General features: G+C 46.6%; 4 protein-coding genes across 6 annotated transcripts in view; 2 read left to right on the forward strand and 2 right to left on the reverse strand.

Moving 5' to 3' along the window:
• Positions 1 to 11,052: 11,052 nt before the first annotated feature.
• On the forward strand, positions 11,053 to 29,501 carry LOC101756810 (uridylate kinase-like). Its single transcript, XM_012845112.2, is given in 10 exon segments — positions 11,053 to 11,331; positions 24,887 to 25,155; positions 25,217 to 25,313; positions 25,391 to 25,471; positions 25,532 to 25,602; positions 28,568 to 28,803; positions 28,957 to 28,976; positions 28,978 to 29,001; positions 29,003 to 29,141; positions 29,239 to 29,501. Coding segments are annotated over 10 exon segments (1,314 nt in total). The 3' UTR covers positions 29,337 to 29,501.
• A 1,493-nt stretch (positions 29,502 to 30,994) lies between these two features.
• On the forward strand, positions 30,995 to 38,565 carry LOC101771260 (DNA repair protein RAD5A). Of its 3 annotated transcripts, XM_004952563.3 has the most exons (20): positions 30,999 to 31,683; positions 31,766 to 31,899; positions 32,005 to 32,140; positions 32,528 to 32,581; positions 32,655 to 32,801; positions 32,890 to 33,041; positions 33,130 to 33,214; positions 33,326 to 33,583; positions 33,762 to 33,908; positions 34,383 to 34,538; positions 34,700 to 34,767; positions 35,377 to 35,499; positions 35,728 to 35,827; positions 35,894 to 36,006; positions 36,168 to 36,440; positions 36,540 to 36,740; positions 36,887 to 36,980; positions 37,087 to 37,158; positions 38,039 to 38,137; positions 38,241 to 38,565. In XM_004952563.3, exons 1-20 carry the CDS (start codon positions 31,138 to 31,140, stop codon positions 38,361 to 38,363), a joined length of 3,081 nt encoding a protein of 1,026 aa, XP_004952620.1. In that variant the 5' UTR covers positions 30,999 to 31,137; the 3' UTR covers positions 38,364 to 38,565. The 3 variants fall into 3 exon arrangements, with proteins under 3 accessions (XP_022685549.1, XP_022685544.1, XP_004952620.1); XM_022829814.1 differs by lacking the exons at positions 36,887 to 36,980; positions 37,087 to 37,158; positions 38,039 to 38,137; positions 38,241 to 38,565 and having other exon boundaries at positions 30,995 to 31,683; positions 36,168 to 36,436; positions 36,540 to 36,681; XM_022829809.1 differs by lacking the exons at positions 36,887 to 36,980; positions 37,087 to 37,158; positions 38,039 to 38,137; positions 38,241 to 38,565 and having other exon boundaries at positions 30,997 to 31,683; positions 36,540 to 36,744.
• A 330-nt stretch (positions 38,566 to 38,895) lies between these two features.
• On the reverse strand, positions 38,896 to 40,101 carry LOC101770874 (uncharacterized protein At4g22758). The gene is made up of 2 exons (XM_012843291.2): positions 39,282 to 40,101; positions 38,896 to 39,182 (listed from the first exon to the last, which is right to left on the reverse strand). Exons 1-2 carry the CDS (start codon positions 39,763 to 39,765, stop codon positions 38,986 to 38,988), a joined length of 681 nt encoding a protein of 226 aa, XP_012698745.1. The 5' UTR covers positions 39,766 to 40,101; the 3' UTR covers positions 38,896 to 38,985.
• Positions 40,102 to 69,479: 29,378 nt separating this feature from the next.
• The window catches only part of LOC101771916 (heat stress transcription factor A-3), a 3,607-nt gene continuing 2,047 nt past the window's right edge, over positions 69,480 to 71,039 (reverse strand). The window contains exon 2 of the mRNA XM_004952565.3: positions 69,480 to 71,027. Coding sequence (XP_004952622.1) covers positions 69,903 to 71,027 — 1,125 coding nt within the window. The 3' untranslated portion in view covers positions 69,480 to 69,902. The remainder of the gene's footprint in view (positions 71,028 to 71,039) is intronic.

Consider the following 71,039-nt stretch of genomic DNA (forward strand, 5'->3'; position numbering starts at 1 on the left):
CACTAAGATCTGGGCAACGGCGATGCCCGGCGGTGCTCCGACGGTGGTGGTGCTTCTTGTGGACACAAGCAAGCTTCAGCACAGCGCAGAGGAGCAAGCGGCTAGGTGGATTGGAAAGGGCGGGCGTTGAGCAGAGAGGAGAGTTCCTCACGAACTTGGGTGATAGCTCTTGAGCACGAAACAGGGGAACAAGGCGGGAGGGCAGCGATGGCGAAGGGGACTCCGGCGGGGACTCTGACGTTCCCTTTTATAGCTGCGCGGGAAGAAAGAGAGAGAGAGAGAGGGGGCTGGAGCAGCACGAAGACCGGAAAGAGGCGATGGAGTGCGCTGCCGGGGCGGCGATTGAGCAGCTGGGCGGCGGAGCAGGACTTCAGAGATGATGCCTTCGGCCATTGGGCACTGGAGACAGGGCGGCGCAGGCGCGGTTTTGCCGGTGGTTGAGATTTGGCGGAGGCAGGCGTTGTCGTGCGGCGGATCTGATGGAGGTGACCGGGGGAACGGCGCTAGAAACTAGGGCGCACAGGATAGAAGACAGGCGGGTTGCGGTTGCGCGGGCGAGCGCGAAGCAACATTCTATCGGGGCGCAGATCTGGCAGGGCGGGAAAGGAGCTTTCGCGGCCGTGGCCGGGGTTGGCGGAGGAGGAATCGTCGCGTAGCGCGTCTGGGGTGGCGCGACAGTGGAGAGGCGGCGGAGAAGACGGGTGGCATCGGGCCTCGCGGCCAGGGGTCTGGCGAGGTGATGATGGGCACGAGCTGTGAGACGCTGCAGAAAGGGTTGCAGGGGGCTTCCGCTGCGATTGGGGAAGGGGGCGCGGATACCCATCCGGTCGCGGCCGGTGACGGGGCGAAGCGGCGGGTGTCGGAGGAAACGAGCCACGCGGCGGAGAAGCTCTAAAGCGGGCATGCCACTCGAGTGTGTCTGCACCAAGAGATCGGGGGAAAAGATTTGGTGGGTCCACCGGTCAGTTTCGGTTGGTCCACTGTTCAGATTGAAGGGAGACTGCTGTTGGGAGGCTTAGGAGATCCGGTGGCATGGGTTTGGGGTCGGCAGGGGTCGGAGCTGGGAACCAGCAGAGAGGGGTCGGATCTCAGGGGTCAGGACCGGGACTGGGGTTGAGCACTTAAACTCGGGAAAGCTGAGGCAGGGGATTAGGGACTCAGATTAAGATTTAACTCGAGAGATTTGGGGTCGGTCGTCATAGCCTACCCCCCTTAAAAGGAATCTCGTCCCGAGATTCAGGTGTAAGAGTAACCAGTGGGGGTGCACAGTCCTTACCTCCTTGACGAGAAAGAAAGCCTTGGAAGTGCTTGTTCAAATACTCTTTTGTTTCCCATGTTGCTTCATCCTCTGTGTGGTTATTCCATAGGATCTTGTACATTTTTACCACTTGGCGTCGGGTGCGCCTCTCCTTTCGGTCAAGAACTTTGGCCGGGTACTCAGTATAGGTCAGGTCGGGCTCGATCTGAAGTTGTCCTTGCTCTACTACCTCGGTTGGGACTTGGACACATTTCTTCAGTTGAGACACATGGAAAACATCATGTATGGCCGAGAGCTGTTCTGGGAGTCGGATTCGATAAGCAACGGGTCCACAATTTTCCACAATCTCATAAGGGCCAATGTAACGGGGAACCAATTTTCCCTTTACTCCAAACCGTTGCACTCCTTTGGTCGGGGAGACTCGAAGATACACATGATCACCGACATCGAATTGCAGGGGTCTTCTTCTCCTGTCGGAGTAACTCTTTTGTCGAGATTGGGCGGCCTTGAGATTTGCTTGAATTACCCTCACTTGTTCTTCTGCTTCTACTACCAAGTCAGGGCCATAGGTTTGTCTTTCTCCAGTTTGTGACCAATTCAAAGGTGTCCGACATCTCCGGCCATATAAGGCTTCAAACGGTGCCATCTTCAAGCTAGTTTGGTAGCTATTGTTGTAGGAGAACTCTGCCAAGGGCAAGCACTTGTCCCAATTTTTGTCATAATGGATGACACAAGCTCTTAACATGTCCTCAAGGATCTGATTAACTCTTTCGGTTTGACCATTGGTTTGGGGATGATAGGTTGAGCTACGGATGAGCTTGGTGCCCATGGATGCTTGTAGCTTTTTCCATAAGCGTGCCACAAATTGAACTCCTCGATCAGAGATGATCGTCCTAGGCACACCGTGTAGGGAAACAATACGGTGAAGATATAGCTCCGCATACTTCTTGGCCGTGTAGGTGGTGTGGACAGGAAGGAAGTGGGCAGACTTGGTCAGGCGGTCCACAATTACCCAGATGGAATCATATCGCTGCAATATAAGGGGTAGTCCAACAATGAAGTCCATGCTGATGTCTTCCCATTTCCAAGAGGGAATAGGTAGGGGCTGCAGAGTGCCTGCTACCATTAGATGGCTGGCCTTGACGCGTTGGCAGGTGTCACATTCTGAAACATACCGGGCAATTTCTGGTTTCATTCCACTCCACCAGAAGGTTTGACGGAGATCAAGGTACATCTTATTGCTGCCAGGATGGATTGAGAATTTGGAGAGGTGGGCTTCATCTAGAATTTGCTTCCTCAGATTGGGTTCGGATGGTACAACAAGTTGGTCTCCATAATATACTTTCCCATTCTCACGCTGCAGAAAGGGTTGCAGGGGGCTTCCGCTGCGATTGGGGAAGGGGGCGCGGATACCCATCCGGTCGCGGCCGGCAACGGGGTGGAGCGGCGGGCGTCGGAGGAAACGAGCCACGCGGCGGAGAAGCTCTGAAGCGGGCATGCCACTCGAGTGCGTCTGCACCAGGAGATCGGGGGAAAAGATTTGGTGGGTCCACCGGTCAGTTTCGGTTGGTCCACTGTTCAGATTGAACGGAGACTTCTATTGGGAGGCTTAGGAGATCCAGCGGCATGGGTTTGGGGTCGGCAGGGGTCAGAGCTGGGAACCAGCGGAGAGGGGTCGGATCTCAGGGGTCGGGACCGGGACTGGGGTTGAGCACTTAAACTCGGGAAAGCTGAGACAGGGGATTAGGGACTCAGATTAAGATTTAACTTGAGAGATTTGGGGTCGGTCATCACATGCACGTGGTGGCAAGTGTGGTCACAGAATGACAGAGGCCTGGTCTGTGAAACCTTGCACCAAAGGAAGTGGGCCCGACACAGGTTAGGGAATTGATGGGGAAGGCCAACACAGGAAGCGACCCTCGGTGGTGCACGGATGTCGTGAGGTTAGGTTCACCATGCATGGTTAAAGAACTCGAATCGATTCGTCTGCCTCTCACAGTTTGAGACTGCTTGATCATAATGTCACACAGAGTAATGAAAGAGTCTGATGATGATATGGTCTTGATGTTGAGCTTATATACATAAAGTGGGATCTATGTTTGCTTAGAGTAAGATGCAAATGTAGACTGGTTAATGAACTTAGAATTTAAGCTAAAACTTGAAAGCAAGGACCTAATGTAGTCGCTTTTGGCAAACAAACCCCCCTCAGCCAGAGAGCCTTGCATGTCTAGAAGTGGTGGAGTAGTTTTTCCCACCCGTCGGTTAAGTCTTGTTGAGCTTAGAAGCTCAGCCTTGTTGTGGCTTCTCTTTTCAGGTGAAGGTGCAGCTTCCAAGCTTGCTGCTGGCACTTGGCCGCCCTAGCTCCCTCCGGGTTGGACGGTCGAGTGGGATCCTTCCTCGGACGGCGGGGAATGGGATCATTGATGTCCTGGTTGGCCTCACCAGGGACGTCCGACACCGACGAGTAGCTTCCGCTTGTTGTTATGTTCTGTTTGTGTTCTTCAGAACTTGTTAAACTCTGATTTACAACCAAGTGTGTAACAACTTGTTAATCTAATGGTGGACCTATTGTATTCTCTGGAACCACTTACATTACAGACAGGTGAACCATCAAGATTTAAAAAAAATAATCCATTCACAATGGGTGCAAAAGCCATAAACATATTATTCTTAGAGATCACACAACCATTGTTTTCACTCGCAAATGAATAACCATCCTTCATCAAGCATGAAGGAGACAAAATGTTTCGACTTAAACTAGGAACGAAATAACAATTATTCAACTCCATAATAAATCCTGACGGGAGGTGGAGTTGCATCGTCCTGATGGTCAACGCAGCAACTCTTGCATTATTGCCCACGCGGAAATCAACTTCTCCTGTTTCCACGCTTCTACTTCTTATCATTCCCTGCATCGAATTGCAAATATGAGCAACCGATCCGGTATCAAATACCCAAGAATTAATAATTGTATCAGCGAGAAAAATGTTGTCTATAACATTAACAACAAGCGTACCTGAGGTAGAAGTACTCTTACTTCCGCCATTCTTCAAGGAAGCTAGGTACTGCTTGCAGTTTCTCTTCCAGTGACCAAGTTCATGACAGTAAAAGCACTCTTTGTCTGGAGCAGGTCCAGGGCCATCTTTAACCTTGGGCGTTGGGTTTGGCTTGGACGTTCCAGCCTTGCCGTTCTTCTTCCAAGAATTTCCCTTCTTCTTAAAGCTAGGCTTGTTCTGTATAGCCATCACATGGCTGGTACTAGCGCTTTTCTTGATGTCAGCCTCTGCTGTTTTAAGCATGCCACACAGCTCATTCAAACCCTTCTCCGTCCCATGCATATGGTAGTTCGAGATGAAGTTCCCATAGCTAGGCGGAAGAGACGAAAGAATGAAATCAGTGGCCAACTCTTGGCCCAGTGGGAAGCCTAGCTTCTCCAACCGTTGAGTGTAACCAACCATCTTGATTACGTGTGGTCCTACTGCTGCGCCTTCTGCTAGCTTGCTCTCAACAAAGGCCTTAGACACATTGAACCTTTCAGTCCTGGCCTGTGTTTGGAACATGTCTCTAAGCGCCACGATCATATCGTGCGCCTCATGGTTTGTTTCGAACTGCATCTGTAGCTCGGGTTCCATGCAAGCAAGCATAAGGCAGCTTACTTCGAGGTTAGCATCACATGCTTTCTTGTAAGCATTCTTAGCAGCAGCGGGTGCATCATCAGCAGGTTCTTCTGGTAGTGGGTTGTCTAGAACATCTTCCTTTTTCTCAGCCCTGAGAACAATTCTCAGGTTACGGATCCAATCCGAGTAATTTGTTCCATTCAACTTGTCCTTCTCAAGGACCGAACGCAAAGCAAACGGTGTAGTGCTGCTAGGTGCCATTTAATCTACAACAAAGTAATGCAAAATACACTAAGACAAACGTATCCATGATAGAGCAAATCACATTAAACTATTTTAACAGAATCTACTCCCACTAAAATCAATATCCCTCTATTGAAACTTAGTGATTCAGGATCCACAACTAACAAGTCCACTAGTGAGCTTTAGCATCACCGCTAGCAAACAAGGTAGATCGGTAAGCAACTTTTGCTAATCATATCACATATGACTCCTGTTGTTGGGTGACATCTCTATGTCTCGGCGCCCAACCTTTATGCCCCAAGGTCCTTAACCGTTAAGATAACCTTGTTAAGCAAACCAACCCTTATGCGTGTAAGTGTCCGACACAAACCCGTCTAGTCAAGGAAAACTAGTGGCACCCTAATTTCATAGACCCACCACTAATTGTACAAGATATGGGACGGTGCAAGTTTTAGTTGGGAGGGCATACTAACTTAAACTTTGTGAGGGATCGTTCTACTTCTAACATCATAGCATGCAGAAAGTAAAACATAAACAGAATAGCATTCACACAGTTGTGACACAGTATGGCCCGTTTTCATATGGTGATCTCCATCTCCATAGAACCTGTTCACCATGGTGATCTCCATCTCCATGTTCCATGTGCGCCATCCTCCTGGTGATGAGTCCTCCAAGAACTAGAACATGCTATTACGCCTAATAGCTAGTAAAGAATCTAGTAATGAAGATTACATAGTTGCTTGGATCATCACAAATTGGTACGCAGACCATTAAATACAATAAAGTGACAACACATATGGCTCCTGCCGTGTTGCCGTACGCGCGACACGCAGGTCACGAATGAGTTACACACATGCATCACATACACAAGGAGGGCCATACTGATCACAAGATACATACATCCTGCAAAACAGAGTTAGGCGTTCTAACGTTCCAAACTTCAGAGGCCCGAAACTCCATCTTAGAGGCCAAATTTGGGAAATCTAATTTCGCCAAAACTGACAACGTCAGTCGTAATCAGGTGTAACTTTTTCTGTAGATCAATTTTCATATACAATTCGCCTCGATCCGAGATCGTACCGAAAAGTTACGGCTGTTTTACTGAAGCATACGCATACGGCAAAAATCCCGACCCCGGCAGTAGATCTCATCTACTATTGCACATCTAATGCGTCTGGCATATGACCCTGGATTTCGATTCGACCAATCATATTGATCTTTGCTCACTGCAACTGGATTTACGTGTATCACGTAACTCCGATGGCGGAAACCGACCGGTAGGAGTATGTCGTTACACTACCATTGCAGCAAGGGCACGAAACCAGGACATAGATCAAATGGAAAACTCGCATAACTCCTTCACGTCCTCGAGCGATGCCTGGTTCCCTTGTTCATCGTACGCCTTGACCCTCGGCGACCCATACTCCAGGTCAGTGGGGAGGATTGCCTCAGACCCGTAGACCATGAAGAACAGGGTGAAGCTGGTTGCCCTACTGGGGGTTGTCCTAAGACTCCATAGGACCGCGGGGAGCTCCGCGACCCATCGGCCGCCCAACTTTTTGAGGCGGTCGAAAATCCTTGGCTTGAGACCTTGGAGTATCATGCCGTTGGCCCGTTCAACCTGCCCGTTTGTGCGGGGATGCGCCACGGCTGACCAGTCCACTCGGATGTGGTGGTCATCGCAGAACTTGAGGAACTTGTTCCCAGTGAACTGCGTGCGGTTGTTCGTGATGATGGATTTGGGTACTCCGAAGCGATGGATGATGTCGGTGAAGAATTGTACCGCCTGCTCAGATTTGATCTGCGCGACGAGTCGCGCCTTGATCCACTTTGAGAACTTGTCGACATTGACACGCAAGTGGGTGAAGCCCCTGGGCACCTTCCTGAAGGGTCCGACGATGTCCAGACCCCAGACCGCGAACGGCCACGTGATGGGGATGGTCTGGAGCACCTGTGCGGGCAGATGGGTTTGGCGCACGAAGAATTGGCACCCTTGCAGGTGCGCACCACGTGGGTGGCGTCGGCTACTGCCGTCGGCCAATAGAAGCCCTGTTGGAAGGCGTTCCCAATGAGGGTTCTTGGCGCGGCGTGGTGGCCGCAGGCCCCGGCGTGGATGTCCTGAATCAACGCCTTTCCTTGCTCGATCGGGATGCAGCGCTGGAGGATGCCGGTGTGGCTCTGATTGTAGAGCTCCTGGTCGATGATGACGAATGATTTGGCGCGACGTGCAATCCTGCGTGCCTCTGTCTTGTTCGTCGGGAGCATCTCGCGGATGAGGTAGTCGAGGTACGGGGCTCTCCAGTCAGGTGGGGGGGGGGGGTCGGGCCCCTCTGCCGGGTTTGCATCGATCTCATTGACATCGGGGTCGGAGGGATCGGCCTTCGGGTCCAGGCCAGATGGAGAGTCGCCGACCTTTTCAGGGTCGGCGTCCGAGTCCGGGGCAGGTGGCGCGTCGCCGACCCTTCCCGACTCCTTGTAACGGATCGAGGGCTTGTATTGGTCGCTGACGAAGACGCCGTCGGGAACGGGCTTTCGACCGGATGCCGCCTTCGCTAGTTCATCAGCTGCCTCGTTAAAACACCTTGCGACGTGGTTGAGCTCTAGTCCATCAATCTTGTCTTTGAGCATGCGGACTTCGTTGTAGTACGCCGCCATCTTGGGGTCGTGGCAGCTCCACTCCTTTATGACTTGTTCGACGACTAGCTGAGAGTCGCCTAGGATGTCCAGCCACCGGATGCCCAGCTCGATGGCGATGCGAATCCCGTTGAGGAGGGCCTCGTACTCAGCGACATTGTTAGATGCAGGAAAATGGAGGCGAATCATGTACCTCATGCGCACACCGAGAGGAGAGACGAAGATCAGACCCGCTCCAGCGCGAGCCTTCATTGACAACCCGTCAAAGTACATTGTTCAGTACTCCTGCTTCTCCGGCACCGATGGCGTCTGGATCTTTATCCACTCTGCAACAAAGTCGGCGAGCACTTGGGACTTGATGGCTGTACGGGGGGCGTAGGTGATGCCCTGGTCCATGAGCTCGAGCGCCCACTTCGTGATCCGTCCTGTGGCGTAGGTGATGCCTTGGTCCATGAGCTCGATCACTTCACTGAGAGGAAATGATGAGACGACCGTCATGGGATGGGAGGTGAAGTAGTGGCGCAGCTTCCTCTTCGTGATGAGGATGGCGTAGATGAGCTTCTGGATCTGCGGGTAGCGCACCTTGGACTCGGATAAGACCTCGCTGACGAAGTACACCAGGTGCTGCACCTTGAGGGTGTGTCCCTCCTCTTCTCGCTCAACCACCAGAGCCGCGCTAACCACCTGGGTGGTCAGCGCGATGTAGAGCAGGAGTGGCTCCCCATCGGTTGGCGGGACCAGGATCGGGGCCTTCGTCAGGAGGTTCTTGAGGCGGTCAATCGCCTCCTGGGCCTCGGCGGTCCACACAAAGCGGTCGGTCTTCTTCAGGAGTCGGTAGAGAGGGAGCCCCCATTCGCCGAGGCGCGAGATGAAGCGGCTCAGGGCCGCCAGGCATCCCATGACGCGCTGGACTCCCTTTATGTTTCGAATCGGTCCCATGTCGCTGATGGCCGCTATTTTCTCTAGGTTGGCTTCGATGCCGCGCACGGAGACAATGAAAGCCAGCAGCATGCCTCTCAGAACCCCGAAAACGCACTTTTCAGGGTTGAGTTTGATGCACTTGTCTCTTAGCCTTTCGAAGGATAGTTCAAGGTCGGGGATGAGCTGGTCGCCCCTCCTGGACTTGACTACGATGTCATCGACGTAAGCCTCAATGGTTCGCCCGATGAGGTCCTCGAAACACTTAAGCATGCATCGCTAGAACATAGCCCCCACGTTTTTTAGGCCGAATGGCCTCTTACATAGCAATAGGGGCTGAAAGGGGTGATGAAAGAGGTCGCGAGCTGGTCAGACTCTTTCATCGTGATTTGATGGTAGCCGGAATACGCGTCAAGGAAGCTAAGGGTTTTGCACCCTGCGGTCGAGTCGACTATCTGATCTATACGTGGCAAAGGAAACGGATCCTTTGGACACATCTTGTTGAGACCGGTATAATCAACACACATCCTCCATTTCCCATTCTTTTTTCGTACAAGAACAGGATTAGCTAGCCACTCAGGGTGGTACACTTCCTTGCTGAATCCGGCCGCCAAAAGCTTCTGAAGCTCCTCGGCGATGGCCATGCGCCTCTCCTTGTCGAAGCGTCGCCAGCCTTGCTCCACCAATTTGGAGCCGGCCTTGATGTTCAAGGAGTGCTCGACGACTTTCCTCGGGATGCCGGGCATGTCCGAGGGTTTCCATGCGAAAACGTCGCTGTTCGCGCGGAGGAAGTCGACAAGCGCGCTTTCCTATTTGGGAGATAGGGAAGCGCCTATCCGTATGGTCTTGCCGTCGGAATTGCTGGGGTCGAGGGGGACCTCCTTGACGCCTTCGGTGGCTTCGAAGGAGGTGTTGGACTGCTTGGAGTCGGGCGGGTCCTCGGCACTCTGCGCGAGCTGGACCGTGGGGTCCTTTGTGCAGGTGATGGCTGCGACATACTCTCAGCACTCTACATCGCACTCGTACGCCTTTTGGAAAGACGTGCCGATGGTGATGACCCCATTGGGCCCCGGCAGCTTGAGCTTGAGGTAGGTGTAGTTGGGGATGGCCATGAACTTGGCGTAGCATGGCCGACCCAAGATGGCGTGGTAGGTTCCACCGAAACCCACCACCTCGAAGGTGAGGATCTCCTTCTTGTAGTTGGAAGGAGTCCCGAAAGTGACGGGCAGATCGATCTGCCCGAGAGGCATCGCCCACTTCCCCGGCATGATGCCGTGGAATGGCTCCTTGCTGGGGCGGAGGCGGGAGCGGTCGATCCCCATGGCGTCAAGAGTCTCGGCGTAGAGGATGTTGAGGCCGCTGCCTCTGTCCATGAGCACCTTGGTGAGGCACGTCGTGCCGACGATGGGGTCGATGACGAGCGGGTAGCGTCCTGGCTGCAGGACGCGCCCCGGGTGGTCGAACCAGTCGAAAGTGATGGCGGGTCCCGACCAGTCGAGGAAGGCCGGTGTGGCGGGCTTGGCCGCGTAGACCTCGCGGCGCTCCAGCTTCCGACGGCGCTTGGAGTCGTAAGCCGCCAGCCCGCCGAAGATCATGAAGCAGCCGTCCACCTTGGGAAAGCCGTCTTCCTTCTCCTCACCGTCCTTCTTTTCCTCCTCGGGCTTTTATCTCAGGTCGCCCTTCACTGGGTTGACTACAAAATACCTCTTCATGAGGTTGCAGCCTTTGTAGGCGTGCTTAGCGGGGAACTCGTGGTTCGGGCACGGTCCCTCGAGCAGCTTGTCGAAGAAGCCGGGGGTGCCCTCAGGGGGCGGCTGTCCCTGTTTGCGCTCAGCAATGGCAACGAGGGGAGCCTCGCGCCGCTGCTTGTTCTTCTTCTTTTGCTGGCGGTTGGAGGTGCCTTCATCGGCATCCTCCTCCCATTTCGCCTTGCCTTTGGAACAATCAAAGATTGCTTCGACGGCCTCTGTGTCCCAGCTCGTGGACAAGGGGCCGGCAGGAAGTTCCTGCCAGGAAAGCTCCTTTGACGTCGGCGTCCGCGACGTTAGAGAGCTCGGTGCGCTTCCTGGAGAAACGCCGGATGTAGTCCCGGAGGGACTCGTGTGACCCCTGATGGCAGCTCCGGAAGTCTCGCTCATCGGCCGAAGCATCATCTACATCAAGTGCTCCGCAGCAGCACTCAGTCTTTGAGTCACCATGAGGCATGGACGTTGACATGGCACACCACACAATGATTGTATGTTGCTTGGTGGGATGAACATATGAAGCTCCCCCATGCGGTTCAATGTATTGTGTTGAATTCCCAAAGCCACGCCGGACACTTCAAGGAGAGCAACTCGCTCTCGTGGGGGCTTCACCAAAAATAAGTCGGCATACGGCTTCATGATAAAAAGCAAGGAGGAAGAGCAACTGAAAAATATTGAAGGGAGAATTGTTGCCAACCATGACTTCAACAATGACTTTCTTCAGGATATTGGATTTCATAATGATATTTACAAGCTCCTGAGAAATATTGCGTCGATGCAATTCTCTCTTAATGGCCCCATCAGTGTATACAAGGATGTGGCCGTGGAGATGTTCATGACCATGAAAAAGATCATGCAATGGAGCGAGGAGACAAATGAAGAAATTCCATGCCTATCCTTTAGAATAAAGGACGAAGTAAAGATTATTACATATGGAGCAATCACAACACTCTTGGGTTTCAATCCAAAGTCCCAATATATGGAGAAGTGAAAGAAGAAGACTTAAAGGAATTCTGGAAGAAAATTACAAAGGAAGAAAATAGGCAACAGAAAAATATTTGCAATCAAATAGTGCAAGATTTCATTTTTGGATGAGCCATCATGTCTCGGGAAGAATCAAGGAGACCAAAATTACTGACTCCGAGATGAACTGGCTTTATTGTGCGGTAGTGGGAAAGAAAGTAACTGACCCCTCCTTGGTGATGATAAACAGATGGCTTGCTGAAGCTACATCAGGGACCGGAACTGTTGGTTCAGGTTGCTACCAGACTATGATCGCATCATTTTTGAATCAAGATATTGAAAGGGACCTTGATTGGTTCATTAAAGGAGAAAGCATTGATGCCAGGACTATGAAAAATGCACACTTAATTGGTGGTGATGGGGAGAAAGGATATACATTTGGGGTCACTAATTCCAAGTTGCCCGAACGAAGACTGGGAATCTATTATGTAGGCAAGACTAATTGGCGGGAAGAAGGAATTTTATTTCCAGCAAAGAAAGATAAGAGAGGACAAAGAATAGAAGAAGGCTCATCATCACAGGCAGCTCCAGAAATACCAATTCCACCACCTAGCTCAAGCTAATGGCAGACGGAGTTTCAGAATGCACCAAGTTACGAGGGAGTCCATGAAGGATGGTAGCAAGAACAGTGACCGGAGGTGCCGGTAGAAGCGTGGGCAGAAGGCCCATATTCACCACATCTCCAGCAACCAGCGTATAAGTACGACCAAAATTTCAGCAGCAGACGCAACCTCCTCCACCAACACCATATGCTTTCCATGGTTACATGCCACCTCTTTTTCAGGGACCCCCACCATATGCACCATTATCTGCTCAGTTCAGCCACCTGCCACAGCCACAGAGAAGTGCGCGCATCATAAGCTCATATGTACAAAGAAATTTACAAGATGCAAGTACTGTGACACAAGCCGCTGATTAGAATTGAGGACAGCAACATGACCATCGAATATCAGTTCGACATGATGGGGATTGTGCCTCTAGATCAGTATCAAGGTGGAGCGCAGGAGCACTACGAGTAGGGGTATCACGAGTACCAACAACAAGGAGACGCGTCGCAGGGAGAGCCACATTATGACCCACCGCAAGGTGACCTGGATTGGAGACTAAAGGCGACAAATAAAAATGCACACATGTGGTTTGAGCTTTCTTTTTTTTCCTTTTTATTTATTTCAATATGTGTGTTGGGTGTGCAAAAGATTTTCTATTTACTTTTTTGCTTTATTATCTCTTTATTTTTAGTTCGTGTGTTTCACCATGCCATGCTTAAATAAAATATGCATCACCTGAACATAATGATATGTGATTAATTGTGATGGTTTAAGTTCTTATCATGTTGGAAGACGATGATCGTTGCCGCTTTGTTTAATTTTTGTACTTGGTTATTGCACCATTGAACTAATGCTCTCTCTAACACGAGCTGAAATTGACATAAATACCGGCTTATCTTTTTGTGGAGGTCATGATAATTTGGACCCATATATTTATTTATTGCTCTCTCTTTTAAATGGATCAAAGGCTCTCTTATTTTTTGTTACAACTTATGCTGACCTTGTCAATGATACTTTTTGAAATTGCTCTACCCATCCAAAGCTAAATATTTATCAGCTATAGATTGCAAAATTTATTTTTGGGTCAATTGATTCAGGATCTACTTATGTGGTATGAGACTTAGAAGTTGGTCACTCCTTTTTGTGTAACCTCTTATTGCTAGCATTTTTGTCCATGCATTGTGAATTTCTGCACTAGAAATCTCACAAACCTCACTAGGCATCCAAATCTAAACCCAAATATATCATTTTTGTGACTACCTCCTTAACCATAATGAAATTTTAGTATGGAAAATATTTTGACGAGTTTCGGAAGATTATTTAGTGCCTTTTCATGAAAATCGAGACTTGGAGGCAACCACCAGTGTGTGGAATAAAAAGCGGAGGAAATAGAGGCAAGAAGGGGCCAGGCCGATCGGCCTGGCCACCCTCAAGCCGATCGGCCTGGGGTGTCCCCCCCCCCTCTGTTGCCCTTGAAATTTTGCGTGGAAGCCCCTCTAATGGAATAAGATAATTTTTTTCATAAGATCGAAGATTTTGGTACTTACATTAGCAGTTTATCTTTCTTCCTTTTCATGCTTGAGGACGAGCATCTTCTAAGCATGGGGGGAGAGTCATCACATTATCTCTAACTACAGCTGAGTAAGTAATATGTTGCAAAGAGTTCTGAGGAGAAAAAGAAAAATAAAGAAAGAAAGGAAAAAGGAAAAAGAAAGAAAAAATGAGGAAAGAAGAAATGACAGAAAATTCTTCTAAATTCTTTGAGCTTCATAGAGATCCCAAGTGCTTTCAAGATTAAGGATTACTCCATACACATTATTCCAACCATGTGCAATCTGATTACGTAGACTTTCACTTGTGCCTCATGATTACTCTTTGCTCTTGCACATGTCCACTATCTAAATGTGTGTGTTCGTTCTCTCCCTCTCAATAAACAATTATTTTCCATGACCTTTTTGACAAGTCTCAATAAGATTCATCAAAAGTCTTTCTTGTTTTGATACTATCCTGATTATAATATTTTTGCTAGGACTAACCTTCCTAAAGATCCAGATAAAGCCTTACACATATTTTTGAGTGATGACAAATTGGAAAAGTTCTAGCATAGGATTGAGAGACTTGATGACCTAAGAGAACATGAGCAATTGCAATGAAGTTTAAATTGTTGATCTCGGTTTAGTTTCTTTTTGAAAAAGTTTTTATTCAAAATCTGCTGAGGTCTATTTAAAATTGAGATCAAAAGAATAAATTTATTATGGGATGTTCTTAAATGATTTCTACCCTCCATATTAGAGAAGGCTGGTTGCAACTTGAATATTAATTGAAAAATCCTATGAGAGCGTTATGTTTTCTTGTGTGTGATCAAGTGCATGATTGAACACCGAAAGGCAACGTTGTTTCTATTGAAGACTTACTCGAGGATGAGCAATGTTTAAGCATGGGGGAATTGTTGACGCTCGCTGTTGACACACTTTACCCATGTTTATCTTTAATAATGACCTAAATTTAATACCTAAACTATTTATTACACCTAATAAACCGGTCATTTTCACATGTGCAACATATTTTGGAGTATGTTCTATTTTTGCAGGGAATTGGACCTAAAAGTGTATTTTCGGATGAAGCACTGAATGAGCATCGAATCAGACGAAAATAGAGGCCAATGGGCTTAGGAAGGGTCTAGGCCGATCGGCCCAGAGGAGCCCAGGCCGATCGGACTAGGGTCTTCTAGTGCCTTCCGACGCCCATTTTTGGCAAGCAATCCTCCGAAATGACTTAAGGGATAAGTTTGTGAAGATATGGTAAGGATCACTTTGGGATCAAAGAGGAAACAAAGAAAATCAAGCGGAGATTTGGAAACACATTGAAGATCAATCTCATCCCGAAGCAGCTGACGTGCCAAGCCCACGTGCAAGTGAAAATAAGACTTCAAAGCACCAACAGAGACTTGGGGATGAAGTAGGATACGAGGGGCCAAAAGGGAGGCCTAGGCCAATCGGCCTGGACCCTCCTAGGTCGATAAGCCTAGGGGTTTCCTTCTATAACGACTTAGGTTTAATCAGCCGAGCTTAATCTTGAGACAAGTTCCCAAATCTGCAGTTTTAATCAGCCTCGACCCCTGAAACCCAACAAACAGTAGCTTTTCTCTAAGTCTCGAAACCAGTGTCTTCCCAACTTTGGGAGAACCAGAGACTGGAAGTTGGACCCAGAGAAAGGATTCCCCGGATCTATCGGGCCAAGCGCGCCAGAGCAATCGTGCGCCCTGCTTCAAAGCCTCTCCGCCGCGTGGCTCAACCTCCCCGATGAGCACCGCCTCGCCCAGTCGCCGGCCGCGACAAGATGGATCAGCACGCCTCCTTCCCAATCGCACGCGGAAGCACCCTGCGGCCCTTTCCACCTTGTCTCGTCTCGCCCGCAACCTCACCGGTCGCGCCAGGCGCCCTGTCGCCGCTGCGACCAAGGATTGGCCGCTGCCACGCCAGTCCGCCTGGCCTCCCGCGCACATCTCCTCACCCGGATACCCGACCGCGCGTCCCAATGCCTTCCAGCTTTTCTGTCGCCCCTCAGTCGCGCTGCCCACGCGCGCGCCCCGCGACGATACCGCCCTCGCCAACCACGGATCTGGTAGAGACAGCTCCTTTTTTTTCACCTCACCAGTAGCGTGCCCCGGCAAAGCCGCTGGTCTGCACCTGCTAGCGTCGCCGCTCGCTCGGTCACCTCGCCTACAACGCCCTCGCCTGCAGTGCCCCCTTTCTTCCTTCCTGCCACACGCTAGCCGAGCCGCCGCCCCTAATCCACCGCTTGACACGACCAGACCCGCGCTCGCCCTCGCCAATCCTTCCTTCCGGCAAAACCGCGCCTGCACAAGCTCTGTCTCCAATGCCCAATGACCAAAGACCCTATCCCCGAAGCTCCACTTCGTCGGCCAATGGAGGCGTCGACCAATCGCCGCCACGGCAGAGCACTCCATCCTCTTCGACCTGATCCTCGCGCTGCCTGAACTCCTTCTCTTCCGCGCAGCTATAAAAGGGAGTACCAAATCCTCTACCGGAGTTCCCTTCGCCATCGTTGCCATGCCGCACCGTCCTCTGTTTCATGCTCAAGCACGGCTGCATAAGCTCTCGAGGAAACTCCCCCTCTCCGCTCAACACCCGCCTTTCCCAACCCACCAGCCGCTTGTTCCTCCGCGCTGTGCTAGAGCTTACTTGTTGTCACCAAGAAGCACCGCCACCGCCGGAGCACCCCAGACCTCGCCGCCGCCCAAGCCTTAGCACCTTTCATCGCTCCGCCTGAGCCTGTTCCTTCCCGACCCCAAGACTTCACCAGTAGGCCCAGAGGTAAGCTTCTGACCCCTGTCCGTTTCGCCCGACCCTTTTTCCGTATCGCCCGACCCCTTTCTCCATTCTGCCCGACCCCTATCTGTTTCGCCGACCCTTGTCCGCCTCTCCCGAGGGCTCAGCTGTATCCTTTTCTTTCAACCAAGGGTATCTGTGTAAAATTTGGGGACTTCTTTGTGTTAAGTCTGAGGATCCCGGTACAGTTATTCTTTAGGTCTGAGGGTCAGATCATAAGTTTTTCCCGATCCGACTCTTTTTACCTTGTTCTCTATCCACAGAAGCTTAGGATTTCACACCCTTCCTGTAGTTTTGCTACAGTTCCTGGGCTAAAACTTGCAAGCATTGTTGAAATAACCGTCTAAGTGTTAACCCCTGCATTTGCATTTGTGTAGAACTAAACCTCGCCGACGGCACCTACGAGCTACACCCGGTGCCAAAAGACGGAGTGGTAGCTGAGCCGCTGACCGTAGGAGCTGAAGCCGAGAGCGCCGAAGATCAGTTTGCTTCCACCCCACTCGAAGGCAAGCCCCGGAGCATAACCCAATCTTTCTAAACTTGCGCATGCCTTCATTTGTATGTATGTGCATTTACGTTATAGGAGTTGCTTGAAACCATATATGCATGACTCAGTTTCCCTTGATCTGAACACTAGTATGATGAGTCCGAGTAGTTGCAATGCTTAACAGGACTCGGTAAAAGTCGAGTGATTTCCTGTCACTCGCGAGTTATAGGAGTTGTTGTTGTCTTTCTGGTTACAACTGTAAGGACGGTGGACGGGGCAGGGGCCTTGTGAACTCTTTTGGTGGTCGGTGGATCGCCCCGTCTGTCTATATGAAATTGCTTAAGGTCGAGATGTGTTGGTGTTCGTGATCAAGTGTTTGAAAGTACTAATCTCATACCTAGTATGGGATGGGGAAGCCTAGTACCTGATTGAACTAGGGTGTGGCTTATACCCTTGCTGTCCCTGAAATGAGGTTCCCATGGTGCATCATGTGAGTGCAAGTGCGGTCACAGTACGACAAGAGGTCGGGACTGTGGAGCATTGCATGCCAAGGGAAGTTTGGACCTGACACGTGCCTGGGAATTGATGGGGACGACCGACACAGGAAGCGACCCCTTCGTGGTGCGCGGATGTCGTGAGATTAGGTCCGCCATGCATGGTTAAGAAACTCGAATCGATTTGTCTGCCTCTCACAGTTTGAGACTGCTTGATCGCTATGCTACACTGAGTAAAGATGGAACATGATGACGATATGAACTTGATGCTTGTTCTATATATATATATTGTTTGGAATGATGTTTGTTTAGCATAAGCTGCTAATGTAGACTGGTTAATAAACTTAGAACCGGAGCTAAAATATTGAAAGTAAGGACCTATTGTAGTTGCTTTTGGCAAAACAAACCCCTCAGCCAAAGAGCCGTGCATGTCTAGAAGTTGGTGGAGTAGTTCCCCACCGGTCGGTTAAGTCTTGTTGAGCTTAGTAGCTCAGCCTTGCTTTTGGCATCTCTTTCATGTGAAGTTGAAGCTTCCGAGTTTGCTACTTGTGGTACTTGGCCTCCCCAGCTCCCGCTTGGATGGACGGTCGAGTGGGATCCCTCCTCGGACGGCGAGGAGAGGGATCATTGATGTCCTGATCGGCCTCATCAGGGACATCCGACCCGGCGCTAGCTTCCGTAGTTCTATTTTATCTTTTTCCGCTGCTTGAACTCTGTAAAACTTTGGTATTTCCAAACCAGTGTTGAAAGAACTTAATGTACTTGTTTAAGTGGATGATCTGTTGTATTCTCTGGAACCACTCACCTTCGGGTGAGCCATGCTAACTCAGTCCTGTATAGTGGTTTTATAGGATGAAATTCGACGGATCGTCGCGTTAACTTCATTAAAGCATATGATCGCGTGTTAGGCAACTTAATTGTGCTTTAGCTAAGTTAATCCAAGGTGTTCCACCACACCTTTGCCCCCTCGTCTTCCAATTTTTGCCATGCGCTCTTTGGACTATAAATACCCCAAAAAATCCACCGAGCCCCATATCGAAGATGACGTACTTGATATGAAGCAGTAGAGATGCAGAAGGAGCTTGAGGGACACCTCTCCGGAGAGTCGAGGGCCGTGCAGTTGTCAGGGGCTAGCGTAGGCAAACCTCTACCGGCGTGATCACCCTGCGAGGAAGATCGCGCTGGAGTTCTGGAGCTAGGAGTCATTAAGATCAAGGTAGAATCCCGGTGGTGATCTTGTGATGTACAATAATTCATGATGAAGTAATAGATTTATTCGTGTTCTTAGCGATCTAAGTATCTCCTTTGATGGTTTTATACTTTATCGGGTTTGGTTGCTTTTCAATCTATGAATCGATGATAGATTGCTTAGGGTGTTCTTGTGGTCATTGTGACCAGATTTGCATGCCTGATCTACCGATGAGTATGACATGTTCTTATGATCATGCCCTTAACCTGCTTGTGCTGATATAGGTGATCGTGACAGAATCTTTCTTGTGTAAGGTGGGGGGTTTCGGGATCCGGACCTGTAGATTTAAAGATGCTTTTTACTAAGATCATATATGTGTTGCTTTGCTATCCATGCTTAGAATTACAACATATGCATAGTCTAGGTTACTCTAGATTGGTTACCCTTGCTCTATCTATTATTTGTCTGTACATGCTTAGTAGATTGGATCTGAATCTCTCATAAACACCAAGTTAATACTAACAATGCTAGTTGAAATAGATCTTGTGCTATAAGTTCCACGGATTGATAAACCTTGGGGGAATACTTTGAGGGAAGAGCTAAAATTGATCCATACGCTTGCGGTTCACAACTTGGCATGCTAATAGCCGCCAATAGCCATCCATGTCCAACACCTGCGACGACATCTACTTGGGTCTCCTCGACGACGACTATTCCAGCCTCCTCGATGATGACAACTTCAGTCTCCTCGGTGATGACAACTTCAATCTCCTTGGCGACGATGATCCCCATTCGCCTCCTCTGTTGTAGGGCTTCGACCCCTCCTAGAAGCCACCCGTCAACGCCGCTGCCCACTTCTGCGAGACCTGCCGCCAGAACAACCATGCAGCGACGGCCAAGCACGGTGGTGGTGGCACGGCGGTGGAGTATTGCGACATCGGCGAGTACTTGTCTTGCTCCTGTAGTGAGAAGAAGATCGCCGGCATCATGCACAGCAGAGGGAAGAATGGTGGTGCCGCCTTGAGCAGGAGGTAGACAAGAGAGGAATGGTGTTTAAGGTTTTAGTTGTATGTTTCTTCTCCCTTTGCAATCTCGGCACAAGTTCCAGATACATGGGTTGGTTGCCCAGAGTCTGCACGCAGGCCTAACGCTATTCTATTACACGGCCTTAGGCCCATAGTGATGCAGCCCATGACATTCCCTCCTCCTTAAGAATTAACTTGTCCTCGAGTTGATGCTGAAACTCGCTTAGCCACCACTATGGTATGTGCATCCGGGGAACTGGACTTGCAAAGCATGTAGATTCTCCCATGTGTGCCAGGAAGCTGGTAAGTTGGACCACTGGACCTGCACTCTTGGAACTACCCAATTTTCTACCTTGCACCATTTTGATTCGAGCAGTTGAACTGGAACTAGTTGTGATGAAGTAGATATGCAAGACAGATCAGCATCAACACTTACCTCCGTAGATGGTGGCAGGCTTTCTTCAGTTGTGACACATGGATGATCGGATGAATCTGGCTTGTTGGAGGCAACTAGAGCTTATATGCCACCTCTCCGACTTTCTGTAGAATAAAATATGGCCCAAAGTACTTGTATCTGAGTTTTTGGTTTGATCTTCTCGCTACTGACAGTTGCACATATGGTTGTAATTTGAGATAGACCCAATCACCCACTTCAAAGCTTCTCTCACTTTTGTTCTTGTCTGCTTGCATTTTCATTCTGTTTTGTGCTCTCTCCAGATTATGCTACACAATCCTATGGATTTCAGTTCTGTTTTGCAGCCACTTGTTCAACTCAGCAACTTGACACTGTGATCCTATTGTGATTCCAAAATGCTTTGGTGGATACCCATATAGCACTTCAAATGGTGACTTGCCAAGTGCTAAGTGGTATATAGTGTTATACCAAATTCAGCCAATGCTAACTATGGAGCCCATTTATGAGGACAAGCTTGACTCATGCATCTGAGGTAAGTTTCCAAACATTGATTGAGTCTCTCTGTTTCCCCATCTGTCTGAGGGTGATAACTTGAACTTATATTAAGTGTTGTCTCAGATAGCTTAAAAAGTTCTTGCCATAGGTTGCTTGTGAAAACCCTATCTCTATCAGATACTATGATTTGGGGCATGCCATGAAGTCTATACACATTGTCCATGAATACTTTAGCTACATATGCTGCTATGTATGGATGTGCAATTGGCAAGAAGTGGCCATACATTGAGAATTTATCAATTATCACCAAGATAGTGTCAAATTGTTTAGACTTTGGTAAGCCTTCAATGAAGTCTAAGCTAATGGTATGCCATGAAGTTGGTGGTACAGGTAATGGTCGTAGTAAGCCAGGGGATTTGTTATGCTCAGCTTTGGCTTGTAGACATACCTCGTAGTTACTAACATACTTCCTGATGTCCTCTTTCATTCCTGCCTAGGCAAAAAAACTGCTTGATTTTGTTATATGTTGCTATTATTCCACTGTGGCCTCCAATGCCGTTAGTGTGCAGAGCCAGCAATATGGCTTGATGTGCTTCCAAATGATTACCCAACTAGATTCTTCCTTTGTATCGAATGATTCTGTCACTGAGAGTATATCCCTTGTCATTGGACCCCGATATGCTAAGTTCAGCCAGCAACACCTTCGCTTTTGGGTCATTTAAGTATTCTTCTACAATTGTTTCCAACCATTTGGGGACTGTAGTGGAAATAGCTGCTACTTCTTGTTGAGACTGCATAGTTCTTGAGAGAGCATCAGCTGCCTTGTTTCTGGCCCTTTTTCTGTACTGAATCTTGTATTGCATTCCCAACAATTTGATGAATGCCTTGTGTTGTAACCCTTGAGTCAATTTCTGCTCAGAAAGATGGGTGAGGCTTTTGTGATTAATTACAATGATGAACTCTTTGTGCTGCAGGTATGATTTCCACTTGTTGACTGCAAGTAATATGGCCATACACTCCTTTTCAAAAGTGGACATTGCTTGTGCCTTGGGTCCCAAAGCTTTGCTAAGATAGGCAATTGGGTGCTCAGATTGCATGAGAACAACCCCAATGCCTTTGTCTGATGCATCAGTTTCCAATTGAAACCCTTTTGAAAAATTTGGCAATGCTAGGACTAATGTTGTTATAAGAGCTTGTTTCAATATTTCAAAACTGTTCTGCAAGTGAGGGTTCCATGAGAATGTTTCAAAATTGTTCTACAAGTGAGGTTTCCATGAGAAGATTGATCCTTTCTTTAGCAAGTTTGATAAGGGTTTGCTGATGGAGCCATAATTTCTTATGAACTTTCTGTAATAGCCTAACAGTCCCAAAAATCTGCTCAACTATTTAATATCAGTGGGAATTGGCCATTCTTGTACTGCTTTCACTTTGCTAGGATCTGTTGCTACCCCTTGGGCACTGATGATGTGCCCCAAGTATTCCAGTCTAGTTTGAGCAAATGAACACTTAGACTTTTTCAACAACTGTTGGTTATCTTGCAGTAGAGAGGATACTGCCTTCAAATGTTGATTATGTTCTTCAATTGTCTTGTTGTAGATCAATATATCATCCACGAAGACCAAGACACTCTTTCTCAACATTGGTGCAAAGATGTTGTTCATGATGGCTTCAAACATTGCAGGGGCATTTGTGAGCCCAAAAGGCATCACCCGAAACTCCCAGTGTCCATTGTGTGTTTTGAATGCAGTTTTGTGCTCATCTCCTGGCAACAATCTGATTTGATGATAGCCAGACCTTAAGTCCAATTTGGTGAACCGTTCAGCTCTATGTAATTCATCTAGCAGTTCATCTACTATTGGCAGTGGGTATTTATTCTTCACGGTGATGTTGTTGAGATGCCTGTAATCAACACAGAATCTCCATATACCATCTTTTTTCTTCACCAGTAGCGCTGGAGAAGCAAATGGGCTTGTGCTTGGCTTTATAATTCCTTGCTGCAGCATCTCCTTGATCTATCTCTCTATCTCATCTTTTTGTGATGGAGAGTATTTGTAGGGTTTCACATTGACAGGCTGGGTACCAGGCTATAATGGAATGGAATGGTCACAATTCCGTTGTGGGGGCAACACTTTTGGATCCTGAAACAATGCAGAATGTTCATCTAACACCTTCTAAACACCTGTGGGAATTGATGAGGTTGTTGTTGTTGTCTCTGTATGAGGTGCCAATTGAATGATCTGGGCCACACCTCTTTTCCTTATCAGGCCCTTGAGCTTCTTCCCTATTATCTTCTTGCAGTGAATTACGTTGTCTTTCACTCCATTCAGTGTGATTCTTTTTCCTTGATGATTGAATCTCATTCTTTTTCTCTTCCAGTGAACCCACATTGGGCTATGTTGTTCCAGCCAGTCTATACCCAAGATCATATCATAGCAGCCCAGGGCTAGGACTCTTGCATTAGTTGAGAAGGTGTTCCCCTGTGCCCACCAAGTTAACTAATTGATCATCTTGTTGCAATAAAGTTTGTTGCCATTGGCCATCCTGATTGTGGTCTCTGGAATAGCAGTTGTTGGAAGCTTCAGAGCCGCGACCAATGATTCACTAATAAATGTGCCTGAACTCCCTGAATCAATTAAGATCAGCACTTCTTGATTCCGCACCAGCCCTTGAATTCTCATTGTTTTCTTTCCTTGTGTACCAGCTGTAGCAAAACATGATAAGGCTAGTAACTTCTCATCACTGTCTTAGCTGCCCACCTCAGTCCCTCCTTCACTGAGTTCTTCATGCTGTAATAATTCCATGAGCTCTTCCACCACATGAAGCTCTACTTGTTTTGGACAACGATGTTGAGGGCTGTAAATCTCCCCACATTTCATGCACAGCCCACTGGCTCTCCTCTTTGCTCTCAATGCTTCATATTTGTTGTCCCATCTATTCTTGTTTTGATATTTCTTTGCTTGTGGTTTCTCTGATGTGGGTGTTCCACCCAAGACACCAGCAACAGTTGTAGTGGTTGGTGTGTGACTTGTATTCTTGACAGCACTCCTGCTGTATTCTCGAGCTCTTGATGAAAATGTCCGATTTGATGCTTCCAAAAGTTCTTCTTGCATAAGAGCCAAGGATAATGCAACATCAACCGTTCTTGGTTTATGCAGTGTTATGGCATTGCTAATGTTGTACTTCAGGCCATTAAGAAACTTTTGCACAAAAAAGACTTCACCAATCTCCTTGTTATGCACTAGGACTCTATGTTTTGCTTGCTCAAATCTGACACATCACTAGTTTGCCTAATGGATAAGAGATCCCTCATGTAGTTGTGATAAAGGTCCTGCCCAAATTTTTTCTCTGCAGCAACACATAACTCAGGCCAACTATTAATGGCATGTTGGGCTTCATATGTTTGCAACTACAACTCAGCATTAGCAGTGAAATTGATAGTAGCAAAAGGAACCTACACATGAACAGGAACATTGTACATGGTAAAATATTTCTCACATTTTTCTCTCCCACTCTTGGGTGCTCTCCATTGAACCTAGGGAAATCAATCTTAGGCAACTTATACTCTCTTGATTCATGGTGATGAGCAAACATATTGTTTCTTCTAGTATTGGTCTCAGGGATATCAGTAACCAAATTAGAGATTTTGGGATACTAGTTCTCACCCTTGACCAGGGTGGGATGGGTGGTCAGAGACCCCACATCAGCACCCTGGTGATGGAAGTCGACGTGGTGGCCACTGGCCCGCCCCTCTTCCTCGCGTGACGGGGCCTATGGCAGAGCAGTAGAGGTGGCTGCTTCCAACGCCTTCATGTGCGATGTGAGATCTTTGATTTCTTTGCTCAACCCCGCCGATAACTTGTCAACATTGTCGCTCCATGTGTTGAGGGAGTTCACCATGGTGGTCAGCTTGAGTTGGGTTGACTGAAGAGCCTTCACCTTGGAGATTAGCAGGTCAAGCTTCTCTTCTGCCGTCGTCATCCTGAACGTCAACGTAGGTGTTCTCGCCTTTTTCCCTCATTGCCGATGTTGCGGTAGCGGAGGTGGTGGTGGTGGTGTTGCGGATCTAGGGTTTGAACTGGTGGCGACAACGGTGTTGGTGGATGATTTGGATGGGGGTTTGGGCGGATAGGTATCTGGAGGAGGCGCCAGCGTCAAATCCTAGGAATCTAGGCTCGGTACTAGATGTCACGCTCCTACAGTGAGAAGAGGGTCGCCGGTGTCACGCACAGCAGAGGGAGAATGGCGCCGACGCCTCGAGCAGGAGGTAGATGAGGTAGACGAGAGAGGAATAGTATTTTAGGTTTTAGTTCTCGTTTCTTCTCCCTTCGCCGTCTCGGCACAATTACCAGATACATGGGCTGGGTCGCCCAGAGTCAGCACACATGCCCAATAATGCTATTCTATTACACGGCCTTAGGCTCGTAGTGATGCATTCCATGACAGTACTGCTCCCCCAACCTCCAAAGCGGCAGCAAGGAGGAGAGAGACGGCTGCGGCGTGGGCGCGGCGCACTACCAGAAGCGCGGTAGGAGGAAGTGGAGCGACGGGGGCATTGCTAGCTTCCTCGACAAGGACACGGAGCGGTTCGAGCACCTGCATGAGGGGAACTCTCGGGCCGATATGTCAAAACTGGGCACCAGCAGCAACAGAATGACAAGAGGTAGAAGAAGCACGAGTAAATTTTTGTTTGTTCACTTTGGGCACTACCAGAGGCAAGAACTGATGAGGAAATAATTCGCATTGCAGTTGTGCACCTTCTACTGTTGGTTTCAGATTGGGACCTCTCTTGTGTCCGAGATGGAAAAGAGCACTCTTGAAGATTGGGGGCAGTTTGCTGGCAGGGTCAGCTTCTGAAAATGTTGACCCAAAGGTGTGTTCCTATTAAGAGCCTATATAGTTTGACAATTCCGTGCTAGATGATGCTAATTTTGCGCATGTCTGTTCTAGATGATCCCGCTAATTGCTAGAGAAGTTCAGGCCGCAAGCCTTCGTGGCGTTCAGGTAGATAGAAGAAATTTGTTTAGTGGGGTCAATGATATCGAATGTTATTTTATTTGTCACCTGACCATTAAGGCTACTATCAGGTAGCAATTGCTGTGCTGTGGCGGCACTTGGGCGGCCGAAACATGCATTGAAAGGGCTGCAGCATGTCCAATAGGGTAATTTGATCAAGATCACTTATTTTGCTAGTTCTCTGCTCTGTAATGTCATTTCCTGTAATGGCCCGTGCTCCTTATCAAAAATGCTCATTGCTGATCTTACGTGCTACTTGCGGGCTGTGCCAACGTTTCAGTGTGAATTAACTAGCCCTTGTTTACTTCACTCCCAACTCCCAACTTTGGCACTATGCAAAAAGAAGATTCCCCATCACATCAAACTTGCGGTACATGTATGGAGTACTAAATGTAGATGAAATTAAAAACTAATTGCACAGTTTTGTTGTACTTTGCGAGATGAATCTTTTGAGCCTAATTAGTCAATGTTTGGACAATAATTCACAAATACAAACGAAACGCTACAGTGTTGCTACAGTAATTTGGCACCTCCCAAATTCGTCAAGTAAACAAGGGCTAGGTGATGTACAGATAGGCTGTAGTAAGTTTTAGGGGGCTTAGGGTAACTACATTACATGCTATGTGCCTGCATTGAGCAGAGCTTCTCTTGGGTTTATTTCATCACACTGTTTGTTTTGAGTAGACTGCATTCAGTACTCTTCCTAACTCTTTTTCATAGGTTTACCTACTACCTACGCACATTACACAGGTATTGGAAATGGACCTTCATATATGGCTCCTTCACTGCTTACGAGAGCCATATTGGATGGTTTGTGACTTATGAGTTACATATCATTATTACTTATCGATCCAGGAAAAAATCTCTGTATCTGATAGTTCTCTTACTTCCAGCTGTTAAAACCTCTCCTTTTGACCAATATTTCAAATATAAAAGTACCTTTATGGATGTATATCAGAATCTATATACTGGAGGAGAAACTTTAAGAAATAGCTTGGCATGTGTTTTTTATGATGTATCTGCGTGAATTGTGTTACCTTTCCATTTGACATCTAAGGGCATGGCTGCTGAAAATTGAAGCCATTTTCTTTTGTAACAACAATAAATGATTGAGCCATGTAATTCTAATCTATTTATGTTCAGAATACTTTTAGCTTTTAATTGATGTATCCTTGCTGCATCATTTGTGAGAGATTAAGCAACAACGTATCTGACGAAAATAATTTTGACTCAATTTCAGAATGCACAGGAGTATTTTTTGGTACAAAAATCAACCCAACCCATGTGATCCATGACATGTATTAGTTAATCGGGTCACCTCCGAACATTAGAGTGTGTTTGGTTGGGCTGTGACTTTGGAAAAAGCTGCTGTGACCTGTAGGCTGTGAAAAGCAGCTGTGAGAAAGTAACCGTGGGAAAAGCACAAGACTGTTTGGTTAGAACAACTTTGAAACTGTAAGCTGTGTAAGAAATATCTGTAATGCCTCTAAAGGTCTGTGGGTGTGTTTATATGCAAATTGCTCGTAACAAAATAATGTATTCACTAATTCGCATATAAATAACTATTTTAGAAAGGAAAAAAATAAAATTTTTTATGTTCTTCATCCATCAAAGTGTTTGGTCCACATAAATAGAACAATATCCATCAAAAAGTTTACACAATGATGTTATCCCTCAACATTAATATCCTCCTCTCGTACTAATCAAAGCATCAGCTATCCTAGTATGAATGGTATTCATAATATCCTCATTCTTCACACTGTCACTCTCATCTCCTTGTGTTTGTCTCGTGCTACTTGTATGTTGTACCAAGTACTCTTATCAACATCACATCTCTCGACCTCCTTGCCATGTGGAGACGACATGAATTCTGACAAAGCTTTTGAAGCAGTGAATCATCAGTCTAGCATCAGCAGATTTGACAGCATTTGTTTATACCCTTACTCCCTTAGTATTATCCTTCATGCTTGCAGAACTAGACAACTAACAGCTTGCATTTCAGCAAAGCCTCGTTAGGTCCCTCCATGCCGGTAAGGTTCAAGAGAGAAACACGTGCAGCAGCTCACATCAGCAGCAAGAACAAGAAGCAGCGGCAACCAGCCAGCCATGCCATTCTCCGGCTTCGCCCTCGCCGTGCTGCTACTCTCCATGGCCTCCCATGCCAAGCCGTGCTCTGATCAGGAGAAGAGCTCCCTGCTCCGGTTCATTGCGGAGCTACCATCTCAAGGAGAGGAGACAGGAGTGAGACGACCTGACCCCTGACGCATCATCTGGCTCTGTCCTTCATCTTCGTCCTCCGTGTATGATCAGCTTGTGGTTTCAACGGAGAAATTTCCAGCCCGCCCAGGCCAGTAACAAGTGACGAACGGGATAACGACAGAGATATAGACTGCACGCCATGTTCCATCAGTTCCTGTCGGCGGATCGGAGGAGCGGAAGCGCGGATGACGGGTCCGGGTGGCGGAAGAAGAAGAGGCGCTCGATGGGGCTGGTGAAGAGCCAGGCCACATCGAAGAAGGTGAGCGGCAGCGCGTGCTCTTGCGCGGAATCGGACGGCGCCGGCGAGACGCGGATCCGGTCGACCAGGCGCACGCCCGGCGGGGATGACGGGGGCGCTATCTGATCTGCTCTGCACGGGGACGACGGAGCCCTCGCCCGGTGGCGCCTGCACCGGCGGCGGCACCCGCGGCGACGGAGTCCGCGCCCGGCGGCGGCACCCGCGGCGACGGAGTCCGCGCCCGGCGGCGGCGCGAACGGAGCTCGGGCTCGGCGGCGGCTTCTCCCACGCGACAGAAAACTAAGAAAAAAAACGAACCGTTACTCTCATAACCAGCGGCAGAGGTGGGTAATTTTTTACCTCAAAAATATTTGAAAGTAGAGGAAGGTGTTTTAAAAGCTAAAAGCCAACAAAAATCACCCTTCATATATCTTCATATATGGCGTTCAGACAACATCTTTTAGCATGCCGCTAGTTCATTTCTCTGCTCGGAAAATCTCAGCAGTATTTGTTTTACCATTCGACTACTTTGATGACTGATGATGCAACCATAGTTTGGCATTAAATGTAACCCTTAGAAGTTAACACTGGCCTGAACACTTAAATTGTTTCAGGATGATGGCATCAGTGACGAATGCGGTGTTGCTTCAAGCATCGCTTGAAAAGATAGGCATTGAGGCTCGAGTTCAGACAACATTGGTGATGCAAGATGCTACTGAACCATACATCAGACGACGAGCTATGTGCCATCTTGAGAAAGGAAGGGTTGTTATCTTTGGAGGGATTGGTGCTGCAATGGGAAATCCACTTTTGACAACCGACAGCGCAGCAGCCTTGAGGGCTTCTGAGGGTATCTCTTTGAACTACCTTCCTGTACCAGACCCTATTTCTACCCAGCATTTCTACATGAATATCACAATTTGTTTCTTAAAAACTGTTTTCTTTTCATGGAATTTAGCTCCACTTGTGGCATATAAATCTTACTAGATGCACTGTTAACCAGTCAACGCAGATGTACTCCTTTAAAGGTTTAACTGGAGAATCTGAACACATTTCTATATGGTTGGGCTCCTGGAAGCAATGGTGATGCAGAATCTGAACACATTTCGTATCGGAAGTTAGTGGCAAGAAGGTTCAGCGAAATGGATGTCAAAGCAATAAGCTTTTGCGAGGAGAACAACATTCCCTGTTAGCGTACTATCCCTGTCTCATGCATGTATGTATTCAAGACCGGTAACTTTTCAAATACTCCAGATGTGATAACTACTTTTGCACTTGTTTTCAGTTGTCCTTTTTAACATGCTGGAGCCTGGTAACATATCCAGAGCATTGTGTGGAGATCATGTAGGAACTTTGGTCGACCAGACAGGAAGGATCGGCTAACTTGATGCAAGAAAACTGCACAGAACTGAAGCTTCAGTGATCGTCGGATACCTTTTGGGGTTCCCTAGCTTGTCTTCGTTTTGGGGTGGCATGTCCAAATCGGGCGGGAAAGCTTATCTTCGTTTTGGGGTTGATGGATGTCCAAATTGGACAGGGAAGCAGTGATGAATGATGTTATACGGTCTCGTGACCCAGTTTCTGTTGCGAAGTCAATTCCTCTGGATCTTCAGCACTTCTGTTCAGCATAGATGATTCTGATGTAGGCTGGTGCAGTGGTGCCAAGTTGACAGGCCCTTTGACTCCGGTTTTCGTTGGGCCGGCAGAGGGAAATGCTGATGAACCAGAAACAAAACCGAAATTCGTCTCCGTGGTTCAATTGAATTTCAACGTAATAGCTCATAAACACGCACATTCTGAGTTCACGGCGCATGCACAGCGGTACCACATGCTAATAGGTTATCGACTTTGTCTGGTTTAAAATTTAAAAACTGACTGTAACATCTTTTTTTAAGAATCATGTGTGCAGATTTGTCTCGGAAAAAACATTCATGTCGTACAAATTTATTATATTTTGTAAATATATTCCAATACAAAATAGCAGTCAAACCCAGACCTAATAATAGAAGGTCAATGGTGTAAAATATATTATAAAGGTCTATTTTATCGAAGAGAGTAATGTAAGGATTATTATTAAATCGCAAAAAGAACTCATCAACACTTGCTATTTTATTACTTTTTTACTTTGTTAGTGTGAATGGCCAAGGAAATACGGGTTTTCTAGAATTCGTACTCTAGTGAACAAACATGTTATTAATCTCTCACGCTGAGAAAGGATAGCTTTTTACAAAACAAGTCAGATCTGCTGCCACTGGACATGGATGTTTCGTAGATTAAAAGAAAACTGAAGAAAAATCGAGTGAAGAAATGTAATGTTTCAATCCAAGAAAAAGAAATGGTCCATGCAGAGAAACCCCCATGATTTTGTTTCTCATTCTCTGATGGAAGCCTATTCCACTATAACTTCATTTTTTTTTTTGGGTTGGAGGGAGCAAGTTTTGCAAATTAAGTGGGGGTTGTATATGAAATGGCAAATGGATGCCCAAATCAGGAAGTAGTGATGAACTACGGCATTTAATAATTGTTGGCAGCAGTTTCTACTGCAGAAACAACTCATCTGGATCTTTTGCACTTCTGATAGACATGGATGATTCTTATTCAAGCTGCTGCATCGATTTTATTCTGTAGAATGGGTGTTTTGGATGTGCGTCAAAATTCTGAATTTGTTCATAAATCAGATAGTCGTCGGATCTGACGTTATGGAAGGCCCCCGGTCTATCGGCCTGATGGGGCCCGTCTCCTGTGTGAATTTTTCTTCCTGATTGACATGAGTTCTTACGTTGCAAGCATGCCCTAAGGACCCTTTGTAATCATGTAATGTGTGTTTTTGTTTTGACTTATGACCTAATTTGGGCCACCTCATACCAAATTTCTTCATTCTTGGCTGGTTACAAAAAGTTGCTTACCAGTTCTAGGCAAGAGCAAGGATTCATAATTCCAATGGAACTATGGGCAAGTTCTGTATCTTTTTTCAGAATTCACACACGAGCATTCTTTTTTCACAGAACCCCCCCCAGCCCCACAGAGCAGCGAGGGCAACTCGGTCCAGCCCTGCAGCTTCCCGCGAAATCTATAGGCGGCGGCGCAAAGCGAGACTCAGTTTGGGGGAAAAATTTCGCGGGCCGGGCGCAATCAGAGCCAGAGCCGTAGCCGCAGCCTTAGCCGCCGCCGCCTCGCTGGGGGGATGGGGAAGGAGAGGGATCGGGAGGAGCAGGTGGCCATGGTGCGCGCTGTGCTCGGCGACGGCATGCCGGAGATGGACATCATCCGCGCGCTCCATATGGCCGCCGACGACCCCACCAAGGCCATCAACATCCTCCTCGACTTCGACCACAAGCCGCCCCCGCCTCCTCTCCCGCCGACGCCGTCGCCGTCGCCGTCGCCTCCGCCGGGGAAGCCCGCCAAAACCCTCGCCGAGTCAACCCCACCAAGCAAAGCCCCTGCCCGGCCCAAGCCCACGGCAGAGAAACCTAAGGCAGCGCCTGTGCCGGCGACAACCAATGGCGCTGGCGCCGCCACCGGCGAGAACTGGTGGCTGGTTGGGAGCGCCGAGATGGCAGGGCTGTCCACCTGCAAGGGCAGGAGGATTGCCCCCGGGGATGCGGTCACCTTCTCCTTCCCCAACGCCGCGGCGGCCGCCTCCGCCGCGGGGAAGAGCCGTTCCGGCCGCCCCTCCCTCGCTTCCTGCTCCTCCGAGATCATGCGCTTCTCCACCCCGAACCACGGGGAGGTACATTCATCACTGCTGCCCACCTTAATTCTTGACACTGCATCGCACCACCGTCGGGTGTAAATGATTTGTTGCTGTTTAGGTTGGTCGCATCCCCAACGAGTGGGCGCGGTGCCTGCTTCCCCTACTCAAGGAGAACAAGATAAAAGTCCAGGGCTCCTGCAAATCAGCTCCCGAGGCGCTTAGCATTATGGACACTGTCCTCTTGTCAGTGAGGTATATGAATTGCAGCTAGCGTTAACTCCATCCCATTTATATGCAGTTGAGGGTTTCTATTGTTTGACGACCTACACCATCTTGAGTTTGGTTTGTACTTTGCAGTGTATATATCAACAGCTCAATGTTTCGTGATCAAAAGCAATCGTTGCCCAAGGCAGCTCGGGTTGCTCCAGAGGACTCCACATTTTACCCCCTACCTGCACTTTTCAAATTGATTGGGCTTGCTCCTTTTAAAAAGGTGAGCTGTTTGCTCTTGTTCGTTTTATCATTATTGCAAATGCACTACAAAAGTCATCAATTCAAAGCTCTTGGTACAGGTGAAACCATCATGGATAAATATGCACCTGAAAAATTTGTACTTAGGAGCTCTTTGGTATCCTGAAATTGTCCTTGATAAATACTTTTGAAACATGTTCATTGATACACACTGAAAGCAAAGAACTAAAAAGTATGAAAACCATTTAAATCTTTACCCAACATTGTATGCACATGATTTTGGAATGTGAAGGATGGTATAGAGACAGTAAAAGAAATGAGTCCATGACAATTATGAGTATTGCTCTTTCACCAGAATCAGCATGTTAGTACCATCTGATTTATTTGATTCTACAAAAATTCAAATCAGGCTGCATTTACTCCAGAAGATCTTTATTCCAGGAAGCGACCAATTGAAACAAAGGTAATAGTTTAGTACTTCATACATTACAATGCAATCAACATAATAAATATTGGCCATTCATCTGCCTGAACAGAGCAGTATTGGAGCACCTGCCACAAAGTTGAGATCCGAGAATTTGAGATTATCTTCTACTGGAAATGAAGATGATCATGGTGAAGAAACTGTTTCAGATTCAGATTTGGATGGTATAATTGGGATCTCAGACAGCTCTGCACTGGAGGTAATTGAATAACACATTGTTCTTCAGAGTGTCAGCAACCATTTGATCTTGTCTTGACTTTAGTAGCACTCTGAATTTGTATTTGTAGGAAAAGGATCCCCCTGATTCTCTGCTGTGTGATCTACGCCCTTATCAAAAGCAGGCCCTTCATTGGATGCTGCAGCTTGAGAAAGGCAGTTCTTCCCAGGATGCAGCTACAACCCTTCACCCTTGTTGGGAAGCATACAGACTTGAGGACAAGTATGTATGTGTTGTATGAGCCGTTTCTTATGATCATGGTAGCAATAGTTGAACATTAACATTTCACATTTTACTGCATTTATTTTAGGAGGGAGCTAGTTTTGTACTTGAATGTATTTTCAGGTGATGCTACAACTGAATTTCCTAGCACATTACAACTTTCCAGAGGAGGGGTAAGGATATTCTTAACATTTCACACATTTGTCTTTACCATTCTATTGATAGTTATAGTTTCTGGTTGAAATTGACGATCCATTTTATTAACTGACTGGGTAAATTTTAAGATTCTGGCAGATGCAATGGGACTGGGGAAGACTATTATGACAATAGCTGTTCTTCTTTCCGATTCTAACAAAGGATGCATCACAACTCAGAATACTGCACGGATCTCTGTAGAAGCCAGTGGGTTGGGTGAATCGCAAGATGCTGTGAAGAAGCTTGCTAACCCTTTTTCTTTTAGCAAGCATAAGACACCTAAGGGCCCACTTATTGGAGGTGGCAATCTAATTATCTGCCCGATGACACTTATTAGTCAGTGGAAGGTATAGTCCAATAGTGGCATCATCACACCATTGTCTATGCTATGCTATATGTATGTTCATTTTGCTGCCTGCAGAGAAGTAAAAGATAAGAGATCATAATTTGACTTGCTTTACCAATTTTATTTATAAATGTACTCCAACTAATTTTGAATGCTAGAACTGATACTGTGAATAATAGGCAGAGATAGAAGCTCATACTAAGCCAGGCGCTGTGAATGTATACGTTTATTATGGACAAAACAGGCCAAAGGAAGCAAGCTTTATTGGTCAGAGTGATATTGTCCTGACTACATACGGTGTTGTGTCATCAGAATTTTCAATCGATGTAAGCTCTGAGATCTCATAGCATGTACCTAATTTCAATTTACTCTTAATATGCTCAAGCTTCTGTAAATATTTTCATTTGTTGTAAGATAACCTAGATAGCACCAGCCCATGAGATCTGACTGGTCATTTGCTTACTTCTACCTCTATAGCCCCTGGATTTGGCATCTTTGACATTTTACTTGTATCCTCTTTTTAAAAAGAAATAATTCAAAGTAATACAGATACTGCATTACCTTTTTGTTTGTTTTTTGTCCTCGCCATGAGTATACATTTCATTATACTTATGCAATCTCGTTTAATATAAGTGGCTTGCTTAAATTTGGCTCATGTATGAGGGGAAGTATAAAGAAGATAAGCACATTGACTAAGGTGGGCACGTAATGATGGGGGACTTCGCTGGGGCTAAGCTATTAATCTTTAGTTGATTTTGCAATCTGATTCATGACTTAACTTTTGATATATGCTTGGGTAGGGTTCAACGGAAAATGGGGCTTTGTACTCGATACATTGGTTCAGAATTGTGCTTGATGAAGCACACATGATAAAATCTTCTAAAAGTTTGATATCCCTAGCTGCGGCTGCTCTGACTGCTGATCGGCGCTGGTGTCTCACTGGTACACCAATTCAGGTGAGGATATGTAGGGTCTTTGTTAGAATTCAGTGAACAGATCATGTTTAACCCTAATGCTGGATGATGGAGCAGGCAAATTATACTTCTTGTTTCCATGCATGTATTTGCATATTATGTGCTTATGCATTAAAATTTTATGAATTTCACTTTACTGGCAGAACAATCTGGAGGATTTATACAGCCTTTTCCGGTTTCTGAGAGTTGAACCATGGAGGAACTGGGCTTTGTAAGTGACATTCATTCGTTTTCATTGACTGGTCTTGTTAAACGTGGCAACTATAAATTAATTGGGCCGTTGAAAATTCATTATGGGTTGTTTTGACATTATTTACCATTCTCTATTTATTGTACACATAACGGCAGCTTTTTTAGGTTGTGTAGATGATTTACTTGTTTCATAGTAGTGGCAGAGAACTAAGAAAATTATATTAAGGGAGCCAAACTGGAAGAGATAAATCTTAAATAGGAACCAGTTAGAAATTTTCTCACTACATTACACGGTAGATTCCTCCAGCGCTGTTTTGTAGTGTCTGCATCCAAGTTTTCTGTTCTACGAGACTTGAGAAACTTATCTGTTAGCTGTAAGATGATATTACTGCAAGATGTAAGATGATATTACTGCAAGATGCAAACCACATTCTTGTTTTTCTTGAAAACGGGAACTGCGAACCTGGTTATACAATCGACTATTGTTCCGCGAATCTTGATATTCTATTTTGTTCACATCAAGTATGTTAATTAGTCTTGCTGTTGGAGTCTGGCTATGTTCTTCTTACCTTATAACAGATTTTGATGGTTAACTGGTTTCTATAACTTTCGATTGTCTTCTGTTTAGGTGGAATAAACTTGTACAAAAACCATATGAAGAAGGTGATGAAAGAGGATTAAAGCTAGTGCAGTCCATTTTGAAGCCAATTATGTTGAGAAGGACTAAAAATAGCACAGACAAGGAGGGCAGGTACATTCAACTTTGGTTATGATGCATTTTATCTTTCTACCCTCCTTTGTGAGGTAGAGGACCTTTATTAAACTACTCAGAAGAAGAAATACAAGCAGGCTGTGTGCACTTGAAAAGCCTGCACTCTATTAAACCACTTTCACCTTTGCATATGAACTTTGGTGCACTTTCTCCTTTGCATATGAACAATCTTTTTGGCACGTGACTTGTATGCATGCTTTTGTGCAGACCAATCCTTAATTTACCCCCTGCAAATATTGAAGTAAAATATTGTGATTTATCAGAGGCTGAGAAGGATTTCTATGAAGCTCTGTTTCGGAGATCTAAGGTAATGCACTTCAACTGATTAGCGTGTTCATTCAGAGATAAATTAATTGCCTTGTGTTGTTTATAGGTAAAATTTGATCAATTTGTGGAGCAAGGAAAGGTTCTGCACAACTATGCTTCAATTCTGGAGTTACTTTTGCGCCTTCGTCAATGCTGTGACCATCCATTCCTTGTTATGAGGTTTGTTTACATGCAATGCTATGTTGAATAGTAGGTTGTTCTGGTACCTGAAATTTGGGTTCATATATTGTTACATGAAGGGCAATAGCTTTTAAAAATTGGACATGATATTTCAAGTTTTGTCATTGATAACCTTGTTGAGGGAGCTTTTTTGTTGCCAGTCGTGGGGATACACAGGAGTTTGCAGACCTAAACAAGCTTGCAAAGCGTTTCCTGCGTGGTGGTAATGGTCCTGTTAATGGGGATTCTTGCCTTCCCTCTAGAGCTTACATCGAAGAGGTTGTCCAAGAATTGCAAAAAGGTGAAGGGGAGTGTCCTATTTGCCTGGAAGCCTTTGAGGATGCTGTATTAACTCCCTGTGCTCACCGTTTGTGCCGAGAGTGTCTCTTATCTAGTTGGCAGAGTGCAACAGCAGGTCTTTGCCCTGTCTGTAGGTATTCAATGTTTCACTCTTCTTCTGTCTCTGACACATTTTTCTTGCCTATGCATTTTTCCATGTTGTCATGTCCTTCACTTTAATCATACTATTGCAGGAAGTCGATGAGCAAGCAAGATCTTATAACTGCTCCAACTGATAGCCGCTTTCAAGTTGATGTTGATAAAAACTGGGTTGAATCTTCCAAGATATCTGCTCTACTGCAGGAGTTGGAAGTTCTTCGCAGTTCAGGTGCCAAGAGTATCGTGTTTAGCCAGTGGACTGCATTTTTAGATCTGTTGCAAATTCCTCTTTCTAGGTAAATGGTGTTCGGTTCTATGAATCAATATCAAGTTTGCATAGGCCAATATTTGGATGTTATGCTTTTTTCATGCCACCACCTGTAAGATCTTTTTTTCTGCCAAACTAACATTACCAACTAATCGTTGAGTTTTTGCATGGCAGGAATAACATCTCATTTGCTAGGCTGGATGGGACGTTGAATCTTCAGCAAAGAGAGAAAGTAATCAAGGAGTTCTCTGAGGACAGAGGCATTTTGGTATCCCTTCTGTTGCTCAAATCACTCCTTTCTAGACTAGTGTCATCCTAAATTAAAAGAGCTGATGTTAAAAATGTTAGGACGTCACTCCATTTGATCTATGCAGGTTCTGCTTATGTCTCTGAAGGCTGGTGGTGTTGGTATCAACCTTACTGCTGCATCTAATGCGTTTGTCATGGTATATTTCCATTAACCTTTTTGCAAAGTTTCGAAACAATATCATTTTTGAACTAGAAGGCACACTGAGTTCCTTAGTTTTGCTGTCTGTCAGCCTCCAATCTTCACTGTTAATATTAGACAATCATCACCAAATTAACCATATAAAGGGAAATAATTTCATTGTAATTATGTTTGGTTTATCAAAGCTGAACCTACACAACATATGTCAATATGCTGGGCTGGTAGCAGTGTCATGCATACATTGCATCGTGAGAGGCCTTGCTAAACCACACACCAGCCCATGCCATAAAATTTGTTTGAATGGAACATATATTAAGGTAGCCAATGTGTGCCCTTTATATGCCAAACTGCGATCAAAATCAACACCACACTCTAGCAAGCAAAGATAATCTTGCCACATGTTCATTAGTGCATGGGACCTGGCATGTAGAAAATGAATATTGCTACTTTTGTGATGATGATCTAAGAGACACCTGATGTGGTGAATTTTTTGATTGTGGTGACATGCAGCTAGGAACAAACATGCCTTAAATACGTTTGTTCTCTAAATCGCTTCTTGTTCTCAAGACTTGAGCAATCCTCAACACTCTCTGATGGGTTGATATATATCTGTTTCTCTGATTGAACATTGTAAATATATATGACTACAATAGGGAATGAGTTGTGTTAATCTAAGCATAAGGTGAAACTTTTGCAGCAGTCCGGTGGTGAAGTTGCATCCGTACTTGCACCCGCCCATAGTAATATAGCTTGTCTATACAATAATATAGTGTGCTGGAACATCTAGTATTTTTATGCTGAAGTGATACTGTGATTTTTGTCTGTGTTTACATGTTCTATGAGCGTCTTGTGAGTATTATTAATGATGTTTGCTTCAGGACCCTTGGTGGAATCCTGCTGTTGAGGAACAAGCTGTCATGCGCATCCATCGAATTGGTCAAACAAAGACTGTTTCTATCAAAAGATTCATTGTGAAGGTACTTTTTTTTTTCAAAATCTCATCATAGTCCAGGTTGGATATTATCATATGGTCTCCTATTATCATTATGTATTTATTTTGATGTGATGCAATCAACTCAGGGCACTGTCGAAGAACGAATGGAAGCCGTGCAGGCGCGTAAGCAGCGAATGATTTCAGGAGCCTTAACAGATCAAGAAGTCCGCACGGCACGTATAGAAGAACTGAAGATGCTTTTCTCTTGAGACAAACAAAAGGGCTGTTGAGATCTGATGGTGAGCATTATTTTTGTAAAAGCAGAAAGAGGAAGGCAAAGCGAGTGCAAGAATTCCGATTGCTGCTGCCATCTTCAATCTTCCGGCGTTTAGCTATTGTTGTACACATAATTTTGTATGTATCATGAACAAAACTTGAGAGTTGGCAGAAGAAAGATTGCATTTTTTTTTCTGGAATGGTGCACATATAATGAGCATGATTAATGGCTGTCGAGAGTCCAAGACGCTTCACTGAGTGGGACAGCAACCGAAAGAAACATGGAAGATGACGTGCTCCTACCAAGATAACCTTACAGAACTTAAATGATTCCCCCCACTTGGTTTCAAATGCCGACACCTACAGGCTACAGGTGCAAGAGGCTATTCTAATACCAATAGGATAAGGAGAAGGCCCCTACTTGAAACTGAGAAAGTTTTTTAAGAAAATAGAAGAAACACGGGTTCCTGACTAACATTTGCGTCCAAGCAACCACTGAAGATAGTGATATGCACGCCCATGAGCTGACCAAGCACAACTATACAATCTATGAATCTATGAATCTATGTAGGTAGATTACAGTTTACAGGTGCTGTCTGCCGATCCAAGACTACGCTACAACAGCGGCCAGAAGTGCATGAAGCCAAGACATGGTGGTAGCATGTTTGGCCTCTCCGCAGGGGTGGCCATGGTCTTGCTGGCTTCAGTTGATGGATAACTAAACGAGGAAGCCGCGGCTGCCGCCGCAGCCCTGGGGTAGAGGAAGAAGCTCCTGCTCCCCAGCTCCACGACTTTCTCGTCCGGGTCCAAGCCTGTTCGTTCTCAAAACAGGCATGAGCCATGTCAATGGATAGGATAGGACTAGCTTGAGGATTAACGAGGAGCGCAGCAGAGGCGTCGTAGACACGTACCTTGCAGGCTGAACTGGGAGTAGTGGAGCCCGAACGCCGACGGGTCGCCGGACGGCAGCAGCGGGCGGCGGCCGTCCCTGACGTAGAGCCCCACCGCGGCGGCGACCAGGTCGGCGACGCGCCACTCGGCGCGCGCCATCACGTGCAGCGGCCACATGCTCCGCTGCACGGCCACGGTCACCAGCACCTTGCTCGGCGCCACCGCCCTCCCGCCGGCCCCTGCCCACGGGACACGAGCCGCAGCAGCAGCGTCGCCGCCGCGGCCCGTGCCGGTTCGCCGGAAGCTCCGGTCCCTGACGCCGGCGAGCAGGTCCGGGTGCGTCCGGGGCCGCTGCCTCAGCAGATCGTCGCGCTGATGCTGTTGTTGCTCGGCCGCGCCGAGGCCGTGGAACGACGCCGACCGCTGCGCCAGCGCCGGCAGTATCCCCGGGTGCCGCTGCCTCGGCCCGGCCTTCTGATCCACCAGCGGCGCAAGAGGAGGCATCGTTCTTTCTTTCTTCCCAGACCGGAGCGGCGTGGGATCAGAATTCAGAAGCGATCGGCTTCAACAGAGCAGGCAGCGGGTGGCTGGATGATCTGTGGATGCTCGAAGAGAAGCTGCGCCTCAGGTCACTTGCTACTACCGAGCTCTGCAGCCTTGCAGGGACAGGAGGATGAAGGTGGACTGGGGCCGGAGCTTATACATATACACACAGACACGAGCAAGATCTGATCATTGGCGGTGGATCCTCGAGGTGATTGGTTTGGATTCTTTGGGAGGGGAAAACATTCGGCTCGTACGGTGCCAAGTGTGAGGCGTGCAGCCCCGGCGGCTCTGATTTAAGTAAGACGGCGAGAGGCTGCCATCGCACGCCGCTTGATCGATCCGTCCGACACGGCGAAAGTCCTGGCGCAGCACACTGCTAGTGCTTGCTCGTTCGACACATCGGAGCTAGTAGGTCGCTGTCACGTGGGCGGGCGATCGGAGCCCAACAATAATCTCATCATTTTTGTTCCCTTTGGCAATACTCACGTTCTATTGTGGAAAAGAAGCGGCAGAAAGATGGCACCTCGATCGTCGTGGCTGGTGTTCACTGGCTGATCGTAGAGAGAGGTTTGAAATTGGCGGGAACTCGTGGCCTTGTCTTATGCTAGGCCGGGGCTAATCGGCTTGTGGTAAAGAAAACGGGGGACCCGCTCCCTGTCCCATGGGCCATGACTTCCATCCCATTCTATTCGACCGCCACTGACGCGCTAGGCGCCGCTCGTCCGCTGCCCTCGTCTGCCGAGGCTTCTCCAGCAGCAGTGAACTGATGTGATTGGAAATTTGGGATTGGCGCTAGGCCATTGGGGCAGCAAAAAGGTCGGTTGGTTTTAGGCGTTTTGTCACGCAACACAGCCCGGGAGTCGGGAGATTGACGAGGTCGGGTGGGGTGGGGTAGGGTGGAGCGGAGGGAGAAGCTCGCGTCTGGGGGAGGCATCTGCTGCTGATGCTGTGAGTGGTGGCAACGATGCCTACCTGGAGCTGGCAGGACCGGGCTCAAGCTGGATCCACATGTTAGTATTTTTAAGAAAATCAAATGGAATAGAAAAAGCACTAAATATTTGCATTTTATAAAACTAAGATGTTTTTCGGATATAAATACATACATATATATATAGACACACAAAAACTAGCGGAATGTTAGTATTTTTAAGGAAATCAAAGGAATAGAAAAAGCACTAAATATTTGCATTTTATAAAACTAAGTTGTTTTTCGGATATAAATATATAGACACACAAAAACTAGCGGAATATAACGATCTTGCACGCATATTCAAAACACAAGGGATGGAGGTTGGAATTAGGGAGGCCCATGCCGCCAACCCGCTACAGGCTAGGCCATTCCACCGCAAAACCCGCATCTACCACAACTCGCACCCACAAAACCTTAGCTGCTCCCGCATTGTGCATCTCCACATTTTCACATGTTATTGGCAAACTCTAGCATCCCTCCCCCTCCCCGAGCTGGCTCAACCGCCACTAATGTTGCTAAAATCACCGCTAATGTTGCTAAAATCGTCATCGCTGAAGACATCGTCGCCTCCCGTTCTTATACCTGCTCCGCATGTGTCACCTTCGTCGCCACCACCTTCTACTCCATATATGAATGCTTTGTTGCCATCGTCGGTACCCACACCCGTGCCTAGCATGAACAAGACATTGTCACCATCATTGCCATCGTCTGCTGCTGGTCCTCCTCCACAGTTGGGATCTAGGCTCAAGGTTGCGAGCTCGTCTTCAGATGCCGCCGCCACTGCCATAGCACATCTGGAGGAGGAAGCAAAATAAGGCACATTTTTAGTTATTTGGTGTTTCAATTTGTTTTTTTGGTGGTTACCGGCTGTGATCCATGTGTCGTACATACATCTATGGGTGCACCAAAAGGTTTGGACAGTCCTAAATATGGGGCTGGATACCGAAACGCATCTGACATGGAGACCATAGCGCAGGACGGCGTAGTCTATATGGAAAGATAGGAACTAGTCGAGGATTAGGAAAGTACTCATTGTAATAAGAGTAAAACTCCTCTAGTCGTATCCGAATAGTACTCTTGTAACCAACCGACCTGTAACCCTGCCCCCGGCAATATAAGGTGAGGCAGGGACCCCCTCCAATTCAATTCAATCCAACCAACACATAGGACGTAGGGTATTACGCAATCTAGCGATCCAAATGTGGCGGAACCGTCCAACTTAAACTGGTTTAAATGCGCCAAATTGCTGCCGACGCAGCAATTATCCGAAACGCACTTAAAACAGTATAAGTCCGGTCGTCCGTCGAGTGTCCCTAGGACTCCTCGAAAGATCCACGTCGCGTCTCATAGCCATATATCAGGATTGTATCCGCGATGGGATAGCATCAACAAATATTACATTTTTACATACATACAAGAGGTACGAGTTATTACAAGACTTAGTTTGAAGCAAACTTAATAGTGCAGTGTTAGACAGAGTTCTAGGACTGAAAACATAAACGGTTCAGGTGGAGATGAGCATTATAAAACTTCTTTTAAGGGTATTGTGAAACTCATAACAATACCCTAGGGTTTTGGGGCTTCCTCCTCGATGGACTCCTGCGGTGCTTCTGAAAAGATAGCCACAAGGGATAACCCTGAGTACGAGGTACTCAGCAAGTCTTACTCGACTAACCAATATAATAGTTTTTCTTGGAGGTACATGATAGCTTTTGGTGTACTTGGCTGTTACATTTTTGCCGAAAAGCTTACTACAAGTGACGCCTTAGTTTTATCTTTTATTTGAGTTAAGATGTTACCTAACCATTCTAGATGTTGAGAAAAGATTACTGCGAACAACAAGGTATTTAAGTCATACACCAATCATTATCAGAAAGATATGTTACTCATGAATTTATGCTACAATGCTCAACAGTGATCAAGTGCATTCATAACCGAGAATTGCGGTGATCCGGATCATATTACATCCTGCAGGAGAGTACCCTGATCACCAGTTATATATACGACTGTCCAGGTCGTACGTAACGACTTTTCGATTAGCAAAACCAATGATTGGGAATAAGACTACCCGGACCCAGGGACGCACCCCCACATGGGACCCCACGTCTGGCCCGATCACCATGTGAGTTTTAGGCTACGCCCTGCCAATCTCCAGCACGTCAAGCGCGGGTACGAAGTATTCCCGATCAGAGAGTTTACTAACCTACTGGGCTTTACTGGTCCCATACCCAGTAAGTGATCAGATGATTATCACTTGATCAAAGGTTAAGACAACGAATCGGGCCTTAACCAAATTAATCTAGCAGACAGAACTACATCTCTAGCTTCTGTCCGCTTCTCAATTTCCAAGTCATCTTTCCAAAAATAACATGTATGACTCAAAATTTTCCTTAAGGTTGGTAAACCAAGCATTTAAGCAACTAAGCATTTCTAGACTTGGGTTATCTACTAAAGGTTTGAACAAGTGGCAAAGATGTCCTTAAAACAAGGTATGATCATGCACAAGAATAGGTTTCAAGCAACTCCTAGACCTAATGCATACATATAGCAACTAGCTAAATACAGGACACATGAAATATTGACTTCAAAATAATAGGTGTAATGCACCGGGGCTTGCCTTGTTCGCTTAAAAAGTTAGCACTGTCCGAAGGGTTGGCCTCGCAGGGGACCAATTCGAAGATTTCCTCAAACTCCGAAGATCCTTCTGAATATTCCGAGTAATCTCCTTCTGGCGCTTCGGGGTCTATAGCACAACATATGCAGGGGTTAGGAATGCAATTTTTGAATAAAAGACTATACAACTTTCCTTCATGATAAAGTTGCAAGCCAACACACAAAAACCCGAAAAGATTAGCCCACAATTTTTATTTCCTTAATTAACCTTACTTAAGGCCTTTCTTTTATTTTTAGAAAATGTTACAATTAATTTCTAACTTGAAAACTTAATTTCCTATGAGTTAAGAATAATTTGTGATTATGAAAATGTTATCCCATATTTTATGCATTTTATAAAGATTAAGTATTTATTTAATTACCTTAAAAGAAAGGCATTAAATAAATACCCAAATTTTTATTATTTTTCTAGGGTATAAACATTTTAATGCATAAAGGAAAATAAAACAAGCCTAACAAAATTGGTTTCACTAAATTTGGACACTCCTAGAAATTTTTGTGATTTAAATGGTGAGATTCGGATTTAAACTAATTATTCTATAAAGGAAATCTAAATTTTTCCCGAAAAACTCCCCCGGCAACTTTTCTCACGCGGCTCGACTCTACCCCCTCTCTTTGACGCTGGGCCCGCGGCGCGGACCCACCCCTTCTCCTATTTCTTTCACCCGCCGACCTACTCCTCCCCGGCCGGGCCTTACTGGGCCGATTCTTCCTTTTCTTTCTTCTTTTTCCGGACCGGCACCGGCCCATGGCCTGCTTCTCTTTTTCCCTTCCCTCGCGAGTGCGGCCTGCCTTACTCCTGGGCCTCCGACCTATCGGCCTGCTGGGCTTCATGGGCTTCCGGACTCCGGCCTACTCAACGCCCGCGCCCGGCCTCTTCCTTTCCTCCTCCTCCCTTCTGACGCGCGGGCCCAAGGCTCCAGCGCCTTCTTCTTCCTCTCGCCAAATCCCGCGCGCGACAGGGGGCAGCGGGCTCGCCGGACGGCGCCCTACCGGCGACGGGGCTAGGCCGGAAAAGCTTCTCTGTGCCCTTACGCACCCGTGCGCGGCGACAGCTCCTCGGGAGATGGCCGGAGCTACTCCCTCCACGGCGGCGGGCGGCGGCACCTATGGCCGGTTGCGGCTACGCGCAACGACGGTGCAACCTACCCCAACGACTACTACTACACCATCCTAGCGTCCCAAGGACCTGCCTATGGCTACCCAAGAAGGAAGAGAACAAACGCAAGGGGGTGCTCACCGTGAGCGGGAGGCGCGGCGACGGCGGACAGAAACTGCGGCGGGTTCTAGCACGCCGGCGGGAAAGCTGGGCAAAAAGTGGCTAGGGGTGTTGGTGGGGTATGTGTGGAGATGTGGACGGAGGGAATCGACGAGAGCGGCGGGGATGTGGGGGAATTTTACCCGGCGGCGGCGGCTTGGACAGAGAAGCGGCGGCGGTGAAAAGAGCGGCGGTAAAACGGGCGGCGCAGGAGCGGTAGTTATTCAAGCTTTCACCGCGCGCATGGTTGCCACCGTGGTCTACTCGTAGGCTTGCGTGGTGAGGAGGTGGCGTAGCTGCTGCGCTGGTGAGCGACCGACGACGGCGGCGGCGACACGTTGAGTGCGACTCTGTCATTCTCCCCCCCCTTTTCTTCAGACGCCTGAAATTTCAGAGCTCCACCACGGCCGATTTCAAATCCGACGGTCCCCAAGTCTCTTAAACAAAGTTGTAGATAAACTTGAATCCTTCAACTTTTATTTTGGCTCTACCCCGAGATAAACATCCGAGCACAGTGAAATTTGAATTTTTCTTCCTGCTTCAACTGAATTTCGCTGAACTCAAAGTTCAGTTCGTTAGTTATCTGACAGTGCCATTTACCTCACTTTGTGAATGAGTTCAGTGATCCAAATCCTTTCCTTGTAGTCCAATTTCTTCCCAATTGTGTTCTACCATCTTCAAGGATTCCATTTTGCTCAAAAACACCTACACCTTTTGATCTACGTTCTTCTAAAATCAACTCCAAAGTCGGCCATGTACTGCTGTTTTCAGACTTAGCCATTTTCAGCAAGGCTGCCTACTGTGACAAAGTGCCGACTTTAGGCCTCCATTTGAAATGGTTCCCTATACTATTCCTGATCAACAACACCCAAATCTAGTAGTCCAAAGTCCACACTTTAATATGGTGTAGTTGTTTTGATCCACTTATTTGAAAAATTCATCAGAAATTAATTTCCAAAATGGACTCTGAGGCTGTTTTTCTGAATGCCCTATTGTCGAACGATGAACAGTAATTTTAAATTTCCATTTCCTTTCGTTGATTCTTTTGAGGTATTTTGGATCAAATCTTGTCCCAATCCTTGATCTTTAAGTTCTAATCACTCTTACACCTTCATTCCATATTTTTGCCGAATTTTTCTGAATTTCAAATTCAAAATTCAATTTTTGGTCAAATTTGACCCGAATTTGTTTTTTGGCCAATTTCTTCTTCTTTTCTTCATGAATTGCTTCCATTTCTTCAAAGTCACTTTGATGACTAAAAAAAATGGCAGGTATTACACCAAACCTATCTAAATCGTGTGTTTGCGTTTACCTTCGAGTTCCTGATCTCGACAAGCTCCACTAACCAAAATATTACCTCGAGCATCCCCCTCGGTATGTTGCCGGGTTTAAACACCAACACTATGGGATGTGTAGTGGATCTAAGGATCCCTACCTCTTTGTTCATAGTGAGGGTGCACTCGGCTGGTGCCATCCTTCTCATTATCTAGCATGCATAGGCAGGTTATGAACTTGCCTAAGGGGGTGTTTGGGAGCACTTCACTTCAAAAAAAAATATAGCTCCACTCCACCAACTCCACCTTCCTTCAGCTCCACTCCACCAAATCCACGAAAACATGGAGTCGTTGCACCTGTTTGGCAAATGAGAGGACTCCAGCTCTAGGAACATGATGTTTTTATGTGCATTGTCTATTATACCCTGTATTGTGGGACCCACGTGTCAGTGTACATTGGACAAGTTCTTCGATCGGATCCCACGAGGAGGGAGAGGGAGTGCCAGGTTTCTCCACCACTAGCGGCCGAAGGCCTCACCACAGGCCATAGTGGAACTCCACAGACGCCGCAGGCCGGTGTCTGTACGGGCAACAAGGCACGGCCCGTGTGCGGCGCCGCTCCGCCGGGCGGTGCGGCCTCAGCAGCCCGGCTCTGGAGTGGCGTGTTGCCAAACATCCCCTAAATTAGTGCACCACTGGCATCCTTCTCTATTTGCCTTAGTACACCACTAGCCATATTTATCTTGCTGTACGTGCTGTTATGAAATAGTAGATTGTACTAACCAAAATGCACACCTTGTTGTCGAGTGACGTTGTTTCCCATGATTTCATAAGCTATAAATTTATTTTTATTCTTCAAGATTAATAAGCACATTGTACTGAAAAGCATATTGAACAAAGTGAGCACCACAGACCATTGGATTGATTGTAGACACTTCAAGATTAGATAGAAAGAGGGCAACAAGACAACATCTTGTTGCATGTGAGCCTTGTAGTATTTGTAGTGCAGGGTGCTCATTGTAAAAAAAACACTAGTTTTGCAGCTCACTTTATAGTTTTTGAAAAGTTAACATGATGGCTCACATACATGGCAACATTAATTTGAGGCAATATATGATAATGGAATTCTAGTAGAAGCTCAATGCACTCATTGCAATCAACCATTCAAAGCAACCAGAGATATTGGTACAATTGCATGTGGTAGGCATTTGAAGACTTATGCCAAAAAAATAGATTAGATAAAAAAAATGAGTTCTATGTCTCTTTAAAAGATTGGAAGTTGATCAAGTAGCTAAACTAGTCAACTTGATAGTGATGCTTGGATTGCTTTTAGCCTACTCAATAATCCGAAGTTTAGGATATTTGCGGCTGCCTTAAAATCTGTGGTTCAGACCAATTTCTAGAATCGTCATATTGAAATCTGGGCTATTTGTGCCTGACTTATCGCTACATTAATGACGATCGGATAATTAATAAAAAGATCATAAAGCCTATTCTAGTAGAGTCACCTCAAGATGGACAATGTTCAATGCTATGTTGATAACTCTTTAAGGTTGAAATATAGAAAGCAGGTTATTTGCAATCACTTTAGACAATGCATGAGTAAATAATAATTTTGTGAAAAAATTGTGATGTCCATATGTTTAATCATAATGTTCAAAAGGATTTGAAGTTCATTAGTAGTGCCACCAAGAATGTTAGAGAAAGTGTAAAATATATTAAGAGCTCACAAAATCCAAGAAAAAATTTGTGACAATGATGGAACAAGTGGACATACCTATTGAGAAACACACTCCTATTGATTAATGTTGGGCATATGATGCCAAGTTTTTGACAATTATATGGATACTAAACCCAAAAGGCCGATTCATTACGAGAAGATTGAATACATCATCGCCATGTCAGTTGACCTGGTCTATCCTCTGTTTTACATATTAGTATGGATATGGACCTGTGTTAGTTTATAGGCAAATGTCTCGTGGAGGATATGGGCATGTGTATATTATAAATTTTGTTTTAAAACTTAAATGTATAATATAATTCTTGTATATTGATAGTATCAAATTTAATATTTTATTTGTCAATTTGGAAAGAGGGAATAAATGCAGAATGATCTGCAATAGAGACGTGAGCCTGCAATTGAGGACTAGAAGATTGCAAATAGACTATTTATCATGTTAAAACCACTCTATGATGTCACCAAATAGTCTCATACTCAATGTATAATTTGGTAGATAAAGAAAGAGTTGAGAAACAATCTTCAAATCCTATTTTGGAGTTAGAAAGAGCTAAGAAACAATTTTCAAATCCTAACTTGGTCAATTCAACAAGAGTACATGAGATAGAGACAAAACTGGAGAAGAATTGCAATCTTATTATCACGCCCTGTAGCCGCCGCCGGTGAGTATCGATGTGTGAGGAGATATAGGAACTCACCGTACTGGACCTTCCCAAGGAAGAAGGTGATGCCTTTGTTTCTGATTCAATTTTCTGATGCTTTCTCCCGGAGAGCCGTTGATGTTGTTGTATAGAGCTAACTCCCCTCCTGGGTTTGATCTGGGGCTCTAACTTGGGCCGATGAACTTTACATGTGATGGGTCAATATATGGTCCATGGCACTACTCGACGTGACATTACTACCCCTGAAAACTTTGCTTGTCCCTAAGAAAAGGTATGTCCCCGCTTCTTAAATTCAAGATATCTAAATGCACAATCCCTTGTTAAAAGTATAGCAGTGATGATGACAACATCTTGAGTAATGGACTGAGTGTCCCTTGACCTGTGCAGAACCATCCATTCCCCTTCCATCAAATGAGATAAATGATTTGTATAGTCAAAGGGATTTTCTAGTTGCATCCTCAACTGCCCTATAGAATTATGAATAAACTGAAGTAATGTTGGTATGGTACCCATCCTACAAGCCAGTCTCATAGCAAGATACCTCAAGATACCATGATCCCATTGCCTAATAGAAATGTTGGCCCTCTTATTCATCATGTGGAGCATGTAAGCACCAACAAATAATGTTGACTTGAAAGCTTGATTACTAATTTGCCTTCTAGGATCTATGCCTAAATTCCTTTTGTCTACCTCACCTTGTCTAATGCTAAAACCATTAAGCTTCCAAACCCCTGCTCCATAAACCTTTGAAGCTTCAGCAAATGGCAGCCATGTTGCCACTCATCATGAAATTTGCAGGTGCCAACCTCTTCTCCAGTAAATCAGGCATTCCCTCTATGACATATTGTTCTTTAGAGGCTAGTGAAATGTGATGGCGTACCCCATGCAACTCTTCACCTATTCTTTTGTTGTGCCTTCCATTCAACAATTGGTTTACATAAGCCATGCAATGCTTGAGCATTTCCTAAAACACAAGATCAGTGATGAGCTACCGACGTTTGTGAGCAGGATGTTAGCCTCCTCAACAACAAATACTACACATGTATATACATCGCTGGAGTCCTCGTCAAGTATTGCCTTGGGCACCTAACCTGTAGCATCTATGTCAACATCAACAAATTGGAATAAGTCGTTAGCATGGAAGGTCACAACATCAACCATGTGCTCAGCATTCACTATCATCTTCTCGCCATCCAAATACTCTCCATCTAAGGCTAGTTGTTGCAATAAGCCACTGTGCATGCTAAGATCAAACAATATCAACTCATCCCAAACAACAGTTCATCGAGTACCTCATATAATTATCCCATACCACAACTTTATGAGACATTTCCCTAAACATTTTTCCTGAATCAAATGACTCCAAGTTCCAAGTATGGTGATGAACAACCAACTTCAATGAGCAAATTGTTGGTTACCTGCACAACAACCAAATTGATTTCCTCACACCCTTCTAGCTTTGATGCAGCACGTGCAAGTGACAGCTCCTACAACCATGGGGCATCTTCGCCTTCTCTATCATTGCCATTGGACAACTCATTCACATGAGGCTTTCCATTTGGTGCATGGTCTGCACTCACTTATTGTGGCATTACAACAAACACTTGAGGGGCATTAGGTTCAACAACATCCTGCTGGAGCAAGTAACTGCCGTCACCACTCACCATGATCTCCTCACCATGAACAGATCCTAAAACAAGCCATGCAGGTCAAGGTCATGCCTCGATTGCTCATCCCACACTACAACTATAGGACGCACTTCATCAAACACCTTGAGTTCATCACATTCTGGTGCACTAAAACCACCCTGCTTGCACTTCTGGTCATCCATCTCTTGAACTAGTTGTCCCAGTAAGCCACGTGAACTGAAGCCATCCTACAACTCCTCATCCCAAATCACATCTGGAGGAGTCTTCTCATCGAACAACTCAAGAGTAGCAGCTACCAACACCATTTAAGCCTTGAATGCTACTTGCTTAGCCTATGTTGCATCATCATCCCAATGAGGCAAATCATCAAACATTTTGTGGGCAGTCACGTTAGGCATCTCTGCCTCAACAGATAGGTCATGAGATTCACAAACATGGTCAGCCACCTTGGATGCAAGGCCAATCCGCAACACTACTTTTTGCACCGTGTTAGTCGACCCCAAGTGGGTGTACTGTTGTAGCATGCCACTGGTATCCACCAGACCACCACCGCCGTGTGCCACCCAAATGCGTAATCATCACCCACATCGAGGATAGCTATTCCAGCGAGTTGGTGTTGTTGTTGTATAGAGCTAACTCCCCTCATGGGCTTGATCTTGGGCTCTAACTTGGACTGATGAACTTTACATGCAATGGGTCCAATATATGATCCATGGCACTGCTCAAGTGTGACACTTATATACTTAAAAGATTCGCATTTCTGTGATTCTTGATCCTTGGTTTAAAATATGTTTTCTTGAGTTTCGCTTGAAAATAGGGTTTTCAATTGAAACTTTTGTATATGTTTCTATAGTAGAGAACACATTTAGCGAGTGAAGCAGACACTGCTTATAGTAAGCTAGTGCAGGCAACCATCTCATGATCCCGTGCGGGCTACCACATCTGCATGCCCACAAACGTTGTTACGGCTGGTGTAGACATTTGGTGAGCTGCCCACAAACACCCCACTTGTATCTCTAAACAAAGTGAACATAACTCCATTCAAATAACACTAGTTGCAACCATGTAATTGGTTATCATGGTAGCACCGCTATGCCACCTTGCACATGAGCATACCCACCTCTATATCTATAAACAGACATAAAATAACAAGGTAAACTGATCCGTTGACAAATTAGAGGTAAAAATATGGACTCGCGTTCAAAAGTCTGGGTATGGTTTCTCTCATACCTTTCATTTTGCAATACTTCAATTATGTCATTTTTATTTACTTGTGTTATGTATATTATTTAATTTTTGCATTTACTTTCAAGTAATTTACTAAAAAAGGTTTACTCTAATTTATCTCTAGTGATCGTACTAGATCTAGGATAAAGTTATTATCGATAATTTTGTGTTATGCTTAAAGCATTTATACTTGTTTTCAATGTGTACAAGTACAACCTCTTAGAGCATCTCTAGCAGATCCCTTTTCGCCTTCCTCTTTCCAGCCATAAAGGGGATTTTGGGGAGAAAAAACTTCTCCAGCAGATCCCCTTTCTATTCCTCTTTCCCCTTTCTTTTTTCTCAATCCCCTTTAATTCTCTCCCTCTCCCCTTTACAAAGGGGAATCCACTCATCTCCCTTTCCTTCTCTTTATCTCCTGCCACATGATCTACAGGTTGCGTGATTTCCTAGCCGCTCGATTCACCATGCCGGCTGCCTCACCATCTGCACCACTGCCAGCCACCCGCGCCACCACCAGCCACCCTCTGCATTGTCAGCAGCCGTCCCTGAGCTTCTCGCACGTCGCCGGCCTAGCGACCCCGTCCTCCATGCTGCCCACGGTGGCTTCGAGCTCCACACCAGCCGAGCCGTCCCCAAGCTCCACACCGCTGGCAGCCATCCTTGAGCTCCGTGCGTGCTGCCAGCGTCTGCTGCTGCAGATGAGATTTCCTCCTCCACCCCAGGCCGCCCGCTGCTCACCTGCACGCCATCGTCCACCGGTTCCCCACTCTAGCACCGCTGCTACCGCCCGCCAATGATGCCGGCATGGGCCCCAGCTGGGCGCCCCTGCCGGTCCTGGCGAGCGCCCCTGCCACCGGCCTCCCTTTGCGCCACCTGCGGCTGCACCTCCACAAGCATAGAGAGAGAAGAGACAGGAAGAGGAAGAAGAAAGGGTTTTACCCATTGACAGGTGGGTCCCATGTGTCTGGAGAGAAGAAATAGGAAAGGGGATCGTTTGTAGCAGCTCTCCTTAAAATTGTAAAATTGTGAAAGGGATTCCCCGGGGAAAGGGAAAAATCAATCTACTAGAGATGCTCTTAAGTCTTAACTTCTTCATCCCAGAAAAGCATAGGTATTGCCAACTTCTAAGTGCTGAACAATCATGTCATGTGTGTAAATCCACACTAGGAGGAATACTCCGACGTGTACAAACCATTGAGCCCTGGACCATCCAGCATTTGCAACTAACTTGAGACTCAATCCTCTCTGTGTTTAGCTTTGGTGTCTTTTCTCTTATTTCATCCATAAGTTCTAATAAACTTGCACATACTTATCAAACACATTAATCCCGCATGACCATGCATGTTATTTATATAGACTCATGTACCCATGTTTGTTTACAACAGTAGTTGAGAGGTTGTAAGCTTGTTGCGGGGTTTGCCATGATATAATGTCTCATTGCAAGAAAAGGTTTTCATTGCAAATTGTGAGCAATCATTAACATGTGCAGATTTGTTGGGTTGAAGTCAAACTAAAATGATGGAAGCAAATCATGCCAATCATCAAGTCATTCAAGAAGAACCGGGTCCAGATCCTCCACTGACTTGTCGAACTAGGGTTCTTCCACCTAGGGGTGGGGCTACAGTGATGCCTGTGTATTCCCAGGAATACCCAATTTTTTTTAAAAAAATAAGTATACTTCAAGTTTATACACATGTACATATACTTGTGGACCTAAATCCTTGTTTCTTCAATTCAAACACTGCCCAACGATCGATTCCAGGCCTCTTGCGTCACCTCCTCCCACCAGACCGGCCCATCAGTTGTTCCACCTCCAAATGCCCTCTCTCCCATCAGCCCCGGCCCCCCGAACGGACCCCCTCTTGCTCCCCCTCCGTCACTCGCGTCGCTTCCCCCCAAACTGGCACCCCAATCCCAAACCCTAGGCGGCGTCCTGTGGTGACCGGGCGGTGGAACCGCGCCACCGCGGGAGGGGGGAGGCCGTTGCCGTGGCGGCCAGGGGGCTGCCGGTAGCGGCGTGCGCGGCCAACGCCCACTTGCCTGCCAGGTCGATTTGCCGGCCGGTGGCCGGTATCCGGTGACAAGCTAGCAGCCAGCCGAGCCAGTCCAACACATTCAGTGGCGCCAGGCATTCTGCATTCAAGCATTTAGCACAACTGCAGACAGGTGTGCACTCAATGCACTCATTTGACCTCTAGTCTCTATAGAAATAAAATTGAAGTTATTATGTTCTGTAGATTGAAGAGCTTTCAAAATGAAGAAGCACTCGATTGATTTGAAGACACTGTGGGATAGACATTCAAAGTCTAGAAAGGTAGGGTCAGGTTCTGCATCAATAGCACAGCCGGTTACAATTGAGAGTGAAGCTGTTCCAGGTGTTCCTTCTGTTAAGCCGGTTACAGATGCAAATGAGAGTCAAGTTCAGATTCAAATTACTCCAGTTGAGGTTGTGCCTGAGGTAGCAGCCAGTGATGTAGCAAGAGATGTGACAGAACCTAAAACAGAGGTAGCTAGCAATGATCCTAACATAGCAGCATCAGTGACACAACAGGAGCATGAGCATGAGCAACAACAACCTGATCCTTCCACTTGGTCTCCTATTGGAGATTGGTCTCTTATCAGAGATGGTGATGATGAAGAGACAGAGTATGACTCAAGTGATGAAGCTATTCATGACATTGATTTACTTTCTTATGATCCCAGAAGGAGGATTCCAATCAAAAGATATGATGTCAATGAACGAAATTCTGTGATAAGGGGATACATTGCATTAGGGACATGTCAACCACGGCAAGGTCCGTGGGCAAGGCTATGATGGAGCTGGTAACATGAAGGGTCATGCTAATGGACTAAAGAAACTGATTATGGATGAGTGTCCTTCTTCCTATTATGTTCATTGCTTTGCACATCAACTCCAATTAACACATGTGGTTGTTGCAAAGGAAAACTCAGATTGTATTTGGTTTTTTGAGCAACTTAGATTTTTGCTGAATCTTCTTGGGAATTCTTGTAAGAAGACACAAATGCTTAGAGTTGCACAAGCTCAAAGAATTGTAGAACTAGATTTGGGTGATATTGAAACTGGACAGGGTTTGAATCAAGAAATGGGTTTGGGTAGGACGGTAGATACTCATTGGGGATCTCACTATAAAACTGTTATGCATATCTTATCTTTGTATCCTTCAATTCGAAAAGTTCTTATAATGGTTGGCAATGATCGCTCTCATGGTGCAGAATGTGCAAATGCACAAACAATGTTGACAATATTCCAATTATTGAGTTTGTTTCATGGCACACTTGATGCAAACAGTACTTGGGTTCACAGCTGACTTGAATCATGCTTTGCAGAAGAGGGATCAAGATATTGTTAATGCAGCAGAACTCATTTTATTGACAAAGTTTCAATTGCAGCAATTGCGTGAGGATCCTGGATGGGATGATTTTCTTCAAGAAGTGCAATCATTTTGTGTCAAGCATAAGATCAAACTCCCTAATATGGACTCTTTCTACTATGAGCCAGTTGGAAGAGATAGGAGGTTCTTTATCAAAATCAAGAATATGCATCGCTTCCATGTTGACATGTTTCTAAGTATCTGTTGACGCCGGATTTCGTCATCAGTAGAATCGGCGCCAAAGAAGAAAGAAATCGAAGAAGTACGGATGGGAATCGGCCAGGAGGTGTTATAATGCGGAATCGGTCAGTGGCTTTTACTTCGCCTCAGGGTGAATGCGCCCGGTTCCCAATCGGCAATCCTTTGCCGAATAAGAAATCGGCCGATCAGGAAGATAAACTAAGGTGGGCCTGTATGGGCTTGAAAAGATGGAGGGATAAGGTGGAGTTCAGCCCACGAAGCGTGGGGTGATTAGTTTAGCACGGATTGTGCTTGTAGATATTTGTTTTCTGTTTGAATTAGAGATAGAGTTCTAGTCGGTTAAGAAGATTATTTGTACGGGGCTATAAATAGCTACTTTTGTAAATCTGTAGAGACAACAATCAATCAATACAACAAGTTACTTTATTCTTCGTACTTACTTTCGAGCAGGCGACTTCGCCATCATTTTTTTCCTTCTCACGAGTTCGTGCGGGTTGGTAGGGCTGCATCATTTTTGATCTCCGGCCAATTCTGTAAGTTCCGTTTATCGAGTAATATCTAAGCTTTAACTTCCGGCGTATCGCTGTTGTTTCGTTTAGATTTATTCATCAGTTATCGATATCGACTAGATTCATAGGTTTTTACCTGTTTTCCTAGTTTTTATCACCAGTTATCCCGCTAGGAATCGGTAGTATCGGCTTTCATTATTTTCTGAGATTCACTCGTTGCCGATTGGATCTTTTCCTAGTGCTGTTATTACGCGCTTTGTACCGATTAACTTTAGTGTTTTCTCTGTCTACAAAGCTACGGGGATCGTGTTGTCTTATAACCGATTTCATCATCACAGTAAATCGGCTGATCTGCCGATAAGCTCCCTCGATCGGAAATTTAGCCGATCGTAGTTACTGAATTTGACACGTGTTCTTCCTTGCCAATTAACAGGTCAGATTGGCTGGCACGCCGCGCGAACCGCACCAGGGCATTCACCCGAACAGGAGCTAAGCAGATTCTCCCGGGTCGTGTGTCGGTCGCTGGGATTCGGTTGACCGATTTCTAGCGCCAACACACTTTTGGCACGCCTGGTGGGACCAATACAACCGCTGTCATGTCGAAGACCGCTGAAGTCTCCGAAGATAACGTCATCGAAGTGACAGAAGCAGATCTAAAGGACGACCAAAAAGAAGATCTGAATCAGTATTTGGAGAAAGTCCGGAAAACTTGCTTGAAATCCTTCAGTCGTTCCAGGAGCGGGGAAACTGTTAAAAAGTCTCCTTTCCCTACTCCCCGTCAAATCACAATTTCAGAAGATTCGGACAAAATGTCCGATATGATTCAACAATCTCTTCATCACGCCTTCATCAACCAATCCCCGGTACTTTCAAACATGGTGCACAATGCTGTTGTCAATTCCTTCGCTGGAGGTATACCACAAGGGTACAGGGGACCTACGTATTTTCAGCCGATTCCACCAAATCAGGCTTATCAGGCTTCTCAGCCGATCCAATCCTCTATCGGAGGAAACGGTGCTTCTACATCATCAACTCCTTTGGGATACGGCTCCATCCAGCCGTCCTCTGCACCACTCCCTCCAGTCATCCCTTTACCCTGGGGGACACCCTTAAACACGACCGGTTTGAATCAATCGGTCACCCAAGGAAATCCTCCGTTCCAGACACCCTCCCAAACGGCCACTCGGCCGATCATACCACCATACCAGCCTATCGCTCCGGAGGTCAACAAGACGTCAGAGCTTATGCTATATGATGAGACAAGTGGTTCATACAAGCAGCCGCCCTTTACTGCACCACCGGCTTATACTCAGATACCACCTTTTCATCAACCTCCTTTCATTCAACCTCCGATTTATCAGCATGTGCCGATCCCTCCGCCAGCTATTCCTTAGCAACAACCAGATTGGTCGGCGCAAATCGCGGAGGTAATGCAAGAGCAATTCGGCCTGAAGCCGAAGGTGCAAACGTACACTTACAGGACACCATACCCATCTACGTATGACTTGTTGCCGTTTCCCCATCGGTACAAAGTTCCTGATTTTACCAAATTTTCGGGGATGGATGATACTTCTACCGTAGAACATGTGAATAGATTCATCATCCAATGCGGGGAGGCAGCTACACAAGATGCCTTGCGGGTACGGTTGTTCTCGTCATCTTTGTCTGGATCGGCCTTCCAATGGTTCACCACTTTGCCACCAAACTCAATTATCACATGGGCCGATCTGGAAAGGCAGTTCCACAAGTACTTCTATGCGGGGGTCCACGAAATGAAGCTGTCTGATTTGACTAGCCTCCGGCAAAGAAGTGATGAACCGATACCCTCGTACATACAGAGGTTTCGGGAAATCAGAAACAAATGCTACTCCCTGGCTCTAACCGACGCACAGTTGGCCGATATAGCTTTCCAAGGCCTGCTGCCACACATTAAAGAAAAATATGCTTCACAAGAGTTCGAAAGCCTGAGCCAGATTGTCCACCGATTGTCCGGGCAAGAGGTGCGTCCATTCGATCCAAGGAGGAATTTTCAGAAGAAAGTGGCATTCCTGGAAGAAGTAGAAGATGAAGAAGACGCCGAAATCGGACTTGCAGAGTGGATTAAGGGAAAGAAGCCGATATCATGCCCGTTCGGCAAGAAGGAGCCGGAAGCATTTGGTTTCGATACAACTAAAGCTGACAAAATCTTCGATCTTTTACTCCAAGAAGGACAGATCAAACTTTCACCTTACCACACAATACCCTCTGCCGAACAATTGAAGAAGATGAAATATTGCAAGTGGCACAATGCCACATCACATGATACCAACGAGTGCAAAATCTTCAGGCAACAAATACAGTCGGCCATTGAACAAGGCAGACTCAAATTTGAAGTGCCGGCAAAACCGGCCAAACCAATGAAGATTGATCAACACCCTTTTCCTACCAACATGGTGGATACGGGTAAGGGTCCCCTCCAAACAAAAGTGCTGACGTCCGAATCGGCAAAAAGGAGTGGCTCTGTCGATCCCAGGAATCAAGTTACGCCCGAAGACGTCAAAGGGAAACGACGAATGGAGGACGACGATGGTGAGTCTGATAGACCACGTATTACTTCCCAGTTCCTGCTCCAAAAGTACCAACGCCAACATGAACGTTCGAGGTCCCGAGAGGAAGCGATGCGTCGGCATGAGGAGCACTGGAGATGCCCATTCTTCATCCATTGCTGGGAAAATAACCTCAGGCTACCATCAGCCGACACTTGCCCAGAGTGCAACGGTCCCTATCGAGGCAATCGGCCGTTCACCAGGTCTCGTTCCAGGGATGGAAGGCCAGAACCGATCAGCAGGAATCGGCGCAACCCAGATGATCAGCGCCCTTCCTTGCGTGATCGGCTGGGGGGCAGAAGTGACCGATATAATCGGTCAGAAGGTAGAAGCCATAATAGGCAGGGGGGCAGGACCGATCGACACGATCAATCAAATAGCAAAGCCAGCGTTCACAACCGGCTCGAAGACATGGCCGATGCTCGGGTAACGGACGAAAACCCGTTAGGACGCGAACCAGAATGGGAACGCGCCGGGAAAGAAGGGAGGTTAATAAACCCCAGATGGTGCCCCGACGGTTTAACCAAATCACAAAAACGGAGAATTCAACGCCTCCGCCAATGGGAACAACAAGAAGAAGAGAGCGCGATGGACAAGAAGGAAGGAAGGCCTCGGGTGTGGCGCCCCAAAAGAAACGACAAGGGCAACGATGAGTCAGCGGGCGACGAATCGGCAGCCGAAATCGGTATGGTTTTCATATTGCCGATGGAATTTATGACTCCTGCCGATCAACAGGACGTGTCGGCGATAGAGGAACAAACAGCACGGTTGGTCTTAGAACCAATGATGGCCACGTTCGAAAAGCCCGAAGACGATGAACGACAACATATGAAGGCATTGTTCCTGAAAGGGCATGTTGACGGTCGCCCCCTCACTAAATTGATGGTCGACGGGGGAGCTGCCGTCAATATCATGCCGTATGCCATACTCCGAAAGCTGGGAAAGAGCGACGATGACCTAACCAGGACGGACATGATGCTCAAGGACTTCGAAGGCAAGGTGTCAAACGCTCGCGGTGCCCTCTGCGTCGACCTCACCATCGGCAGTAAGACCCTTCCTACTACGTTTTTCGTTATTAATGGCAAAGGGTCCTATAATATGCTTCTTGGCCGAAACTGGATACACGCAAACTGCTGCATCCCGTCAACTATGCATCAATGCCTTGTACAATGGGTCGGCGATAACATCGAGGTGGTCAAAGCCGACTCCGCGTACAGCATCGCGGCGGCCGACGCACAGCAATGGAGCTGCGAAACCGTCAGGTGCATATCAGGTAGGGTTTGGGAAACTGATTTCCTGAAGGTCACCGATTTTGGCCTACAGCCAATCCGAGCAGTCGGCTCTGAAGAAGCGCAATAGATGGATCAGTTCGCCCGAGAAGACGGGAAGCTGGGACACGGATTCACGTCGGCCGACTCATTGGAGATGGTAGATTTAGGTGACGGGACCAAACCAAGGCCGACTTTTATTAGTGCAAATTTAGATCCAGAGTATAAGTGTAAATTGACAAATTTATTAAGAGAATTCAAGGATTGTTTTGCTTGGGAGTATCACGAGATGCCCGGATTAGATCGATCTATTGTTGAACATCGGCTACCCATAAAGCCAGGGTATCGGCCGTACCAACAACCCGCACGGCGATGCAATCCTAAAATTTTACCAGACATAAAAGCCGAAATAACTCGGCTAATTGAAGCAAAATTTATTCGGCAATGTCGTTACGCCGAGTGGATTTCTAATATCGTACCGGTGTACAAGAAAAACGGGAAGCTGCGCGTTTGCGTTGATTTCAGAAATCTTAATCAGGCCACACCGATGGATGGTTACCCCATGCCTACGGCCGATGTACTGATCGATGCTGCCGCGGGGCACAAAATTATTAGCTTCATGGATGGAAACGCCGGATACAATCAAATACTTATGGCCGAAGAGGATATACCCAAAACGGCTTTCAGATGTCCAGGCCATCTTGGTCTATTCGAGTGGGTGGTGATGACTTTCGGTTTGAAAAATGCCGGTGCTACATATCAGAGAGCCATGAACTACATTTTTCACAAACTCATTGGTCTCCTGGTGGAGATTTACATTGATGACGTTGTGGTCAAGTCCAAAAGCCACGAGGAACACCTAGCCGATTTGCGACAGGTGCTAGAGTGTACCAAAAAGCATGGTCTCAAAATGAATCCCAACAAATGCGCTTTCGGCGTCTCCGCCGGACAGTTCTTAGGATTCATGGTACACGAACGGGGTATAGAGGTCAATCAGAAGACCATAGCGGCCATCAACAAAGTCGTCGCTCCACAGAACAAAACTGAGCTACAGTCTCTAATCGGCAAGGTGAACTTCATCAGAAGGTTTATATCTAATCTATCTGGACGGATTCAGGCGTTCACACCACTTCTGAAGTTAAAGCCAGACCAGGAGTTTATATGGGGAGAAGAACAGCGCAAGGCGCTAGAAGACATAAAGCGATACTTGGTCTCACCCCCAGTCCTGGTTCCCCCTCAAACGGGCAAGTCGTTTAAACTATATTTATCAGCCGATGAAAAAGCTATTGGGTCGGCTCTAGTCCAAGAGTTTGGAGGCAAAGAGCGGGTAATTTATTACGTTAGTAGAAGACTCCTGGATGCCGAAACAAGATATCCTCCTGTGGAGCGTTTGTGTTTGTGTCTTTACTTTTCGTGCACCAAGCTCAGGCACTATCTACTGTCGGCAGAATGTATAGTCGTATGCAAAGATGATGTAGTAAAATACATGCTGTCATTGCCGATATTGAAAGGACGAATCGGTAAGTGGATCTTAGCTTTATCGGAATTTGACCTACGGTATGAATCGGCAAAGGCCGTCAAGGGTCAAGTCATGGCCGATTTCGTCGCCCAACACTGTGGGCCAGAGATCGCTTTCTTGGAACTAGCGCCTTGGCAGTTATTTTTTGATGGGTCATCATGCGGAGTCGGATCAGGAATCGGCATCGTTCTCATATCGCCTCGGGGGGCAAGATATGATTTCTCTCTGCCGATAGAAACCGCCGCCACAAACAATCAAGCGGAGTACAGAGCCGTATTAAAAGGCTTACGTTTATTGAGGGAAGTCAAGGCCGATTCTGTTGAGGTTTTCGGAGATTCGATGCTAATTGTGGATCAACTAACCGGAAGGGCTGAGTGCAAAGATGACATATTACGAATTCATCACGAAGATTGCTTACAGCTTTTAAAAGAATTCAGATCGGCAGTAATCGAACACGTCCCAAGAGACCACAACGAGGAAGCAAACAAACTCGCTCAACACGCATCTGGGTATCGGCCGATTCCGGGCGCCATGGCCTTAGAGCTTGCAGCCGACGATTGGCGTAAGGAAATTGCCGATTACCTGAAGGATCCGTCTAGAAAGGTGGAGCGACGAGTGCGCTTTCACGCTACCAAGTACGTACTACTCGAAGACGATCTGTTCTACCGAACGATCGATGGTGTTCTTCTTAAATGCCTTGGGACAGAAGAAGCCAAGACTCTAATGGGAGAAATCCATGAAGGGGTATGCGGAGCTCACCAGTCGGCACATAAGATGAAGTGGATGATCAGAAACAACGGGTACTATTGGCCTACGATCCTCGAAGACTGTTTCAAATATTATAAGGGTTGTCAGGAATGTCAAAAGTTCGGAAATGTCCAACGTGCACCCGCGTCGGCCATGAATCCCATCATCAAACCATGGCCGTTCACAGGGTGGGGAATAGACCTTATCGGTCAAATTTATCCACCATCGAGCAAGGGGCACAAGTTTATTCTAGTTGCTACTGATTACTTCACCAAATGGGTGGAGGCAATCCCACTAAGGACTGTGACTTCGGCTATCATGGCCGATTTCGTAAGAGATCATATCGTCTACCGATTCGGCATCCCTCAAACTATAACAACCGATCAAGGAACAATGTTCACATCGGGGGAATTTGAGGAGTTCACAACCGATATGGGCATCAAATTGTTAAATTCTTCTCCATATTACGCTCAGGCCAATGGTCAAGCAGAATCTTCCAACAAAGGAATAATCAAGTTGATCAAAAGGAAGATTGAAGAATACCCGAAGAAGTGGCACCTGTGTTTGACCGAAGCCCTATGGGCATACAGAATGGCCTGCCATGGGGCTACCAAGTTATCTCCCTATCAGTTGGTATACGGTCACGATGCAGTACTTCCGTGGGAGTCGAGGGCAGGATCGAGGCGCATTTCACTTCAGGACCAATTATCAGCCGATGACTACTCATCTCTGATGAAAGAAGAACTTGATGATTTGGCTGGCCAACGACTAAGGGCTCTGATAAGTATCGAAGAGAATAAAAAGAGAGTGGCCAGGTGGTACGATAAAAAGGTCAAAGTCAAGCAGTTCTCCCCTGGAGACTTGGTATGGAAGTTGGTACTACCGATCGGGTCGAAAGATCCTAAATTCGGCAAATGGTCTCCTACCTGGGAAGGGCCGTATAAAATCGGCAAATGCGCTCCAGGGAATGCCTATATCTTGGAAACAATAGAAGGAGAAGAATTCACTAGAGCTCTGAATGGGAGGTACTTAAAAAGATACTACCCAAGTATATGGGTTGATGCCTAAGGAATCAACACAATCATACATGACCGATACGATTCGGTTTTGAGACGCACACAAAGTCGACCAAAACGGCCGATTACATTCATTCGGTTCGGGCGACGGATCACATGGCCGACAAAATGTTTAGTCGCCCTTAGAACAAAAAATACAGCAACTAATTATTCTTTTTCTTACGTTCCCTCTCAGCCCGACCTAACTCTATCATGAGTCGGAGGTATTCGTCTTCTATGGCCTTCATTGAAATCTCCGCTTCGACTTGACGGAGGGAATCTACGGGAGGGCGCGAAGTCCCCGCTCCCGCGTCCTCAAGAACGACTTGCCGAGAGAGTGGATGATTCCTGTCGTTGGGAAGTCGCCGGCTGCCGTTCCTCTCCACGAAATCTAGGATCGTTCGGGCCGCCGTGGCGGTGTCGTCTTCAAGATCGCCACAACGATGGCTCCTGACGGGTGGAGATTGACGGTTACTTTCACTCACCACGGAATCCAGGACCACGCGAGCCTCCGTAGTAATGTGATCCCGGAGCTCCTCTCGGTGAGCCACGATCAGCATCTTGTCCTCCGACGTTAATGGATCTTCGGAATGAATGCACTCAATGGCGCGCACGAGCTCGGGGCTAAGACGTTGAGGCTGAAATAAAGAAGGAATGAGGGGGGATATTCTCTTCCTTAGGGTCTAAAAAGAAAGGAAGGTAGAGGTCAAAAAACTTCACCTGGTTAACAGAGGAAGAAGAAGACGACGAGGCCATGGCGAAGAAATTGCGCCGATGAGAAGGGGCAGAAAAGTTAGACCGAGAAGCCAAGATTGATGCTACCAGGAGTAAGCGTCGAAGTTGGTATTTATAAAAGAATGCGTGGAAATCTGGTAAGGCTACGTCCCATCGGTAATAAGAAGGCAATAAATAGAAAGGGCGTCGCGAGGGGCGGTCAAAGAAGATAGTAAATGATTCGTACAAAACGGTCAGTGTTTTACAGATTAACCAGAAGGGTATCGATAGCCGTGATGGCCCGACGCCGGATCTGATCGGCAGAGTCAAGTACCCGTTGGTCTTCTTCCGCCGATCCAGGAACCTCCGATGCGCTGCGATGGAGTCTCAGTGCCTCGTGAGCGAAGCGTTGCCTCTCCCGTGTTAAATCGGCAATAACAGAGGGTACCTCTTGGAGTTTGTTCTCTTCGGCACTGATTGCCTTGGTCACTTGCTCCATTTCCTTGGCAAGCTCCGCCCTCCGATGCTTGAGACGGTCTATCTCACCTATGATCGCCGGGCGGGAATCTTCTAGGACATGGATACGCCGGTTCGCCTCTTGAGCCTGACGTTTGAAAGCGTCTTCCTCTTCGCGAACCTTGGTCAGCTTGGCGCGATCAGCCATGTGACGAAGGGCTCTGAAGACCGGTATCCTCATAGACTCGATGAAGGCCGCCGGCGCCAGGGCCTCCTCCGCCTCTTCTGGTACTCGTCCGCTGACGTCATTGAAGAGCTGCCGAATCGGTGAAGCGTCTTCTACTAATCGGCCGATGTCCCCTTGAAGGAGGGACCGGATGCTGGAAAGTTTGGCTCGGACGTCATCAGGGACGGAACTCAAGGCGACTTGGCGAGAAGCAACTTCTTCGTCGTCAGAGAGGGCAACCGCAAATGAAAAGAGGCTGTTGTCGGGGGTATCCTGCTCCTGAAGATAATAAAGAAAAGAAATAAACCAGCTGTAAGAAAGAGCAAATCAGCTAAGATAGAAGCCGAAACAGAAAATTACCATTTTGAAGCGAATCTCCTCATGTTGCACTTGAGAAGCCGTCATGCCTTGCTCGGGGGCCTGCGCCATGGGTTCATCAGATGAAGAGGACTCCACGATAATCGGCACGGTGTTTGGACCAGCCTCCTGACAAGAAATCGGCGATCGAGGAGCGATTGATGTGCCGATGGCCTGTGTCAGAAGTTTGAATAAATACGTTACGTGAATGCCCAAAGGAAATCGGTACGAGAGGTTCTGTACCTTAACGGAAGGAAATGGGGGCGCGTCAATAGCTGGAGGGGCTGCTGCCGATTGTGGTACTTCTGTAGGGATGCTCTGTGCAGTTTAAAGATAAAAGAAAAAGTTAATATCAAAAATAATAATCGGAGGCAGCGCAACTCAGTTTTACCTGTATGGCCTCCAACAACAACGATGCGGCGGCCGCCCCAGCTTGCGTCATGGTTTGAGTATCGGCACCTTGAATGACTTGAGGAGGTGGTACGGCCGAAGTTTCTGCCGATACGCTCACAGGAGGATCCGCCGATCCCGTACGAGCCCGGACTCGGCGACTGGTCTTCTTGGTAGTCCTTTTATGAACTTGTTTCGATCGGCCAGTGATCACGTCAACAGATGGGGCGTTATAGCCGATAAGGGGATAAGTAGTGTATGGATGACTCTCTATCAGTCGTCCGCTGCGGCTGTGTGTTGGAGGAATCCGATTCTCGGCCTAAAATAATAAAATCATTAGTACTCGATCGTGTTAAGAGGAATAAAAGGGGATAAAAGTTGGCTATGTGAAGTACCTCGGCGTTTGGATCAATGTTGGTCGGGTCCAGAAGATTGCAGTATGCCGATGCTGAGTTGCAGAAGAGGAATTGCTTCCAATCAGCCCACCAGAGTTTGAACGGCTGGACAGCAAATGGAGCTACTAGCCAGTCGTTCAAGTTAATTGTACTGGAGTCTGGAATTCGGTCTCGCAACCGACCGTAATCTAGGCCAGATGAAAGATCATCTCTAAACTTGATTTTGCCAGCAAAGTACACTTGAATCGGCAGCTGACCCATGCCGAATTGTCGTGCTGCAGCAGAAGGGTTGTAGAATTCGTACGTAGGGGCATCCTTCCCTGAGAAGAAGTTGGCCGGTAGGATCCCTGGCTTGATCAACCCTTCATAGAGATCTTCATCAAACCGGCCGGAAGTTGAATCAAAGCAGGAAGGGAGCTCGAAGATGGGAATGTCTCGCTGATATGGAAACCAGATAGTTGCGTCCTCGTTAAATCCATTATAAAAACACCGAAAGTACTCGGCTACCTTTGTAGCGGAATACGCACAACCTGGAAAAGCTGATGCTGCTTCACCATAAGACATGCATCGGCGGTGCTCGGTAGGGTCTTCTGCCGATTCAATATTGGGAAATGTCATGCGGTCCACTGGCTGCCGAGTGATCCTGTTCATATAAAGGTTCAACCATAAATTGACGAACCACCAAGGCCCACCTGGGTTGCCGATTGGTTCTCCCTTGGAAAGTTTTGTGCCGATTTGGTGGAGCATGTGGTACACAGCACCCAGAAGATGTTTCCCGAGAGGAATGTGGCTTCCTTTGGACAGTGCCTCGGCTAAAGATTGGGTGTTGGTTGTGGGGCCGGCGGCTCTTCCACAGAAGAGGTGTTTTTCGAGCCACATCATCAGGAAAGCGGTGTGCTCCCTGTTATCAACAGTACCAGTCTTCTTATTATCATTAATAAAACCCTTCCAGCCGCCGATTCTTCTTGTGTCCAGCCGATGCGATGGTACGGTCAGAAGTTGGAAAGGCGTGTCAGGGGAGGATACATCCAGGCCGGTCAAGAGGATCACATCGGCCAGAGTGGGGGTCATGGGACCGTGTCCAAATAAGAATGCATTAAGTGCGTCAGACCAAAAATAGGAAGCCGCCATCACTAGCGGTTCGTTTTTCTCCATTTGCGACAGGGAAAGGTTGATACATTGGCCAATTTTGAGCTCATCCCACGAGACGCTCCTTGATGCGGCTACCCGTTGGTACCATTCCCTCCAACCTGGGGTTTCATTCGGCCAAGATCTAAAAGTGCTGGCCCATTGATCTAAGTTCATATCAGATCGTTTGAAAGGTATCCGATCAGTTTCCAAGTTTATGAGGTCTGCTGGATCCGGGTCTCCCATGGGACCAAGGCAAACAAGGCCAGGACTACCCGTGAGATGAATAGTAATTCTATGTCTAACCGCCTAAAAAAGGAAAAGGGGCATAAGAGTATAAAGAGTAGATCTAAGATAAATACGTTACCGATAGAGGAAAGATTCGGTATTTACCTCCGGTATAAAATTCTGAGTAATCGGTGTGGTCGCCGATGCAGATGCGGATGATGGAGTCGCAATGGGGATCGCCATTGGGATTTCTGATGAAGCTCCTTCATCTGTGGATGGAGTGACGGTTGTCGCCACCGTTATCGAAGGCGCTACCTCCACCGGGGGCATTGTCCCTGGAGCATCGCGTGCTGGGGAATTACCGGAGGGAGTCGCCATTGAAGGGAAAGGGGAAGAAGTGATTGGAGCTGAAACTGGAAGACTTCGATGGCAAGATTGAAGAAAGAAGGAGGTGCGCGCAGCTTGAAGATGAGTTGCGGTGAAATGATATTTATAGGGTGCCTGAAAGAAAGGGTAAAGATGGAATTTTCACCGCGCCGGCGCGTCGAGTTTTTCGGGTAGTGGCTGTCGTGGGCGCCCGTTTCAAAAAATTGCAATGATCAGCCGGGAGACCGCGAAACGGAAGGATATTTTCACTGCGGCCGTTTCGGAGGAGAGGTTATAAAGAATTTCGAAGTAAAAGACTATGTTTTACTCCGAAACTGGGGGGCATGTGTTGACGCCGGATTTCGTCATCAGTAGAATCGGCGCCAAAGAAGAAAGAAATCGAAGAAGTACGGATGGGAATCGGCCAGGAGGTGTTATAATGCGGAATCGGTCAGTGGCTTTTACTTCGCCTCAGGGTGAATGCGCCCGGTTCCCAATCGGCAATCCTTTGCCGAATAAGAAATCGGCCGATCAGGAAGATAAACTAAGGTGGGCCTGTATGGGCTTGAAAAGATGGAGGGATAAGGTGGAGTTCAGCCCACGAAGCGTGGGGTGATTAGTTTAGCACGGATTGTGCTTGTAGATATTTGTTTTCTGTTTGAATTAGAGATAGAGTTCTAGTCGGTTAAGAAGATTATTTGTACGGGGCTATAAATAGCTACTTTTGTAAATCTGTAGAGACAACAATCAATCAATACAACAAGTTACTTTATTCTTCGTACTTACTTTCGAGCAGGCGACTTCGCCATCATTTTTTTCCTTCTCACGAGTTCGTGCGGGTTGGCAGGGCTGCATCATTTTTGATCTCCGGCCAATTCTGTAAGTTCCGTTTATCGAGTAATATCTAAGCTTTAACTTCCGGCGTATCGCTGTTGTTTCGTTTAGATTTATTCATCAGTTATCGATATCGACTAGATTCATAGGTTTTTACCTGTTTTCCTAGTTTTTATCACCAGTTATCCCGCTAGGAATCGGTAGTATCGGCTTTCATTATTTTCTGAGATTCACTCGTTGCCGATTGGATCTTTTCCTAGTGCTGTTATTACGCGCTTTGTACCGATTAACTTTAGTGTTTTCTCTGTCTACAAAGCTACGGGGATCGTGTTGTCTTATAACCGATTTCATCATCATAGTAAATCGGCTGATCTGCCGATAAGCTCCCTCGATCGGAAATTTAGCCGATCGTAGTTACTGAATTTGACACGTGTTCTTCCTTGCCAATTAACAGGTCAGATTGGCTGGCACGCCGCGCGAACCGCACCAGGGCATTCACCCGAACAGGAGCTAAGCAGATTCTCCCGGGTCGTGTGTCGGTCGCTGGGATTCGGTTGACCGATTTCTAGCGCCAACAGTATCATTGATAGACAACTACAAGAGCTTAATGAAAGGTTTGACGAGGTAAATACGGATTTACTCCTTTGTATCGCTGCATTTAGTCCTATAGATAACTTTGCTAGTTGGGACAAAGATAAGTTGATTAAGCTTGCACAGTTTTATCCTAATGATTTCTCAAGCTCAGAGATAAACCATCTTCCATCAGCACTGAAACTCTTCCTCACTGAGATGCGTAGAGATGAAAGGTTCAGAAAAGTGAAAAGTCTTGCTTAGCTTTCCATTATACTTGTTAAAACAAAGTTGCATAAGAGACACGAGATTGTTTACAAGCTTCTCAAATTGGTGCTAGTACTTCCAGTAGCAACAGCTAGTGTTGAAAGGATCTTTTCCGCCATGAATTATGTGAAGAATAAATTGAGAAACAAGATGGGGGATCAATACTTGAATGATTGCTTGGTCATATTTATTGAGCTTGAGTTCTTTTTAAAAGTCAAGGAATGTGATATTATAAACCGCTTTCAAGCCATGAAGGAACGCAGAGTTAATGTTACTCTTCCTGACCATGAAGGAACCGAAATAGAAAGTTAGAGCTACCATGAAATCTTCTTGATGTATTTTGTAACTTTGATTTATTTCATGGTTATCTTAGAGTTGAATAATTTGTACTGTTATTTCTTCGATTATCAGTATTGACACAATGTGAACTGAGGATTTTTTTTTACTGTGAACTTTTTTTTGTTATACAGGAATACCCAACTTTCAAATCCTACCCACTGCTTCCACCTCTGCCGAAGAGCTGATCCAGCACGTACATCCGTGGTGAAATCTCCTCCAGTATTTTTCCCGCTCGGCCACCCGTCGTCGACACGGCCACGTGAATTCAATTCGCAACGAGAGTTTCAGCGCGAGCAAAAACTCATTTTTTTTTCTTTTTGGTCGATAGATTGTGATCATGTGCTTCTATAGCCTACTGTCACTGGACTGCGCCAGAGGTTGATACACTGCAAATCTACAACATACCACCATCTGTAGGCTGCACAAGTTCAGAGCCTCGGATCAACCAAATAATCCAACTCAGCTCCGCTTATCCTGGATAAGTTTGGCCTGTATTGTGCTTACTTGTTCACTCATCAGGACAAATCTAGAAAGATCTAGTAAGAAGTCGTCGCTGGTTTCGCCAGGATAATGGCAGCAGGATCACAAATTTAACACACATCGTATGATCAGACCACAGCACAGCACAGCACATTTGATGCAATACACAGGCACAAAGCAGATCCAGCAGTCACAGAACTGGTACGTTTCCTTCTGAAGGTAATATTTAGCCATCTGATGAAGAAGAAAATGGACGCAAGACAGAAGAATGCATCGGCATTCGGCAGTACACTTACAATATGATTGACCCTCTGACAATGGAAAAAAGTTGAGATTCCATTGCTCATCAAGATATCCGCAAGGAAAAAACCAATAATAATTGGGAAAAAAAAGAATCGGCCCGATCAGTCGCAGCTGCTCCGAACAAATCATAGGATAGAAGTTTCCATTCAAAAACACTAGGGGTGAATGAATGAGAAACGAAAACATACTACTGCTACTAAGTGCCATAGTGGGCATATCTAGGAGTTTAGTAGCCTCCTAAATATCAAAATAACTACAGCAATGTCCATATATGATTTTACTACTAGGTCGACAAAGTATCATATGGCAATTGATCTAGGGCTTCTTCATATTTCGTTGCTGCTGTTGAAGAGTAGGGTCATCAATAGCACACTTGTCCAGCTGCAGATCTTCTTGATCTAGTGTCTGAAAATCAAGGTCCCAGAATTTCTCAGGCTTGTTGCCGATGTCCATCAGATAGGGATCACTGGCAAGGCTACTGAAGGTTTGCTGGCTAGAGCCGCTACAAGTGCTTTGCAGAGGTGCTGAAGCATCCACGCCCCACATTTGCTCTTCGTCAGCGTCCATCATTGTGCTTGCTGTCCCTAACATGGTGCTTGGTGAAAGCACCCCCATAGTGTCTGATATTGATCCGAGGTAGCTGGCTTCAGAAGAGGTAGCGTCCAATCCTGGACACAGCACACTTTTTCCCTTGGACCTGCCAATCGTGGGATCCTGGCCAAGAGGACCAGAAGCTGGGGGCATCTCCAGTAGTTCAATTCCACTGCCGAGCTCAAGTTCTTCTTGTGTATCGAAGCCCTGAACCAGTGCCCCGATGTCATCCGGTGCCTCGACTCTGTCAAGCCCAATGTTGTCTGGATCCATACCAAAGTTGAGGTCATCGTCTTCCAAGAGAAAATTCTGAAGTTCTGCAATGTCATCTTGCACACATGTAGCCATGGGAGAACTCGCAGGAAAATGTGAACCGCTCTCTCCACCATGCTGTGAGCTGGACTCACCTGACTCTATACTGCCATGCGGTACATGCTTCAGAAACTTCCTTTTCACCCTGGTTGAGTCAATCTCCTTCTGCTCCCTGTGCAGCTTCAGTTGCCTCACGAAGCTTGGGTTCTGAAGGAGCTTGGCCAGGAAAGAGACCATCTGCTTCTGCCTGTCCTCCGCCGACTCCAGCCTGTGATTCAGCGTGCTCATTTGCTCAATTGTCTGACGATGCTCCTGTTTCAGCCTGGCTACCTCTTCAAGCAGTGCGTTCTTCTCTCTTCTCAGTGTGTGTAGCTCAGGGTCCAGGCTGGATTCTCCAGAAGAAGAGCCAGGCTGAATGCTGCTTTGTTGTGCTGGGGAGGACCTGCGCCTGACAATCCTCTTCAACAGATGCTTGCTATCTCGCAGGAAATCTTCATGAGCAAACTCCCATCTGTCAGCATGAACCTTGCGGAAACCCTGAAAATATTA

Source organism: Setaria italica, chromosome I (genome assembly GCF_000263155.2).
Source record: "Setaria italica strain Yugu1 chromosome I, Setaria_italica_v2.0, whole genome shotgun sequence".
In the NCBI taxonomy this organism is placed as follows: Eukaryota; Viridiplantae; Streptophyta; class Magnoliopsida; order Poales; family Poaceae; genus Setaria; species Setaria italica.

What these genes read in the sequence shown, in the direction of transcription:
- LOC101771260 (XM_004952563.3), top strand. Translation starts at nt 31,138, where the DNA reads ATGGGGAAGGAGAGGGATCGGGAGGAGCAGGTGGCCATGGTGCGCGCT. An exon ending in CCACCCCGAACCACGGGGAG is followed by an intron (nt 31,684 to 31,765) that starts GTACATTCATCA and finishes GTTGCTGTTTAG; the next exon opens with GTTGGTCGCATCCCCAACGA. An exon ending in GCATACAGACTTGAGGACAA is followed by an intron (nt 33,042 to 33,129) that starts GTATGTATGTGT and finishes CATTTATTTTAG; the next exon opens with GAGGGAGCTAGTTTTGTACT.
- LOC101770874 (XM_012843291.2), bottom strand. Translation starts at nt 39,765, where the DNA reads ATGCCTCCTCTTGCGCCGCTGGTGGATCAGAAGGCCGGGCCGAGGCAG. An exon ending in CTCCCAGTTCAGCCTGCAAG is followed by an intron (nt 39,183 to 39,281) that starts GTACGTGTCTAC and finishes GAGAACGAACAG; the next exon opens with GCTTGGACCCGGACGAGAAA.